Source organism: Procambarus clarkii, chromosome 48 (genome assembly GCF_040958095.1).
Source record: "Procambarus clarkii isolate CNS0578487 chromosome 48, FALCON_Pclarkii_2.0, whole genome shotgun sequence".
Taxonomy (NCBI): domain Eukaryota; kingdom Metazoa; phylum Arthropoda; class Malacostraca; order Decapoda; family Cambaridae; genus Procambarus; species Procambarus clarkii.
This window is the reverse complement of record NC_091197.1, coordinates 15269525-15322024: the sequence shown is the minus strand read 5'-3', so window position 1 is coordinate 15322024 and position 52500 is coordinate 15269525. Positions and strand designations below refer to the sequence as shown.

General features: G+C 44.4%; 2 protein-coding genes across 2 annotated transcripts; both read right to left on the bottom strand.

Annotated features, from left to right (window-relative positions):
- Positions 1-22240: 22240 nt before the first annotated feature.
- LOC123764681 (corneodesmosin-like) lies at positions 22241-22735 on the bottom strand. Its single transcript, XM_045752656.1, has one exon. The coding sequence runs from the start codon at positions 22733-22735 to the stop codon at positions 22241-22243; it is 495 nt and encodes a 164-aa protein (XP_045608612.1).
- A 2839-nt stretch (positions 22736-25574) lies between these two features.
- On the bottom strand, positions 25575-28001 carry LOC138351096 (uncharacterized). The gene has a single exon (XM_069302724.1). It carries the CDS (start codon positions 27999-28001, stop codon positions 25575-25577), a length of 2427 nt encoding a protein of 808 aa, XP_069158825.1.
- Positions 28002-52500: the final 24499 nt, after the last annotated feature.

The following is a 52500-nucleotide window of genomic DNA, read 5'->3' as shown; positions in this document are numbered from 1 at the left end:
TATCGTCAGCATCTATAATGCAACACGGAACATCGTATCCACTGGCATGATGCGCCCATAGTCAGATTGATTGATTGATAAAGATTAAGCCACCCAAGAGGTGGCACAGGCATGAATAACCCGTAACCATAGTCAGCTGTTGTTGTTGTTTAAGATTCGCTACTTGGAACAAAAAATCCCAAGCAGCACGGGCTATGGTGAGCCCGTAGTAAATAGTCAACTTGATCCACCAGTTGTATACCGTGACGACTGCGGACTTGTGTGTGCCGCAGGTCGGCCACAACTCCCCCACCACCTCGGCGCCGCAGGCGGCTGTGAGGCAGTCATCACGTCGCCAATACATCCGGACGAGTTACAGCAACGAGGCAGAGCCGAGAGGTGCAGGCACTTACCCGTCCCTATCAGGCCAACCATCCAAATTAAATGTTTTAATACATATTTATATCCATATGGACGGCCCCGTGTGATCTCCCGACGACGTCGATAAGCTCTGGTGGATGCTGGATGCTGCTGGCCTCTCCAAGACCCAGATCTTGGAGAGATCTGGGTCTTGCTGGTCTTAGAGAGACCAGCAAGACCAGCTTAGATACTCTTGGAGACCTAAGACCTTAGAGACTCTCTAAGACCAGCATAATTGCTGGTCTTGGAGAACCCAGCAATTATGTCTTGGAGAGACATAATATCGTACAACAACTTGTGTTTCTGTACGATATACTGACTCTCGGGCTTGCCAGAAGTCCCTTTGGTTACGTGTTGTGAAGCACGATAATGCCGTCTGATGTTCTCTTTCCCGTTTGTTATTTTGGGTGACGGGTAAGTTAATTGTTTTAGATAATGTGATTAGTGATGAAAAAACTGCATTTATATTCTGTGGTTAATTTAAAATTGCGATAAAGTTGTTTTTTGTATGATTTAGAATTTGATATTATTATTACTGTATTTGTGATCATTTTAACAATCTCTTCCACTTTAATTTCGACCAGTATTGGAAGGCTGATCACCCTGGGTGATAGTGGTTATCTAGGCCTCGATAGCTCGCCCAATCTTTAATTATTAACGCGATAGCTCGCCCAATCTTTAATTATTAACGCGATAGCTCGCCCAGTCTTTAATTATTAAAAGGGAATATTTCAGTGATAACTGGTGAACGGGCAAGGGTGCTTCGTTATCTTGGCTGCCATTTTCACTGCCGTCTTGTCTCTTCTGCGCATGCGTTATGTCACGGTCCTAAATTGAACATGATGGCAATGAATGTATTACAGTTTTTCACGCCTTTTTTCACAGTAGGAGACTAGGTCAGGTTGGGTGGTGTTAATTAAGATAGCCAGTGGGATTTTTTATAACTGTGAAATTAGCGGCTCCCTCCCTCTCTCTCTCTCTCATCTCTCTCTCTCTCTCTCTCTCTCTCTCTCTCTCTCTCTCTCTCTCTCTCTCTCTCTCTCTCTCTCTCTCTTTCGGTCTTTTATAGACGTAAGAAAAAAGAAGCACTACATTAGGCCTACTGGCCCACGTGAGACAGGTTCAATTTACACCTAATTGCCTCCTCGCTCAGGTGTCTGGCTATCCTAGATTTTAAACTTAATAATGTATTTTAATTCAATCAGATTCCTTGGCAACATGTTCCTCATGTCTCCTACTCTATTATAACACTGAGGTTTCACAGTATCTAATTTAAATTGAACATTTGTCTAACTTGACTCCGTTATTATGAGTTAAACCAAGTTCATGCCATCTTTATTTAAGCTTTCAAACAAATGTAAAGTTTAACAATATCTTGTTTTATTTTTTCCAAGAGCTCGTAACTTTACTGATTTTCATCTTTCTTCATGAGGAATATTTCTAATGTAATTTCTTTTGTCATTCCATGTTGTATGGTTTCACAAATATATATATATATATATATATATATATATATATATATATATATATATATATATATATATATATATATATATATATATATATATATAGTACTTAAGTACTTAAGGAAATTCCTGTTTCAATTCTTCCTCGTGGTCCGACATGTTACATTTTTCATCACGTGTTAATTTTCGTGATTTACACACACATATATAGTGTTACGTGTAAAACTAAATTGATCATTAACGAAACAAGGTTGTTTATGCAATTTGCAGATGTCTTGGTAGAGATGTTGTTCTATTTATTGAGACCATTAGTGCTGGGAATCTCCAAGTAGGTACTACTATATCGTATAAATAAATTTCGTCTAAGTGGTTCCATTTGGCGCAGGGCGACCTCCTTATAAGGAGGTTGACCGTCTTCTAACTTATATGGTGACCTGTATATGGTGACCTGTATATAGTGACCTGTATATGATGACCTGTATATGGTGACCTGTATATGATGACCTGTATATGGTGACCTGTATATGGTGACCTGTATATGGTGACCTGTATATGGTGACCTGTATATGGTGACCTGTATATGGTGACCTGTATATGGTGACCTGTATATGGTGACCTGTATATGATGACCTGTATATGGTGACCTGTATATGGTGACCTGTATATGGTGACCTGTATATGATGACCTGTATATGGTGACCTGTATATGGTGACCTGTATATGGTGACCTGTATATGATGACCTGTATATGGTGACCTGTATATGGTGACCTGTATATGGTGACCTGTATATGATGACCTGTATATGGTGACCTGTATATGGTGACCTGTATATGGTGACCTGTATATGATGACCTGTATATGGTGACCTGTATATGATGACCTGTATATGGTGACCTGTATATGGTGACCTGTATATGGTGACCTGTATATGATGACCTGCATATGGTGACCTGTTTCAGGTGTTTGTTAACAAGGGTCACGCTTCTGTCACTTATGTCTTTTTCAAGGCCCCATTCCTTTATTTTGCTGGTCGCTGAGAGGAAGTGTGGGACAGGTTGTGTAGTGGTGACCTGTTCGTCACTGGTAGCTCGGAGGATCACCTTCCCTTTTGTTGACTTCTTGCACATAACCATTAACGTATCCGTTGTTGACAAGGACCTGTCACACACTATTGAGTTCCTCGTCAACCTGCCACCCCCTAGGAACTGCAGCAATCGTTACCCTAGGAAGGTTAAAAGGCAGGTTGGGTGACGGTTTAGGCGCCTACCTCCTTCCCATTGTAAGTGACCTGCGCCAGTCATTATCTGAATACCTGCCGCCATACATGTCTCAGTTTGGTTGTCAGAAGGTCCAGGTACATGCACATACATACGTGCATGTATAATTTTACGTACTCACCTAGTTGTCCTTGCAGGGGTTGAGCTTCGGTTCTTTGGTCCCGCCTCTCAACTATCAATCAACAGGTATACAGGTTCCTGAGCCTATTGGGGTCTATCATATCTACACTTGAAACTGTATATGGAGTCAGCCTCCACCACATCACTTCCTAGTGCATTCCATTTGTTAACTACTCTGACACTAAAAAAAAGTTCTTTCTAATGTCTCTGTGGCTCATTTGGGCACTCAGTTTCCATCTGTGTCCCCTAGTGCGTGTCCCCCTCGTGTTAAATAATCTATCTTTGTCTATCCTATTAATTCCTTTGAGAGTCTTGTATGTGGTGGTCACGTCTCCCCCTAACTCTTCTACCTTCCAACGACGTGAGGTTTAATTCCCGTAGTCTTTCCTCGTAGCTCATATCCCTCATTTTGGGCTCTAGTCTGGAGGCAAACCTCTGAATTTTCTTCAATTATTCCTACGCTTGACGAGATTTGGACTCCATACTGGAGCTGCATACTCCAGGATTGGTCTGACATATGTGGTATACAAGGTTCTGAATGATTCCTGACAAGTTTCTGAAGGCCATTCTTATGCTGGCCAACCTGGCATATGCCGCTGATGTTATCCTCTTGATATATGTGGGCATATATCAAGGGGATACAGGTCCGGCGTGATATCAACCCCCAGGTTGGTATCAAAATCAACCCTCTCTCTCTCTCTCTCTGACTCTTAAAGAATTTCATCTCCCAAATGGTACCTTGCATCTGGCCTCCTGCTCCCTATACCTATCTCCATTACATTACATTTGCTCGAGTTAAACTCTTTTAACCATTTGTTGGACCATTTTTTCAGTTTGCCCAGGTCTTGTTGAAGCCTCATGCTGTCCTCCTGTCTTAATCTTTCTCATAATGTTGGCATCGTCAGCAAGCACGGAAGGGAATGAGTCATATTGAATAAGTTCAAAGTGTCCCTTTGGAAGATCATTTACGTATATCAGAAACAGGATAGTTCCGAGTACAGAGCCCTGTGGGACTCCGCTGGTGAATTCACGCCAATCTGAGGTCTCACCCCTCACTGTAACTCTCTGCTTCCTATTGCTTAGGTACTCCCTTATCCACTGGAGCGCCTTACCAGTTACTTTGCCCTGTTTCTCCAACTTATGCACCAGCCTCTTATGGGGTACTGTGTCAAAGGCTTTCCAACAGTCCAAGGAAATGCAGTCCACCCAGCCTTCTCTTTCTTGCTTAATCTTTGTCACCTGATCGTAGAATTCTATTAAACCTGTGAGGCAAGATTTACCCTCCCTGAACCCATGTTGATGGGTTGTCACGAAGTCCCTTCTCTCCAGATGTGTTACTAGGTTTTTCTCACGATCTTCTCCATCACCTTGCATGGTATACACGTTAAAGACACTGGCCTGTAGTTCAGTGCCTCTTGTCTGTCACCCTTTTTGAATATTTGGACTACATAAGCCGTCTTCCATATTTCTGGTAGGTCTCCCGTCTCCAGTGACCTACTATACACTTTGGAGAGTGGCAAGCAATGTGCTTCTGCACATTCTTTCAGTACCCATGGTGAGCTTTCAATATCCACGTGTGTGTGTACACACACACTCATATATTATATATATGTGTGTGTGTGTGTGTGTGTGTGTGTGTGTGTGTGTGTGTGTGTGTGTGTGTGTGTGTGTGTGTGTGTGTGTGTGTGTGTGTTTCATGACATGTATCAGTGTGTGTCTATGTGTAAGTTGTAAGGAGCCTTTTATTTGGAGGCCGCTGTGAGAGGAAAATAGCCGGTGTCACCATAATACAAGCAGCACATGCGCCCCACATCTCTATTCACTCAGCAGCACGCGGAACCAATCCCATTCTTCGTTTTTCCTTAGAAACATAAACAAAAAAGCAGCACCAAAGTGTTCACTTGAAAAAACAATTTTCCTAGTTGTGTCTGGCGTCTGATGTCTCGTGAAGGAAGATGTGAGCGCCTCTACAATTACCAGACGAAAGATGTGTTTTTTGTCCAGGTCTGAGATTGTAGGGTGTCCACTTATGGGCGTCCTCTTGCCTGTCACCCGGGTGGTGGAGTCCACACTAGGGGTGGGGGACGCCGCACATCTTTCCCCCCTAATGTTAAACCAACCTGTCCTCCTAATACAACGTCGTATTTTGACGTATACTCGACCTACGGGCAAAAAATTGGGTGGACTAGAAGATGGTGGCGGCTCGCGAAATTGACGTATTCTGTCTCGTTTTCTGTTTATTTTTTTGGCTTCCTCTGGTAGGTTAGGATAAGGTCACTTTTAGTACGACAGTTTCTTGACGTTGGGAAACCTTAGGAGGACGGGCTGGTTAAACACCTATAGATTCTAACAACTGTAATGATTGGAAAAGCTATGAAGAAGATAAAACACGTGAAGCATGCTAGCTTCGTTAACATCTGCTCTAAAGCCCTTAAACACCTGACTATTTATATAACATCTATATATGTGCCTACCACGCTTCCCCTCTCATGGGGCATAGCCATCTATAAACAAACCCTCTATGACTATACATATCCCAAAGAACAGTTTGATATCTATATTCTCGTCTGGTAACATCACAAGATTACATATACACTATTTACCAAAGTATTTAACTACATGTTCGTCTACTCTCCGGCTGCTGGGCTAGACACCACTGCTGTTCAATTTGGATACAAAACTATGGATATTCTACGACGTTGTGTAGTACCTTAGTGGTGAGAACTATTCACTAGTACAACTTGGAGAGCAGTTCTGTTCACTCTTGGTTTCTCGATCCTTACATAGTATTTGATCAAGTTCAAGACACTAAACTCTTTAAAGAAATGCTAAATGGTCTTGCCATCGCGTGGGGGCAGTAAATAAGGCTAGTGTTTTCTGGTAAGTTGATGCCCTGGTTTAATTAACACCATTCAAAGATACAATGGGAAAACATTGTCATCAACAGGCGTTGTTTCTTCATTAACACCATCATTGATGTTACCGAGAGCCGTAGCTAACTTAATTTAGCTTAAGACAGCTTAAAGCTTTAAAGTAACCTACATTGACTTAATAAAGGTAATTTAGCTTGTCAGGATGTTTCTACAGAACTGGATGAGGGTGAGCTGGTAGGGGGGGAGGGGAGGGGGGGTGTTTGGAGGTTAAACGTAATGTTTCTGTTTGTTTGTTTGTGTGTATTTCACACATCACCAGGAAGCAGCCTGTAACAGCTGTCTAACTCAAAGGTAGCTATTTACTGCTAGGTGAACAGGTGAATCAGGGGTGAAAGAAACTCTGTTCATTTGTTTCTGCCTCCGCCGGGAATCGAACCCGGTCCCTTAGGACTACGACCCCCGAGCTCTCTCTCTCTCTCTCTCTCTCTCTCTCTCTCTCTCTCTCTCTCTCTCTCTCTCTCTCTCTCTCTCTCTCTCTCTCTCTCTGTATATATATATATATATATATATATATATATATATATATATATATATATATATATATATATATATATATATATATATATATATATACCTCTGCTCTCTCACCTTTCCTCTACGAATATTAACACGAAGAATCCGCCACCAACAGTTAGATGGATCACTAATGTAGTTCAAAACCGAGATGGGCTCTCCTCCCCCCCCCCCCCCTCCTCCCTCCCTCCCTCGCGTACACCGCCTGTTACCCTTCACTCTAATTGCTTGTTAACGTCCACGTGAGGTTGTTCTCTCTGGCTAGTTCAGGTCTTTAGCTGTAACCTCTCCTTCCTTGGACCTCTTTAAGTTCTACACTTTACTCACTTCCACCCTACTTGTAATAGGCATAAATGTGTATTAAGTATGCAGGGAAGCATGACGAAGGTAATTTGGGGAATTAGGAACAACTTAAGACAAAGAGGCTCCCTTGCTATCCTCTTCTTATTCCTATTACTATCTCCTTCGGTGGTTATAATAGGAGCTGCCTCGTATGGGCCAATAGGCCTGCTGCAGTTCTCATTACTACTATCCCCTACACCTGACTTTCCTCCTCAGCTCTCTCTTGCCTATTTAATGCCTGTCCCTACCTGTCCTCATCACAATCGACTTGAGAATGGTCCAGGACGGACCGAAACGTCGTCGTCCCTTCAATTTCTAGTGTGTGGTCTGGTCAACATCAATAAGACAATGAGGTTTATGTGAATTTTCCTCAGAGCTGAAGAGGGAAGGATGGGAAGGATGAATGGAGAGGGCCAAGCCTTTACGACTATATAACACTTGGAAGGGATCATTCTCTTATTCTACAACACCACCACCACTGCTATGCTCTACTACACCCCACCACTCTACCTGTATACTCCCCCCCTCACCATCACTCGCCTCATCACCCCTTCCCCCTCCTCGACCACCATACCTGTCTGGTTTACACATGCAAACCTGCCCTCCATGGCAGAGATATATATACCCCACAACGCGGCTCTGTCTGAACTGAATTTAGCAGGTGGGAAGATAGCATCAAACAACGATCTATATATCACTGATCTAGCAACGACTTCCTGCCAGTAGTAGCCTTACATAATACTTGATTTAACCTCGTTGACCTTGAAGACAAAATTAAGAGAATTAGAACATAATCAAGGAATCTACAGAAGACCTATTGGTTTATACGGCTACAATTTATATTCAATCAATTTCATTCATATATATGTGTAACAAACTCGTGAAGTAATATATATTATGTTGCCCGGTAATGTGACTCTGATATCAGAGTCACCTACTTGCATTTTTCTGCAACTTGTCAATATCTTGGGTAGAGATTCCTGAAATTTCCGTGACTGGGAAAAATGAGACCAAAACATAAGATTAATTTTCCAGTGTCACTTGATCGTTCTGTGACCTCTGAACTGCTTTAATGAGAACGTAATAACCTTTGAGATGAAAGCAATATGAACACGAACTAGAGAGTAACATTAAAGCTATGGTAATCCGAGTCCACGACGGGCTCGCCATAGCCCGTGCTACTTGGAACTTTGTTTTTTTGTTCCAAGTAGCTGAATCTAAAACAACAACAAATGTGGTAATCAGTAGGGAAGAAAATGTCCCTCATCACTCACAGCCCATCTAATAGTATCTCTCATACTCAGAACAGTATCTCTCACACTCCCACTATCATCTCTCACTCTCACGTTGTTAAAGAGAAGTCTCAAAGAACAATTTAAATTGTTATATTTTCAAAACATCTAATTTTAGGAGAAACTCTTTAGAAGCTCATTAGAAGCTTTTAAGAAGCTCTTTCATTGGTGATGTAGAGTTGTGTTCACATTTTGCCTCTTCATGTCCTAGATAACTATGACTTGAGTACAATTCATTACCCTGTATACTGTATTATAGATTCTACGTCACATTAAATCATCAGTTTGGTTTCGTGTTGGGCTTAAGGCCAGTCAACCTCTGGAGGATTATTAAGGCCGCCACAAAACGAAAGTATTAAAGTAGTATAAAGTAGAAAGTATCTCTGACCAACCAGCAAGTATACTTTGGTCTTGAACATAGTCCAGGACTAAAGTATACTCTCAGTATATATACACACCGAGAAGGAGGTTACATCTCAAACTGTGTATACCCATGAATCATCATTGCAGTCTGTTACACATCTATTTTATTTATTGACAATGTTATATTAAATTCTTGAATATTATGTCAGTAAAAGACTTCTTTGAGAATACGTAAATTCCTTTATACATTTTTGTAACTATTGTATGATCACATGTATTTTATGTTAAGTATTTACTTTGAAAGACACGACTGTGCCCACTTTGTGCTCTAAAGGTTTCCTCAGATTCTGTTATTTCTCAGTCAAATTATATCATCGACTTATCTGCACAATAGGAAGAATTCCTTGGCTCGAACAGCACTAAGAGAAATTTACCTTTCGGCTACATTTCCACACAGACTGATCTTTATACAGCTGATGTCTCGTTGCAGGTCCGATTTCGATCCCCGATGGTTCAAGTGGATGGGCATCATTCATTCACCCCGTCCTTGTACCTCGGCCCCCTATTCTTCCATCTTCCCCAGGCTCTGAGTGGTCATACTGGCGTAGCGTTTTCTCCTCATATATATATATATATAATTAAAAACATTCAGTTTTGCATAAGTATGCACCTCGGAGTGTACAGTCATATTAAGCTTTGAAGAGCTCTTCCAGCATGCCTGAACGCGTGGGGTCAAGGCTGGAACATTCTTCATACATAAAAGGTGTACGAATATTTAGTTCGAGTTACGAACATAAATTTGCCACGGTCCGTCAGAGTGATGGACCTGCAAATTTCCCCCCTGTATAAAGTGTGGTAATGTACGGCTCGTCTCCACCTCGAGCTTGGCCACCGCCGTGATGATGAACACCTCCTCGCTCGTGGGGAGGTGTTCCTCGTCTGTAGGGAGGTGTTCCTCGATTGTGAGGTGTTCCTCGCTTGTGGGGAGGTGTTCCTCGTCTGTGGGTAGGTGTTCCTCGATTGTGAAGTGTTCCTCGATTATGTGGAGGTGTTCCTCGCTCGTGGGGAGGTGTTCCTCGTCTTTGGGGAGGTGTTCCTCGATTGTGAGGTGTTCCTCGATTATGTAGAGGTGTTCCTCGCTCGTGGGGAGGTGTTCCTCGTCTGTGGGGAGGCGTTCCTCGTCTGTGGGGAGGTGTTCCTCGCTCGTGGGGAGGTGTTCCTCGATTATGGGGTGTTCCTCGATTGTGGGGAGGTGTTCCTCGATTATGGGGTGTTCCTCGCTTGTGGGGAGGTGTTCCTCGTCTGTGGGGAGGTGTTCCTCGTCTGTGGGGAGGTGTTCCTCGATTGTGAGGTGTTCCTCGCATGTAGGGAGGTCGTCCAATGCTCGTTCAGTATACATGAGCCCCCCCTCAGAAGGCCCTGGACGTGGAAACGGCCGCCAGAGACCCCCCCCCCCCCCCCCCAGACAACTCTCCTTCTCCCTTGTGTTTGGAGAGCGCGGAGATACCTGCCATGTCTTGCAAGTGTGCGTCAGTTTTATCTCTTGATGCTTGTATTATCAAATGGTCCGGCGACGCTGTTTTATCGTTCACTAAATATAAAAAGTTAATTGACCGCTCTTTGTTGAATCTTGTGAATAATATCCCGCGTTCTTCACGGGCCCGCCAAGCAATCATCATAAATACTGCATTGAGCAACAGAACAATGGGATAGGAAGCTACGTCTGGTTTCCCGGTCTGTCTTCCTCGACATATCTCCTTGTATCATTCATTTGTAATTTTATCTTTCATTTGGTGTCCTTAGCTGATGTATTGTTGTAGGAGTTGTCGAATGTTTGAGATATTTTGGTGTTGTCTCGTAGATCTTCATTTAGGAACTTTTTTTTATATATTATTTCTGTTTTGTTGACTTGGCTAGTTGTAGGAGCAGGTCTTGAGAGTCCTGGTGGGTGGTTAGATAGTTGAGCTGCGGCTCTGGGACCCCGCCTCTCGTCTATTATCTTGTACTGTGTGTATTTACCTCAGTGTGGTTACAGGATGTTTGAGTGTTCCACGGTCAAAGTTACATGACTAAGGGTTATCTTGAAGTTATCTTGAGATGATTTTGGGGCTTTTTTTTTTTTTTTAGTGTCCCCGCGGCCCGGTCCTCGACCAGGCCTCCACCCCCAGGAAGCAGCCCGTGACAGCTGACTAACACCCTGGTATCTATTTTACTGCTAGGTAACAGGGGCATAGGGTGAAAGAAACTCTGCCCATTGTTTCTCGCCGGCGCCTGGGATCGAACCCAGGACCACAGGATCACAAGTCCAGCGTCCTGTCCGCTCGGCCGACCGGCTCCCTAATGAAGTGGGTGGAATGGGTGTGGATGGGTGGAATAGGGTGGGGATTACCCAATTCTCCCGTGATTGAATGACAGCCACGGGGGAGGGGGGGATGGCAAGTTTCATTTGGGTAGCGGTTAGTTGCCTTGGGATCCTTCCCTTTTAAGGCTAGCCATAGTACAGTTGTCAGAGCGTCTGCCTCCTATGTATAATACGAAAATAATCTTAGAGCTTTCGCCTATTAGGGAGCCGGTCGGCCGAGCGGACAGCACGCTGGACTTGTGATCCTATGGTCCCGGGTTCGATCCCGGGCGCCGGCGAGAAACAATGGGCAAAAGTTTCTTTCACCCTATGCCCCTGATACCTAGCAGTAAAATAGGTACCTGGGTGTTAGTCAGCTGTCACGGGCTGCTTCCTGGGGGTGGAGGCCTGGTCGAGGACCGGGCCGCGGGGACACTAAAAAGCCCCGAAATCATCTCAAGATAACCTCAAGATATTAACCCATATTTCAGGGAATACATAAGACATTATGCAAGTGTGTGTGTGTGCTTATTAAGCCACACTATGTGAGATTAAGATTAAGATAAGAAATTAAGATAAGATTAAGACTATGTGATTAAGAAACATCAAATATAACGAGATGTCGTGTGAAACTGAAATTGAAATACTTTATTCCTAAATGTTCGTTTTGATCATTTATAATTGGATTAGTTTACACAAATTTATAGTAAATTATTTTTCAAAGAGTCATAATAATATGACATCAAATATCTGTATTTATAAACTTTAAATTGATTAATGAGAATATAGGCCTTCGCTTCTTTCACTCATTCCTTTGATCATGTTTATTTAATTTATATTTATCGTAAATCTTTCCAGTTATGAAGCTATCTAATTTGTACAATCCTGACAAATTTATATGAGAGGGAGAGCGAGACAGATTGAATATGACCGAAAATGTTAGATTTCTAGCAAAGATTTTAGCACGAAAATCAGCATTTTTGATAATCTTCATTTGGGAAGTTGAAAAAACAAATGATTATTATTTCACGATTTTACTGATCCTGATATAGCCCAACCACTTGGGGTGAACGGTAGAGCGACGGTCTCGCTTCCTGCAGGTCGGCGTTCAATCCCGACCCTCCAAGTGGTTGGGCACCCTCCCTTCTCCCCGTCCCATCCCAAATCCTTATCCTGACCACTTCCAAGTGCCATATAGTCGAAATGGCTTGACGCCTTCCCCCCTGATAGTTCCCTTCCCTTGATCCTGATACAAATAGCTGAAGGCTGTTTCGTTGAGACGCACTTTAGCATCTACGGCGAGTAAAGAAAATACACGGTAGCAGGAAAGACATTATTTACACCATCTTAAAAGGTTACCAATGTCTGGAGTCATCACAGTTGTAATACGTGGGTTGTGTACTGACTACATGGGATCCACGTGGCTGTGCAAGGCCGCGTTCAACAGAACAATTCGCCACATATATCTCTCGTTCTTATAAATAGTTGCTGAAAATATTATTTCGAAAAAAATTTTTGCGGTGTTTGTAGATTTAGTGATATCTGAACGGTGAACATTGACAAGCCTGGGGCCAGATTCACGAAGCAGTTACGAGAGAACTTACGAACGTGTACATCTTTCCTCAATCTTTGACGGCTTTGGTTACGTTTATCAATCAGTTTACAAGCGTGAAAACTTCCCAATCAACTGTTGTTATTGTTATAAACAGCCTCGTAGTGCTTCAGAGCTCATTAACTGTTTAATAATTGTAAACAAAGCCGCCAAAGATTGAGAAAAGATGTACAGGTTCGTAAGTGCTTGCAACAACTGCTTCGTGAATCTGCCCCCCCCCCCTGCTTCTTAAGACGTACCTATTTACCGGGCTCTTAACTTATATATTTTGGTGCATAATCACTATCGTTGCATTGCTTTCTATCATGCGCGTCAAGACGACGCCACATTGTCAGTTCCCACTGTCGTAGCATCTCTCGAGTCTAACCTCGAGAGATTAGAGGGAAGAACGACATAGGATAGTGAGAGTGGGACAGACAAGCAGCGCGAGACGGGCATGGGGGAGGTACGGGAGACCGAGACAGGATCCACGACGGGCCGGTATAGCACTCCATCATGCATTCAATTAGGAGAGATCTATTGACGTAGTTATGACGTAAAGTTTGGGAAGAGTGTCGGGGTCTCGCCCTCGTCTTCCAGGGGGCGCGCTCGACGCCACTCCTAAGTTATGAGTCGGTAATGCGGAGATAATGAGACACAGCCAGTGTAGGAGATACGTCTGGAGTGCTGCCCTCACGCGGGACTTTGGTGTGGGAGGCTGAGGGGTGAGGGGCGGGGGGAGAGATTTGAGTGCTTGGGAAAAGGTTAGTGGAGAGTGAGTGTGTGTGTAAGAAAGGGTGAGTGTATCCGGTGAGTGTGTGTGTGTAAGAAAGGGTGAGTGTATCCGGTGAGTGTGTGTGTGTAAGAAAGGGTGAGTGTATCCGGTGAGTGTGTGGTGTGTAAGAAAGGGTGAGTGTATCCGGTGAGTGTGTGTGTGTGTGTGTAAGAAAGGGTGAGTGTATCCGGTGAGTGTGTGTGTGTGTAAGAAAGGGTGAGTGTATCCGGTGAGTGTGTGTGTGTGTGTGTAAGAAAGGGTGAGTGTATCCGGTGAGTGTGTGTGTGTAAGAAAGGGTGAGTGTATCCGGTGAGTGTGTGTGTGTGTATGTGTACTTGCCTAGTTGTATTTACCTAGTTGTGCTTGCGGGGGTTGAGCTCTGAGCTCTTTGGTCCCGCCTCTCGTGTGTGTGTGTGTGTATGTGTGTGTGACGATCACCGCAAGATAACACCAAACCAATGCACACAAGTGATGCGATCACCGGAAGATAACACACCACAGCCACTAGTGATTTCGTTGTTAAGTTATCACAGGGTAAAAACGCCAGACACAATAAATACTAAAAATAAGTATTTGTGTTTGAACATTTTAAGTACCGAAAATATATAAATACACAAGTACTACAACGACCAGAGACTAGCATACACGTGTTTAGTCTTTCCCAGAGCCCTCACACACCTCACACAGTATACACGAGGCTAGGGGCACGCAGACCTCATCAAATATGAGGTATCACTCCACAGAACATTCATTTAAAGGGAGACATCTCCCGTCACACAGGGTGCAGTCGCACCTCCACAGATCTCCAGTATCAGCTATTGATACTGGTAAAGCTCAAAAGGGCAACCACTTACGGGCTATTCATGCCCGTGTCACCTTTTGGGTGGCTTAATCTTCATCAATCAATCAATCCACAGAACATATATCAACAAACGGATTCTCAGCACATACGCGTCTCAGTGAAGAGGTCTTGGTGAATACCGACCCAGAGTTTTAGCCAAGTTTACACTACACAACACTTTATGACCTCACCTTCTTCCCAGATCTGTCGATAAGAATCTAATGAGGTGAGCAAGGATGTTATCTCACGAGACCGGGGCCGTTCGCATCCCTTCGTTGGGCTGCGCTCCTCTCTCTTAGGCAGGGCTGAGTAAGCTGAGTAACTACGTCAACCTGGGCATCTACGTCAAGCTGAGTAACTACGTCAACCTGGGCATCTACGTCAAGCTGAGTAACTACATCAACCTGGGCATCTACGTCAAGCTGAGTAACTACATCAACCTGGGCATCTACGTCAAGCTGAGTAACTACGTCAACCTGGGCATCTACGTCAAGCTGAGTAACTACGTCAACCTGGGCATCTACGTCAAGCTGAGTAACTACGTCAACCTGGGCATCTACGTCAAACAAAGAGCGAGAAAGGGGACAGGAAAGTCGTACACAAGAAGATTGATGAAGATTAATCCACCCAAGAGATGATGTAGTGTGGACAGGTGAACGAGGAGTTTACGTGTTCACGCAGACCTGTGTAAACTCAGATTCCAATCCACAGTTTACCTCTTCCATGGAGGACTATCACCAGCAGTGTCGTATCATCTGCGACCTGCCACGTGCTGCTGCTGCTGTTGCTAGATGATACTGATTGCTACATATGTAACTGTTACCTGCTTCTGCCTCTGTTGCTGCTGCTTTTCAAAGCCAAGTAGCACTTGAGAATTTATCTTCACGAGGCAATTTGGTATTGAAGACAATCGGTCCAACTAATAATGAGGCCTTGGAGACGAAGTTAAATATGTGTTGAATCTGTTATTAACAATTTAAGCGTTGTTACTGTGAACTAATTCTTGATTTGTTAAATTTTTTTGACTGTGTCAGTGGTTGTGTGCCTCAGCCACTGTTATGTTCGATATTGTGGTATTGTGTTATGTTCGACTATGGTATTGTGTTATGTTCGACTATGGTATTGTGTTATGTTCGACTATGGTATTGTGTTGTGTTCGAACATGGTCCCGTTCGAACATTTCGAACGGGACGACGACGTTTCGGTCCGTCCTGGACCATTCTCAAGTCTTAATGATGTTCACTGTCACAGTGAACATCATTTTTGAGTGTGATGTTCATCAATGGCTTAGTTATGTCCTTTGTTGTCCTAGTGAAGTTCATCAGCCTTTTAGGGGTGTTCATCACTGTTCTCTGAGTGTTCACCACTGTTCTCTGGGTGTTCATCACTGCCCTCGGGGAGTTCATCACTGTTCTCTGGATGTTCATCACTGCCCTCGGTGTGTTCACACCCTCCACCAACACTCACAGATACTAAACACCGCTGATAAAGCAATCAGACAAGGCGTTCATACCCCCTAAACTTATCAACATTAGAAGATGGTTAAGAATAACTTAAGTCAGCGGTGATAATAAGCAAATTTGCGAACGTCGAACATAGGTGATTCCAGCCCTAAGTGCACTGGTGGGTTAGCATTATAATGGCCTTCCACGTGGTATTGTTTAAGGGAGTTCGTAAGACCTATGGTGATGAAATTAATTGGCAATTAAGGAGAGGGTCGTATTGATGCGGTAAATAAAGAGCAGATGTTAGCGTACGTCGGTCAGGGAAGTTTGGAACTTCTAATTATATTAATGAAGGTGACAATGAACTTCCTGCATCATGTTTTATGTTTTGATATGGTAGTGGGGTGGTGTGGGGAGGGGGTGTTGGGGGGGTAGTGTGGGGGGTGGTGTGGGGGGGTGTGGTAGTGGGGTGGTGGTGTGGTGGGGGTGTGGTGTGTGGGGGGGGGTTGTGTGTGGTGTGTGGGGTGGTGTGGTGTGGGGTGGTGTGGGGGGGGTGTGTGGTATGGGGGGGGTTGGTGTGTGGTGTGGGGGGGGGGGTGGTGTGTGGGGGGGTGGGGGGGGTGGTGGGGGGGGTGGTGGGGGGGTTGTGTGTGGTGGGGTAGGGTGGTGTGGTGGTGTGGGGGTGGTGTTGGGGGGGTGGTGTGGGGGGGTGTGGTAGTGGGGTGGGGTGGTGGTGTGATGCTATGGGGTGGTGTGGTGGTGTGGTGTGGTGTAAGGGGGGTGTGGTGTGTGGTGGTGTTGGGGGGGGTGGTGTGTGGGGTGTGGTGTGGGGGGGTGTTGTAGTGGGGTGGTGTGGTGGTGGTGTGGAGTGTGGTGGGGTTGTGGTGTGGGGTGGGGTGGTGTGTGGTGTGGGGTGGTGTGTGGTGTGGTGGTTTGTGGTGTGGAGTGCTGTGGGGTAATGTGGTGGTGGTGTGATGGTGATGGTGGTGGCGTGGTGTCGTGTGGTGTGGAGTTGTGGTGATGTGGTGTGGTGTGGTGTAGTAGTGGTGGTGGTCGTGTGGTGGTGGGAAAGTGTAATTACCTAACTGTTGTTACAGTACGAGAGCTACGCTCGTGGTGTCCCGTCTTCCCAGTACTCTTTGTCGTATAACGCTTTGAAACTTCTGACGGTTTTGCCTCCACCAACTTCTCACTTAACTTGCTCAAACCACTCTGCAAAAGTGAACTTTGCAATATATTTCGACCTCTTTGCTTCCTTAGCTTGAATCTATGATCCCTTGTTTTAAGTTGCAGTTCTCAAGAATTCATTTTTGTCGATTCCTGTTACTATTTTGTATGTCGTGATCAAATCCCCTATTTTCCTTCTATCTTTTAGCTTTCGTGCATTTAACACCTCTTGCCTCTCCTCAGAGTACTTGTTTTTTCAGTTCCAGAAGCCATTTTCATGCATGTCTATGCGCTGACCAGACCACACACTAGAAGTTGAAGGGACGACGACGTTTCGGTCCGTCCTGGACCATTCTCAAGTCGATTGTGACTTGAGTCATTTGCGCCTTTTTTTAGGTTATTGAGGTACTTCTTGAGATATGCTCACCATATAACTGCTGCATATTCCAATTTTGGTCTCACGAAGGTCGTGAACAGTTCCTTTAATATTTCACCATCCATGTCTTTAAAAGCAATTCTGAAGTATGGACTCCCGGCAAAATGTAACATGTGACAGCTTTCTATCCAGATCTACTCCTGGAATTTCAAAGATTGAGGAAAGATGTTCACGTTCGTAAGTACTTGCGTAACTGCTTCGTGAATCTGGCCACTGGGCATCATTGAGGGATGTACGGACAACACGTGACCTCCGTGCTAAGTGGCTCGTCTTCAGTCACGAACGGACTTTGCCGCACGTGAACACGTGAACACTTTGTACAAAATTGTTCCTGGGTCGTAATCATTTTGTTTGGCCAACGCAGTCTCTAAATCGCAACCTAATTGAAGAGCAGTTCACAGGTGCAAACTGCTGCATAGTCTGCAAGAGATGGAAAAGGTTTCACTTGCAGTGTGTACTCAATCCTAATGATGAGTTTCAGAACTTATTGAAAGGCTACTGGATTCTCTTATTTCTATTATCAGAAAATAGACAATAAAGAAAAGAGGGAAATTAAAATTACCGATGAATCTTTAGTTGCCGAGCTGTGTTTAATATTATATATATCAGATATTTAGAAAAATGTACATTGTGTTTTCAAAATTTGTATTCCTAATACTGATAGTCTTAAGCTTGTTCATATTTCAGCATTTATTGTATAAATAAAAGTATTGCGACCCCTGAATATTTCTCAACTATAAACCAACTCTCAGTAAAATTTAGTGAGTTGTACGAATAAATTTTGAGCCAACTGTGTGCTTGGTAAAAGCAAAAACGTATGATTATATATTCATAAAATTGTTCCCCCCCAAGATTCATGATCCCAACACTGCTATCATCTACGTTCAATGATAACGACTTTAACGATAGATGTTATTTCCCTCCGGAATTGTCTAAGAGATATACATACACCAATCAAAAACACGCCGAGTGTTTACATCAACACGAGTGATATAAGCTTACAAAAAATACCTTCCCGCTAAAAGAAACTATCATTAAAACTAGATTTTGAGAAGAAAATCGGCGATTACAATTAAAGAAGAGTAGATTTCAGTTTTAAAGTTATCACTAAGATATCATGCGCATCACTAAGATATCGTGCGCACAATGGAAAAGGCCTGAGATGAGATGAATCAGCTCTCATCACTCCTAACTCATCGGTAATTGTATATAATTTGCCCGGATTAAATCATTTTAGTAAGCAATGGTCTCGTAGGTTATCCGGGAACCAGTTGGAACTGATCACATTAAAGATAAGGAGCTCAACAGGAAGGGGATTAACACCGAAATATGCCTTCAGCAAGCATTGTTTCATGCCGCCAGTGAATGTTCCAGGCATAAGGCTTCATACACATTATACATATTTATCTCTAACATAAATGTTTTCACATATCTTTCAAGATTCCAGCTACTGTATATCTCATCACTAGATTTAATCATCTGAGACGTGTTTACCCTTTTTCAATGATTCTCTTCTCGCCTGGCTAAGCCTTCTCCACCACCCAGACCGCTCTTCCTATTCTCCTTAGGAGACCTGAAGTGAGGCTTCTCTGGCATGCCTTGCACTCAGATCAAACCCAGGTGTTGTTGCATCTCAGAGCTGCAACAACACAACAGGTGATTGCAGCCTTCCATAAATGAGGGCTCTCCATGCATGGGATTGTCTATTAGCAGCTCCATGTCAGCAACAAGCACACACCTTCACCCACTATATTTATGTAATACAGTAAGCTTTGTTCTGATATTGCAATCCACACAGAATATAGCTGCATTTGGGACCAGGCAGAGGCTGGCAGATTCTGTCTGCGTGGACTGCTCCAGAAAAGCAGAGTACGCTGGCGACTCGTTACATCCAAGTCCACAGCAGACACAGAACATCGTGTCCTGATTACCTCCCAATTCTGCTCTATTTTGCAGCAAGCAAAATACAAGTACAAGCAGCTGACCCACACAGCATAACACTCCTTCAGGTAGAAGGAGCAAATTGCGGATTTACATTATGTATATCCTGACCTTGTCTGGGTCCTCAAATCACACCCGATGTTCCCGGGTTCGATCCCGGGTGATTGAATGGTTTGGTTCGTTGCTTGGGTGAGGGATTGATTTGCTGATCGGTTGGTTGATTGATTCGGTGGTTGGATGTTTGGTTTTTTGATTGGGTGTTTGGGTAGCTGGTTACATGGTTGGTTGATTGGGCAGCTGGTTGATTGGGTAGCTGGTTTGTAGGTTGACTGGGTAGCTGGTTTGTAGGTTGACTGGGTAGCTGATTGGTTGGTTGATTGGGGAGCTGGTTAGTTGGTTGATTGGGTAACTGGTTGGTTGATTGGGTAGCTGGTTGGTTGGTTGATTGGGGAGCTGGTTGGTTGGTTGGTCAGTTGGTTTGATCGGGTGGGTGATTGATTGGTTGGGTGATTGGATGGTTAATTAGGTGGTTGATTGTGTGTTTGGTTGTGTGGGTGGTTAGCTGAATAGGCTATGTTACGCTAGATTAGGATAGATTCATGGAAAACAATTCAACTGTTTAACCCAACCAGAAACGTACAAACCCAAGCAACCCTCTTAACCTATCGAGCCTGATGCAGGGAAATCGCCAATATTATAGTGCTTAAACGTTCCAATTCCGTAATAAAAGCGACGGTGAGAACCCACCAAACACACACCGAAACTACGACATTTCTACAACGTTCGAACAAGTTTTAACACCTCCTAACCAGTTATAACAACCAATATAGCAAGTTGTAACAACGTTCTAATACGTCATAAACACGTCAAGCCAAGTTTTAAGAACTTTATTACAAGTTGTAACAAGCAGAAAAGAGAGACTGTTACGGTTTGTGTTTCCAGGGAAGACAGAATGATACGAGATATGAAGTTCGTATCAGTGGAGGTCTCTCTCCACACCTATATCTCCGAGGCCTCTCCACCTGCGTCTGTCTGTCGAGTCTTTAAAAACCTCCATGTTGCCTGCCATCTGATAATAGCGTTTTCAGAAATGACTTGCTTGAGAGGCTGATAGGTCTTAAAGAGTTATGGTGATTGTAACCTGGGCTAAGGTTTCACCCACGGCTTTAGTGCCTACTTGTGAGATCTGTATACCTCTTATCTCCATGATGGCGGCCTAGTCGGTATTTACCAAGTTTACGAGTCCCAAAGCGCGACGAGCTTGTCCTCAACTCAGAGTTATTACGGTTTAGGAGAACCTCATAGCGCTTCGCAGGTCGTAAAGTGCTTACTAAACAACGAGCTCCGCCGCCTTGAGCGACGTGCGAGAGGCAGAGATCTCTTATGTGGACACGTAAGTGGTTGGCGAGTCCTGCCTTTGTTCTGGGGCGCTACGTGGGCATAGACACAGCTCCGGGGTACCTCATGGGCACGGACACAACCCCTGAGCGCTTCATGGGCACGGACACAACCCCGGGGTATCTCATGGGCACGGACACAACCCCGGAGTATCTCATGGGCACGGACACAACCCCGGAGTATCTCATGGGCACGGACACAACCCCGGGGTACCTCATGGGCACGGACACAACCCCTGAGCGCTTCATGGGCACGGACACAACCCCGGGGTACCTCATGGGCACGGACACAACCCCTGAGCGCTTCATGGGCACGGACACAACCCCGAAGCGCCACATGGGCACGGACACAGCCCCTGAGCGCTTCATGGGCACGGACACAACCTCCGGAGCACCTCATGGGCACGGACACAACCCCTGAGCGCTTCATGGGCACGGACACAACCCCTGAGCGCTTCATGGGCACGGACACAACCCCTGAGCGCTTCATGGGCACGGACACAACCCCTGAGCGCCACATGGGCACGGACACAACCCCGGGGTATCTCATGGGCACGGACACAACCCCTGAGCGCTTCATGGGCACGGACACAACCCCGAAGCGCCACATGGGCACGGACACAACCCCGAAGCGCCACATGGGCACGGACACAGCCCCTGAGCGCTTCATGGGCACGGACACAACCCCCGGAGCACCTCATGGGCACGGACACAATCCTTGAGCACCTCATGGGCACGGACACAATCCTTGAGCACCTCATGGGCACGGACCAAGCTCTTAGGGCCCAGCTTACGTCTAGAGGAAAAATTAAAAAAACGCTTCATAACCAAATTACTGTCAACATTAGTGTTAGATATTGTGAGATACAGGAGTACACGCCTTCTGGCTCCTGTTAGCATCTCTTAACTCCTGTTAAAGCTCCTGTTAGTTCTGCCTTCTCATAACTGCATTGCTATGCTGTGGGAGCTGCAGTATTGACCCCTTTTCCAGGTGTTATCAGCTCGTTCTGTAGGGTCTGATAAGCGTCAAATTAGAAGTGGTTCTCTCTAACCAAAAGCGTGAGATTCTTGACAGTTCGTCTAATTTAGTAAAGCCAATCCTCATTAGTCAGAGAAAGCGTCGATATCACGGCGCTTTTACTTTCAGTAAAGCTTCGGATTTTGGACGCTGTGGTCGCAAGCGTCGAATTTGCGGTGCTTTGACTGTGAGGACAGGTTGACATGATAGCTATAACGTCCGCTGTAAATGTTGAAGAAAACAGGATAACACAATATTGAAGAAAACAGGATAACACTGAATAGTGAAGAATACAAGATATCACTGAATGTTGAAAAATACAAGATAACTCTGATGGTAAGGGATATAAAGAAACTTTTCATGTTTTAAGAATATAGAGATTGTTTTGAATTTTAAAGAATATAGGATAACTGAATGTCGAATAAGATGAAGATAACTTTTAACACGGTTTCTAGCTTAGTGTCTTGTGTATATATTAAACTGGTTTTGGGATTGAAAAAAAAATCTCATATACATATATCTTTTTTTATAATATTAGGGGTTAAAGAAATGCCATTTAAACATTAATGTAATCAATAACCTCATGTTATTAAGAAGGTGTTCACAAGCCTAGGGGCTGATGACGGAATTATGGTATTGGAACCCCTCTCAGCCATATTGGAACCCCTCTCAGCCATATTGGAACCCCTCTCAGCCATATTGGAACCCCTCTCAGCCATATTGGAACCTCTCTTTGTCATATTGGAACTACTCTCTGTCATATTGGAACCTCTCTCGGCCATGTTGGAACCCCTCTCAGCCATATTGGAACCCCTCTCAGGCATATTGGAACCCCTCTCAGCCATATTGGAACCACTCTCAGCCATATTGGAACCACTCTCAGCCATATTGGAACCACTCTCAGCCATATTGGAACCACTCTCAGCCATATTGGAACCACTCTTAGCTATATTGGGACACCTCTCAGCCATATTGGAACCCTTCATAGCCATATTGGAACCACTCTCTGCCATATTGGAACCACTCTCTGCCATATTGGAACCACTCTCTGCCATATTGGAACCACTCTCTGCCATATTGGAACCATTATTTATCCCATAGTGTAAATAAATTGGCTGACAATTTTTTTGATGGCATTCGAAACCTTTGATCGTTTTCAACCTTTTAGGCTTTGTTTTGAAATCCTAAATTGGCGAATTTTATTACTTTGTAATTGTCATGCCTATTTATCACCCTCGCAGACGTCGCTCGGACACGGCTGGAACACGTCACCTATTCATAGATATTTTTTTCCCATTTACCAGTCATTTAAAATTATTCCTAGAGCGATATGGATGTTTATTTTTATATTAAGACCAACACCACCTCTATTTTAGACTTTTGTTGGACTTTTTAATATATAAACAAGACTTATATATATATATATATATATATATATATATATATATATATATATATATATATATATATATATATATATATGACACAACTCACTGGGCATTAAAAAAAACTTAAGCAATATTTTTAAGCTAAAATGTTCAAAAATTAATTATACTGTTTTTTCATAAATCTTCTACGAACCGCTGCCGCGTTGACCACGTTTTGAGTCGATGCATAGAAATTGTAGTCTTTAGCCTCCATTAAGAAGATCTTTAGCCGAGATAAGCGAGATGTTTGTGAGGCTGCGTTACCCTAGCGACCGGCTAGAGGGGAGCCGACATACAAGGAAACTCGCCAGTGTTGATATTGTGTTATTGATAGCTCGGTGTGTGTGTGTGTGTGTGTGTGTTTGTACAGTGTTAGTGGTGTTGTGCACGTGTGTGTCTGCGAGGGTATATATATGTGTGTGTGTGTGTGTGTGTGTGTGTGTGTGTGTGTGTGTGGTTGTTTGTGGGGCGGACTCGTCTGTTTGTACTCACCCACATGTGCTGGCCTTATGTAGGTCGTTTGGCTATAAGTTGTTTAATATAATAGCTCTATTCATTTGTTGTTCTTGGTTAATCTTGTTGTTCTTAGATCAGGTGTACTTTGAATACTACGAATTGACTTAGCATCAACATATACCTCGGCTAATCTATATCATTTATCTCCGACACTCAGGTTGTGAAAATGAGTTGCTGAGATCTCTCTATTCTCATGTCATGCCGACACTCTATCGACTGGGTTATTTGTAGTTTCAATGAGGAATTCTCTCTTCTCAGTTTTGTCTCCAGGATTCCATGTATATCCCGTCGTTCTGTTCTGTTTTTCTTTGCTATAAACAATGCGTCTCTGTCTACTTAGTTCCCTTAATGATCTTGTATGTGGTAATCTTGTCTGCTCTATGGCTGCTTTAATCCAGTGTAGTGAATTCAATTGGTTAGAGATTTTGAGGATGACTGTTAATAGCTTCTAGAGTTATGCTCCTCATAGCTTCGGTGTTAATCAGGCTTTAACTTGATGGGTGTACAATGTATAGAGAAACTAATGGGTATCTATGCAAGGGAAGGCTCTCAGCCTGGTAACAGGAGCCAGCAGTCGTCTGGTCCTGTACCCACCTGGGTAAACAAAAAAATCTTTCCAAGGGAGAATATAGTTAAAAATTTTACCAGGATTAAAAGACACAGTCGGTTTTCTAAGATTATTGACATATCAACTGAGCTACACACACTGTAAGGAGTTTTCTGTGGAGGATTGAGTGAACTGTCAAAAGTTTCTTAGAATTTATTTCAATTTAATTTGAATAAAGCTGGCGAAGGGTAGGGCCATTATTTCTCAATTTTGACACAAAACAAAGTATTAAGTAGAACTGTTCTCTCGCAAATAAAGTGTAATCTTAGTTCCTTTCTCATGTTAACAGTTCTGACAGTTCTGGGACAACCCAGGATATGGTTCACATAGCTGTTCATTTTACTATATGGAGGAACGAGAATTTGATTTATTTTAAGCTGCCTCGGTTATGAATCAATCGCTGCCTTGTGGGATAGTGAGCAATAGAAACTTGCATTTACAAATTCATACACTGAAACGTGTATAATATTTGATGTAGGAGATGATAACCTCGTGAAATACATCTGTTCTTCAATCTACAGTTTAGAGCTGTTGTGTATAATCGCCTCTCCTGTGTGGCAGTGAATACAAGCGGTGTCTCACTGTAGTAAGACTGAGTTGAATTACTCAGATTGTTAAGAAAGGAACACACTTAGAAAGGGGTTAGGATACGGATTTGGGATGGGACGGGGTGAAGGAATGGTGCCCAACCACTTAGATGGTCGGGGGGATTGCATAATTAGGCCTAGGACAAGTTAGGTTGGTAGCTAAGTTGTTGCAGTTTTTATTTTGCCTGTTGATAAATAGTGAACATTGCGGACCTTTTTCCCTTATTTTTTTTAGGTGGTTTCGCTAGTCAATATTTTGTTCGTTCCTTCCCTGGTGGCTGTAGTTGCTGCCTGTGGTGCTCTGTGTTGCTGGGGGAAGTCCCTGGTGGCTGTAGTTGCTGCCTGTGGTGCTCTGTGTTGCTGGGGGAAGTCCCTGGTGGCTGTAGTTGCTGCCTGTGGTGCTCTGTGTTGCTGGGGGAAGTCCCTGGTGGCTGTAGTTGCTGCCTGTGGTGCTCTGTGTTGCTGGGGGAAGTCCCTGGTGGCTGTAGTTGCTGCCTGTGGTGCTCTGTGTTGCTGGGGGAAGTCCCTGGTGGCTGTAGTTGCTGCCTGTGGTGCACTGTGTTGCTGGGGGAAGTCCCTGGTGGCTGTAGTTGCTGCCTGTGGTGCTCTGTGTTGCTGGGGGAAGTCCCTGGTGGCTGTAGTTGCTGCCTGTGGTGCTCTGTGTTGCTGGGGGAAGTCCCTGGTGGCTGTAGTTGCTGCCTGTGGTGCTCTGTGTTGCTGGGGGAAGTCCCTGGTGGCTGTAGTTGTTGCCTGTGGTGTTCTGTGTTGCTGGGGGAAGTCACTGGTGGCTGTAGTTGCTGCCTGTGGTGCTCTGTGTTGCTGGGGGAAGTCCCTGGTGGCTGTAGTTGCTGCCTGTGGTGCTCTGTGTTGCTGGGGGAAGTCCCTGGTGGCTGTAGTTGCTGCCTGTGGTGCTCTGTGTTGCTGGGGGAAGTCCCTGGTGGCTGTAGTTGCTGCCTGTGGTGCTCTGTGTTGCTGGGGGAAGTCCCTGGTGGCTGTAGTTGCTGCCTGTGGTGCTCTGTGTTGCTGGGGGAAGTCCCTGGTGGCTGTAGTTGCTGCCTGTGGTGCTCTGTGTTGCTGGGGGAAGTCCCTGGTGGCTGTAGTTGCTGCCTGTGGTGTTCTGTGTTGCTGGGGGAAGTCCCTGGTGGCTGTAGTTGCTGCCTGTGGTGCTCTGTGTTGCTGGGGGAAGTCCCTGGTGGCTGTAGTTGCTGCCTGTGGTGCTCTGTGTTGCTGGGGGAAGTCCCTGGTGGCTGTAGTTGCTGCCTGTGGTGCTCTGTGTTGCTGGGGGAAGTCCCTGGTGGCTGTAGTTGCTGCCTGTGGTGTTCTGTGTTGCTGGGGGAAGTCCCTGGTGGCTGTAGTTGCTGCCTGTGGTGTTCTGTGTTGCTGGGGGAAGCCCCTGGTGGCTGTAGTTGCTGCCTGTGGTGTTCTGTGTTGCTGGGGGAAGTCCCTGGTGGCTGTAGTTGCTGCCTGTGGTGTTCTGTGTTGCTGGGGGAAGTCCCTGGTGGCTGTAGTTGCTGCCTGTGGTGCTCTGTGTTGCTGGGGGAAGTCCCTGGTGGCTGTAGTTGCTGCCTGTGGTGCTCTGTGTTGCTGGGGGAAGTCCCTGGTGGCTGTAGTTGCTGCCTGTGGTGCTCTGTGTTGCTGGGGGAAGTCCCTGGTGGCTGTAGTTGCTGCCTGTGGTGCTCTGTGTTGCTGGGGGAAGTCCCTGGTGGCTGTAGTTGCTGCCTGTGGTGCTCTGTGTTGCTGGGGGAAGTCCCTGGTGGCTGTAGTTGCTGCCTGTGGTGCTCTGTGTTGCTGGGGGAAGTCCCTGGTGGCTGTAGTTGCTGCCTGTGGTGCTCTGTGTTGCTGGGGGAAGTCCCTGGTGGCTGTAGTTGCTGCCTGTGGTGCTCTGTGTTGCTGGGGGAAGTCCCTGGTGGCTGTAGTTGCTGCCTGTGGTGCTCTGTGTTTCTGGGGGAAGTCCCTGGTGGCTGTAGTTGCTGCCTGTGGTGCTCTGTGTTGCTGGGGGAAGTCCCTGGTGGCTGTAGTTGCTGCCTGTGGTGCTCTGTGTTGCTGGGGGGAAGTCCCTGGTGGCTGTAGTTGCTGCCTGTGGTGTTCTGTGTTGCTGGGGGAAGTCCCTGGTGGCTGTAGTTGTTACCTGTGGTGCTCTGTGTTGCTGGGGGAAGTCCCTGGTGGCTGTAGTTGCTGCCTGTGGTGTTCTGTGTTGCTGGGGGAAGTCCCTGGTGGCTGTAGTTGCTGCCTGTGGTGTTCTGTGTTGCTGGGGGAAGTCCCTGGTGGCTGTAGTTGCTGCCTGTGGTGCTCTGTGTTGCTGGGGGAAGTCCCTGGTGGCTGTAGTTGCTGCCTGTGGTGCTCTGTGTTGCTGGGGGAAGTCCCTGGTGGCTGTAGTTGCTGCCTGTGGTGCTCTGTGTTGCTGGGGGAAGTCCCTGGTGGCTGTAGTTGCTGCCTGTGGTGTTCTGTGTTGCTGGGGGAAGTCCCTGGTGGCTGTAGTTGTTACCTGTGGTGCTCTGTGTTGCTGGGGGAAGTCCCTGGTGGCTGTAGTTGCTGCCTGTGGTGTTCTGTGTTGCTGGGGGAAGTCCCTGGTGGCTGTAGTTGCTGCCTGTGGTGTTCTGTGTTGCTGGGGGAAGTCCCTGGTGGCTGTAGTTGCTGCCTGTGGTGTTCTGTGTTGCTGGGGGAAGTCCCTGGTGGCTGTAGTTGCTGCCTGTGGTGTTCTGTGTTGCTGGGGGAAGTCCCTGGTGGCTGTAGTTGCTGCCTGTGGTGTTCTGTGTTGCTGGGGGAAGTCCCTGGTGGCTGTAGTTGCTGCCTGTGGTGTTCTGTGTTGCTGGGGGAAGTCCCTGGTGGCTGTAGTTGCTGCCTGTGGTGTTCTGTGTTGCTGGGGGAAGTCCCTGGTGGCTGTAGTTGCTGCCTGTGGTGTTCTGTGTTGCTGGGGGAAGTCCCTGGTGGCTGTAGTTGCTGCCTGTGGTGTTCTGTGTTGCTGGGGGAAGTCCCTGGTGGCTGTAGTTGCTGCCTGTGGTGTTCTGTGTTGCTGGGGGAAGTCCCTGGTGGCTGTAGTTGTTACCTGTGGTGCTCTGTGTTGCTGGGGGAAGTCCCTGGTGGCTGTAGTTGCTGCCTGTGGTGTTCTGTGTTGCTGGGGGAAGTCCCTGGTGGCTGTAGTTGCTGCCTGTGGTGTTCTGTGTTGCTGGGGGAAGTCTTGGTTGTTGGGTTGATATAAAGTCATTGTTTGGTTACTGACTTCACACGGGAGACATCTCCCGTCACGCAGGGTGCAGCCGCACCTCTACAGATCTCCAGTATCATCTATTGATACTGGTAATGGCTCAAATGGGCCACCACTTACGGGCTATTCATGCCCGTGCCTCCTTTTGGGTGGCTTAATCTTCATCAATCATCAATCAGTCACTGACTTCAGTACTTATACTGATACATGACTAGCACCGTCCAAGCTTGGCGGGCGTCTTCTACGCTCTCTGTTGTGTACCTGCCGTTGGCGTATGAAACGCATCACATACAAACGGATGGTGCTGTTTGCTATGAACATGACACTATCTTTTATGGATAAATGGTTAGCCTATTGCCTCTCTGATGGCTGACTACCTCTTCTTCAGAGTTACGATTGAATGCTCCTGTCGTTTACATTCCATCAAAGGAATTCCATTACCCGAGACTTCCATTAGCGAAGCGCTTCACCAGCTGGAGGGATTCTCAACTCCACGAGGTATCCCATATCAATGCACTCGGAAATATCTATCAACCCAAGAGACATTATCTACAAACATTAATAAAGATTTTCTAGTGATGTTTGATCAACATTTTGCACGTCTTATGTGATGTGATGATGGAGCTTTGCAACGCATTTCGTGTGACTTTTTGATGGTTATGATTGAAAAAGAATCATTAAATCCTTCGTTTAAGTATTGCCAGAGGTTGATTCTTGCGTTGGGGGTTATTTTCAGGCTTCTATGAGGGCAAGTTGGGGGTTATTTTCAGGCTTCTATAAGGGCAAGTTGGAGGTTATTTTCAGGCTTCTATAAGGGCAAGTTGGAGGTTATTTTCAGGCTTCTATAAGGGCAAGTTGGAGGTTATTTTCAGGCTTCTATAAGGGCAAGTTGGAGGTTATTTTCAGGCTTCCATAAAGACGCGTTGGAGATTATTTTCAGGCTTCCATAAGGGCACGTTGGGGGTTATTTTCAGGCTTCAATAAGGGCGCTTGGAGGTCATTTTTAGGCTTCCATAAGGGTACGTTTGAGGTTATTTTCAGGCATATATGAGGGCGCTTGGAGGTTATTTTAAGACTTCCATAAAGGCGAGAGGAACGGAAAGGATTGTTAGTTTTTACAGTAGAGGAGAGACACAGGACGGGAGAGAGAGAGAGGGAGAGAGGCCTCGACCCCCAGATGGTAACGAAGCAACACTGCCATAAACTCACCCACACGATATCCCTCTCCGGTTGTCAATTAGCGTTCATTAGTTACCTCATTATTGGTCGCCACGAGAGGCTCAAGGGACTTGCTATATATATATATATATTCATGCTTGTTTAATTGGTAGAAATCTGCTGCAGGGAGCAACAGAAAGAGAGACTCCTGAAGCCCGAGTTCAGACACCCATACCTGCATGAGGCTTCAGGCAGCCTCGTAACTATTGCCTCACAGTGTGTCTGTACATAACTGTTCAATCTAAGGTAATCATAGTTAGGTTATAGGCCATATCTGCCGCTATTAAATTATTATTATGTGTATTTAAAGCCTAGTTATCAGAATAATCTCATGTCCAGCATTTAGGTTAATAACAGATAAATATAAAAATGCAGACGCCAATAATTTGGAGATCAAATGAGAATTTAATTGTTCTTTATATTAAATATTAAGGGAATTTAATATTTAATATAAAGAATATAATTAGGCAAAGTTTATTTTTCTAAAGAATACACTTATTAGGTTCTTTTGCTGTGGAGGAAAATATTAGATTAAAATAATTATAAAAAAAATGTATCGGATTCTTAAAGAAAACGATGGACGGCTGCAAACAGTAAATTGTATTTGAAATCAATTTTGAGACATCAATCGTGACTGACATCAATTTTGAGACACCAGTTTTGATTGACATCAATTTTGAGACACCCATTTTGATTGACATCAATTTTGAGACAAGACCTCATCAATTGTGAAAAAAATAAAACGCAGAACTTGTCACTGTTAATCCCATATTAGTCTCCTGATATGGGATCAGAAGGCAGGATAAACATTATCGTAATGTTTACAAAATATTTCGTATCGTAATCCATATGGAGAGATGCCAGTGATGATGTTCATTGATGTATAATGAACAATTTACTTTTGTTATCGAATGTTATCATCTGGATATTCACTTATTTTGTTTATTGTTATTGTGAGTTGGAATTTTCCTTGTAATAAATATAGGTCATAAGCAACACATCATCATCACCAAAGCGTTATTTTGACGTAAGGACGTAAAAACGTTGCCAGGTCGTTTTTGACGTAATAATATAGTAACATTGCTGTAATGTTGGAGCCGGTCGGCCGAGCGGACAGCACGCTGGACTTGTGATCCTGTGGTCCTGGGTTCGATCCCAGGCGCCGGCGAGAAACAATGGGCACAGTTTCTTTCATCCTATGTCCCTGTTACCTAGCAGTAAAATAGGTACCTGGGTGTTAGTCAGCTGTCACGCGCTGCTTCCTGGGGGTGGAGGCCTGGTCGAGGACCGGGCCGCGGGGACACTAAAAAGCCCCGAAATCATCTCAAGATAAGATGTTACACAGTGAGTAATCACAAATTACTCTCGTAATTTAAAATTACTCACAATAAATGAAACATTAAACAAATTAAAACAAGATTGAAACGTTGCTGTGATGTTATTACAGCGATATAACGTCGTTACAACGTCAAAGTAATATTTTGTTGACGTTGTAACGACGTAGTAACGTCACCAAAACATAATTCTGACGATTGATGAAGATTAAGCTAACCAAGGCCTCGTAGCTGAGTGGACAGCTCTCTGGGGTCCTAGTCTTAAGGGGGCCTTGGTTCGATTCCCGGCCGAGGCAGAAACAAATGGGCAGAGTTTCTTTCACCCTGATTCTCTGTTCACCTAGCAGTAAATAGGTACGTGGATTCTGCAGACACAAATAGTAAATACACACACATTTCTGGGAGGTGAAATCCTGTAAAAGTACAGTAGAAAGATCTGGGGGTTGATATCACACCGAACCTGTCCCCAGAAGCCCACATCAAAAGAATATCATAAGCGGCATATGCGAGGTTGGCTAACATCAGAACTGCTTTTAGAAATTTGTGAGAGGAATCATTCAGAACCTTGTATACAACATTTGTCAGACCAATCCTAGAGAATGTGGCTCCAGTGTGGCGTCCTTATCTCGTCAAGCGCAAGACGAAGTTGGAGAAGGATCAAAGGTTTGCCACCAGACTAGTTCCAGCAGTAAGAGTTATGGGTTAAGTGGAAAGTCTTCATGAATTGAATCTCACGTCGCTGGAAGACAGAAGAGTTTGCAGAGTTACCTGATTACCACATACATAATTCTCAGGGGGGGAATTGACAGGATAGATAAAAACAGACTTTTTAGCACGCGTGGTACTCGCACAAGAAGACACAAATAGAAACTGAGTTCCCAGATGAGACAAAGACATACGAGAGTATTTTTTTCAATGTCAAAATATTGAACAAACAGAATGCATTAAGAAGTAATGCGGTGGAGGCAGACTCCATAAACAGTTCTAAATGCAGATATGATAGAGTTCAATAGGCTCAGGAACCTGTACACCAGTTGATTGCCAGTTCAAAGGCGGGACCAAAGGGCTGAAGCTCTTGCACAATTAGCTGAATGCTAATGTTAAACACACACACACACACACACGCACACGCACGCACGCACACACACACACACACACACACACACACACACACACACACACACACACACACACACACACACACTTTAAGAACAAGAACGAGAGGTCATAGATATAAACCAGCTAAACACAGATGCCGAAGAAATATAAGAAAATTCACTTTTGCAAACAGAGTGGTAGACGGTTGGAACAAGTTAGGTGAGAAGGTGGTGGAGGCCAAGACCGTCAGTAGTTTCCAAGCGTTATATGACATAGAGTGCTGGGAAGACGGGACACCACGAGCGTAGCTCTCATCCTGTAACTACACTTAGGTAATTACACTTAGGTAATTACACACACACACACACACACCTGTGCTGTAGGTAAGAGTGCGTTCCAAATTGTAACCCAAATGAGGGTGCGAAAGTGATTACAATGTCGACAGTTAAGACCACTGACGACATTCAACATACGAACACAAAGACCCAGGAAAATGTTATTAGGTTAAGCTATTTTTAATAGCCAAGTTATCAGGACTAGGAAGCTATTTATGAACAATAAATTATATTTTCGAAAGGTTCCCGTGGAAGCAGAATTGTTTCCCCCCCCCCCTGTTACTATGGGTCTTCGTCTGCTTTTCCCAATCGTTTAAGAGATTTACGACATTAATGAAAATATTCATTGGTATTGAAGCGGAACGCACGCATGCCCACAAGCGCCCACGCCCGCACGCACGCACCCCCAGCAGGCGCACACACATGCACGCTCGCACCCCCCAGCAGGCACACACACACACACACACACACATACATACATGCACGCACTCACACAAGCAGGCCCGCACGCACGCACCCCCAGCAGGCGCACACACATGCACGCTCGCACCCCCCAGCAGGCACACACACACACACACACACACACACACACACACACACACACACACACACACACACACATGCACGCACTCACAAAAGCAGGCCCGCACGCACGCTCACCCGCCCGCAAGCACTCAAGCCCATGTAAGCACATTCAAAACCAAAAACCAATGTTCTTTGCTATTACGTATTTAAAAACTAATCGAAAAATTGAATAAAGAGCATCAGAGGACGTAACAAGTCTACTTTATTAGGGCAAATGTCAGGTCGAGAGCGGCCAGAGAGGTGAGTTTTCAATTCAAGTTTTATAGACCAATAAAATCTGACAATTTATAGGTGTTGGGAAGTGGAGTGTGCAGGCGGCGGCCGGCGACGTCCACAAGCCTTACCTGTAGTGCAGTCTGGAGGCCCTCACACTAGAAGTTGAAGGGACGACGACGTTTCAGTCTGTCCTGGACCATTCTCAAGTGAATCGACTTGAGAATGGTCCAGGACGGACCGAAACGTCGTCGTCCCTTCAACTTCTAGTGTGTGGTCTGGTCAACATACTTCAGCCACGTTATTGTGACTCATCGTCTACTGCATAGTTTACTGCATAGGGGAGCCGGTTGGCCGAGCGGGCAGCACACTGGACTTGTGATCCTGTGGTCGCGGGTTCGATCCCGCGCGCCGGCGAGAAACAATGGGCAGAGTTTCTTTCACCCTATGCCCCCTGTTACATAGCGGTAAAATAGGTACCTGGGTGTTAGTCAGCTGTCACGGGCTGCTTCCTGGGGGTGGAGGCCTGGTCGAGGACCAGGCCGCGGGGACACTAAAGCCCCGAAATCACCTCAAGATAAAATAGTTGTTATGTTTCTGTCACACACACACACACACACACACACACACACACACACACACACACACACACACACACACACACACACACACACACACACACACACACACACAGTCACACACACGAACGTATTATTATATATATATTATAATTTTGTGAATAGTTAAGCCGAAGATGGGTAAATACTGGTTCAGTAACAGGGTTGTTGATTTGTGGAACCAATTGCCGCGTAACATTGTGGAGGTGGGGTCCCTCGATTGTTTCAAGCGCGGGTTGGACAAGTATATGAGTGGGATTGGGTGGTTATAGATAGGAGCTGCCTCGTATGGGCCAATAGGCCTTCTGCAGTTACCCTTGTTCTTATGTTCTTATGTTCTTAAGATAGGTTAGGTGTTAATGTTCAATTGGCGATTATATGTCTTTGCAGAACATGGCTAATGGAAGCCTCTATAGAGGTCCAATTCGAACATAGAAAGCGAGTGAATTAGTGTTCGAGAATTGGGTAGTTAATGATTGGGTTAACGAGCATTTGAGTACTTTTGGTTATTTACGACATACTGGAGCACCGACAATGTGTCCCTACGAAGCTGTTTCAATGTCTCGTACCCTGATCCTCAGTGTGCGAAACGCTGCGATATGTCTCGTACCCTGATTCTAAGTGTACGAAACGCTGCGATATGTCTCGTACCCTGATCCTCAGTGTACGAAACGCTGCGATATGTCTCGTACCCTGATTCTAAGTGTACGAAACGCTGCGATATGTCTCGTACCCTGATCCTCAGTGTCCGAAACGCTGCGATATGCCTCGTACCCTGATCCTCAGTGTACGAAACGCTGCGATATGCCTCGTACCCTGATCCTCAGTGTTCGAAACGCTGCGATATGCCTCGTACCCTGATCCTCAGTGTACGAAACGCTGCGATATGCCTCGTACCCTGATCCTCAGTGTTCGAAACGCTGCGATATGCCTTGTACCCTGATCCTCAGTGTCCGAAACGCTGCGATATGCCTCGTACCCTGATCTTCATTGTACGAAACGCTGCGATATGCCTCTTACCCTGATCCTCAGTGTACGAAATGCTGCGATATGTCTCGTGGCCTCAGCATCAGTCAGCGCACGAGCGTAGACCCAAATATATTTACAACTATGATCTGCGTGATAAACTAGAGTCGGAGAGCAGGAGATACGAAGATTATTTCTGATATATCGACTTTATTTATTTTTTGTTCCAAATCTTACAAGATGGATGACTGGCAATAAACGATGGATGCGCGGAGGAGCAGTGGACAGTGAAGCGAATTTGCCAGGCCCTCCAGTGAGGCGCTGAGGGAGAGAGAGAGAAGTGATTGAGAAGGGGAGAGAGAGAGAGAGAGATAGGGTGTGTGTGGTGAGAGAGAGAGATAGGGTGTGTGTGGTGAGAGAGAGAGATAGGGTGTGTGTGGTGAGAGAGAGAGAGATAGGGTGTGTGTGGTGAGAGAGAGAGAGATAGGGTGTGTGTGGTGAGAGAGAGAGAGATAGGGTGTGTGTGGTGAGAGAGAGAGAGATAGGGTGTGTGTGGTGAGAGAGAGAGATAGGGTGTGTGTGGTGAGAGAGAGAGAGATAGGGTGTGTGTGGTGAGAGAGAGAGAGAGGGTGTGTGTGGTGAGAGAGAGAGAGATAGGGTGTGTGTGGTGAGAGAGAGAGAGATAGGGTGTGTGTGGTGAGAGAGAGAGAGATAGGGTGTGTGTGGTGAGAGAGAGAGAGAGATAGGGTGTGTGTGGTGAGAGAGAGAGAGAGATAGGGTGTGTGTGGTGAGAGAGAGAGAGAGATAGGGTGTGTGTGGTGAGAGAGAGAGAGATAGGGTGTGTGTGGTGAGAGAGAGAGAGATAGGGTGTGTGTGGTGAGAGAGAGAGAGATAGGGTGTGTGTGGTGAGAGAGAGAGAGATAGGGTGTGTGTGGTGAGAGAGAGAGATAGGGTGTGTGTGGTGAGAGAGAGAGAGAGAGAGAGAGAGAGAGAGAGAGAGAGAGAGAGAGAGAGAGAGAGAGAGAGAGAGAGAGAGAGAGAGAGAGAGAGAGATGGTACATTAAAGTGTGACTGGAAAATGCAGCACCAGGATCCCGTTCTCTTTATTTGCCACGTCGTAAAAAAAAAAAATCCAACGTTTCAACCTAACCAGAAACGTGCAAACCCAAGCAACCCACCAAACCTATTGATTCCAATGCACATAAAACGTGAATATTAGTGAACCGTTACGCTTGTTAATAGGTTGCAATTGTGACGTTGTTAACGATAACGTAAAATAAAGAGAGGGGCGACCTATTAGAGGACAGGTTGCACCAGGGTGTATGTGTAGCCCAAGCTCCACACAGCTTGGGCTTGGACCAAAGAGCTAAAGCTCAACCCCCGCAAGCACAACTAGATACCTGGTTGATGGGGTTCTGGGAGTTCTTTTACTCCCCAAGCCCGGCCCGAGGCGAGACTTGACTTGTGAGAGTTTGGTCCACCAGGCTGTTGCTTGGAGCGGCCCGCAGGCCCACATACCCACCACAGTCCGGTTGGTCCGGCACTCCTTGGAGGAAACAATCTAGTTTCCTCTTGAAGGAACAACACTCGAAGATGTCCGCGGTTGTTCCTGCAATATTTCTGATGCTCGCTGCATCAGAAATATGAGTCCATCAACTGATGGACTCAAGATGAGTACATCAACTGAATATAAACAGCCACAAACGGCAGCACAGTCTACGAGGTTGTGCTTGGAAACACCTCCTTCCCCCTCTACCTCCTGGAGCGCTTTTCTGAGATTCGACCCTGTCCTTGATGCAGGCGATGAGTCACAATAACGTGGCTAAAGTATGTTGACCAGACCACACACTAGAAGGTGAAGGGACGACGACGTTTCGATCCGTCCTGGACCACAATCGACTTGAGAATGGTCCAGGACGGACCGAAACGTCGTCGTCCCTTCACCTTCTAGTGTGTGGTCTGGTCAACAGTCCCTGATCCTCGTGTTTGCCCTTGAGGGTCAACTGGAGTGTGTAGGGTGATTTACGCTACAGATTACGCCATCTGCTGCCACCCACTATCACCCTCCCTCCCTCAACCAGCGTCACCAGCTGCCCCCCCCCCTCCGGTGGCCGCAGCTGCCCCCCCCCCCCTCCGGTGGCCGCAGTTAGCTGTCAACCCCCCCCCCCCCCCGCAAGCCGCGGGGGGGTTGACAGCTAACAAAGACGAGAGTTCCGTCAACAAAATGTGTCATCAGTCAGCCAATGTTGATGTCTGCATTAATTGGGGCGCCAATTGATGCACAACTATATCATACCCACTTCAAGACTCCGAACCAATATAGAAGCATCAAGAGGAAACATTATGGGCCAATAGGCTCTCTGCAGATACTTCCATTCTTATGTTTTTATACCCATTGGTTCGTGTTCTGTCATATGTAAATGTCAATCACCTCACCCAAAACTTTTGTACCATATCACTTCACCCAAATGCGAGTATAAGTATGGATGCATTATGCATGTTTACAGGTTACAGTTGTGTGTGTAAAGTCTTTGAAAATGTAATAAGTTATTACGAAACGCGTTCAGACGTCAGACTAGAAATAAAAATGAATTTTTGAGAATTGATTTTTCAATTACTATTGACAGTGAAAAGAAATATTGAGAAAATTCATGTTAGAATTATTAATCTCACCTTTTCGGTCATATTCAACAACATATGTTTACAAGAAAGACTGCTACCAAAATATACTATATATATATATATATATATATATATATATATATATATATATATATATATATAGGGGGGTACCACCACTGGTGTAATTATAGGGACCCACAGCCTCAGAGAAGGGAACACAGAGCACTCAGGGAAAAACTTGACATTTAACTCTGAATACGAAAGAGTGTTCACTTCTCCTACCACCCCCTTTTTTTTTTATTATGATGTACACTTTATTATGCAAGGTTATACAGTTACATATCTGATTTTATACAAAAAATGAACATTAAGAGGACACAAGAAAAAGTTCGCTTCCTAGAGGCTGTAGATTTCCTCGAACTCCTCCGACGCCGGGCAGGAACCGAGGATGCAGCGGGCATTTCCCCTCTGGATCGCGACACTGAGGCGCTGAAAGAGAAAACTTGCTGCTCTAGGGTCTCTTGTGGTGTCAATGAGCTTGGAACCAAGATCCTTAAGAAACCTTCTTGCACTCTCACCCCATGGGCCTAGGGTCTCAGACCCTATTGGAACGAAATTGTACCTTTGATCTAATTGCCTGTACTTGACTGACTTTTGTTTTTCTCTGTGTGTCGCTGCGGCTCCTGCCGTGCCGGCAGAGAGGGTGATGTATGTCGTTGCCAGGGTGGATACGCAAGTATAGTCCCATGCTAACTGCCTGCCACCCTTCCACGGACGCAGTGTGATTCCGTCTGGTCGGCCGGCAAAGCTAACAGAGTCACGGTTCAGTAGGTTGCGGGGCTCTCTCTCCGCTGGACACTGAGCAGAGGCAAGGCTTCTTTTAATGATGTCGTTGACTTCGTCGTGTCTAGTGTGCCAACCACCCGATTTTCCACAGTGCAGGCCATGCAATCCATATTCGTCAGCATCTGCCTCGCCGCAAATACACCTGTGAACAGTGTGGATAGGGGCAGCAAGGCGGAGAGCGACTGCAATACGGAGCTCCTGCGGATCAAGACGTGTGCCTGTCGCAGACATAGGGACTGCCAGAAGGAAGTCCCCTGCATGGGGAGCCTGCACAGCTGTGAGGCGTGCACGATCACTGGGGGTTGTTGCTGCCTCCAGCAAAGCTGTGGCTTCTTTGTCTACAATGGGGCTGTCCCAACTGGATTGTTTCTTGGCTTTCGGCATGGCTGGTCTGAGTGCTGGGTCTGTCATGGCACCCCATTTCGTGTCACATTCCGTGTAGTGGGGGTCCTGTATCCCCGCTACATCACTCAGGGTGTCAGGTAGAATTTCCTTAACCAGGTCATCTGATGCTGAGGAGGAAGACAGGAAGGCTGGGACTGCAATTTGGGTGGCGGTGCGGACACCCAAGCCACCGAGCCTGACAGGAAGAGTGGCTTGTTTCCACTGGCATTCGTTGAGAGAGAGGTTAACAACTTTTTCCAGCATGGTCTTCAGTAGGAGGTCATACTCGTCAAGCTTTGGGTTGTTGTAAGATGGGGCGCACCTCAGAAAGTAGGTTAGCCTCGGAAGGGATAGGCATTTGGTGAGGAGATAAAAAGCATCGTGGGCATCGATGTCACCTATTCTGTCTTCCATCCTCCTAAGGTCTGCGATTTTCTTGTCGAGGATCTCCTCAATGGCGTTAGACCCGAGGGGAGCTCCAAGGAGGGTGCTGTTCTCGGCCCTAATGACATGGGCTCCAGGCAAGGCAGACCTTATTCTAGCTACGATGTCTGGGTTGGAGGAGACTACTTCACACTTGGAAGGGTTCAGGACGAGACCCAGGCTTACTTCTTGCTCCCTTATTTTCCTGATATCTGACAAGAGGTGGTCTACGGTGCCAGCTATAGTGCCATCATCCAAAAACCAGATGTTGAACTCGCTGGACAAGCTTTCGGTGATTTCTTTTAAGACTAAGCAGAAAAGAAGGGGAGCAAGAGGATCACCTTGTTGAATATATATATATATATATATATATATATATATATATATATATATATATATATATATATATATATATATATATATATATATATATATATGGTGCACAACTTGCCTAAACACGCAAGTGAAGTTATACAACTTTAGAACACTTTCCCACCAGGAGACTCGAACCCTAGCCAGCACAGAAGCCTTCCAGCAACTGGCATAACAGGTACGCCTTTAACCCACTGCACCACGCTCAGACGTTTCGGTCCGTCCTGGACCGAAACGTCGGTCCAAACGACTTGAGAATGGTCCAGGACGGACCGAAACGTCGTCGTCCCTTCCCCTTCTAGTGTGTGGTCTGGTCAACATCAGCACAGACATGATGGCTGTGTATATACCTTGAGACAAACACAGACGGTCTGACAGACCTGTCACACATAACTAGTTTCCTTATTTGTTAAAACTGCATATATCGTTTGGTAAAGCTGGATATAGAAAGGTTGAATTTGGTCGCTCAGGTTAAGCTAGGTCGTGTTAGATTCCCTGCCAGCCCCCCTGCCAGCCCCCCTGTCAGCCCCCCTGCCAGCACCCTGCACACTTAAGGGCACACTTTGTTGACATAGTGGCAAGCCTAACACAACACCTGAAGGACAGGCCACTTACGGGGACCACTTATACACACTACCTCATAATGCGACGTCGTTCGTAGCCTCATAAGTGACCTCGGTTGAATTATTGAATGATAACGAACTCTTCATTACCCCCCCCCCCCAAGACATCATCAACACACTCACACGAAGCTTCATACTCGTATTAACTCCCGCTGATCACACTAATCTAACTCACAGGATAATAAAATGCTGATCAGCGAACACTGTTCGCATGATTTCTGGTCGCCAATCGCGGGTGAATGTTTACGGTAAAAACAACATTGTCATCCATTATTGAAGCAGGAGCGAAGGTCGACCAGGTGCGAGGATCGGCATAGTAATTCACACGGGAACCCTCGCCTCCCGACCTTTCAAGGGGGCAGACTTATGGTGATGGCGCCCCAGTGCCTTGAGCAGAGTGGTTTATATAAGCACTCTGCGAGCTGCCAGTGTGTGTGTGTGTGTACCCCGTCTTGCTGCCCGGGCTCTTCCCTGCTCCCCCACTTTGTCTTGTGTAGTTTATTGGTCTTGATCGTGCAGTGATTTTTGAGTGTGTGTGTACTGGCCTAGTTGTGCTTGCGGGGGTTGAGCGTTGGCTCTTTGGTCCCGCCTCTCAACTGTCAATCTACTGGTGTACAGATTCCTGAGCCTATTGGGCTCTATCATATCTATACTTGTGACTGTTTATGGAGTCAGCCTCCACCACATCACTGCCTAGTGCATTCCATTTACTACTACTCTGACACTGAAAAAGTTCTTTCTGGTGTCTCTGTGGCTCATTTGGGTACTCAGCTTCCACCTGTGTCCCCTTGTTCGCGTACCACCCGTGTTAAATAATCCATCCTTGTCTACCTTGTCAACACCCCTGAGAATTTTGTATGTGGTGATCATGTCTCCCCGAGCTCTTCTGTCTTCCAACGTGAGGTGCAGTTCACGCAGCCTTTCCTCATAACTCATGCCTCTTAGATCTAGGACAAGCCTAGATAGAATTGCCTAGAATTGCCATACCTATGAACTTTTTCCAGCTTCGTCTTGTGCTTGACAAGGTACGGGCTCCATGCTGGGGCCGCATACTCACACTTCGGGATCCTCGTGAGGGCAGTAGCACTCCAGGTTGCAGTTCTTGACCATGTTGTGGTACAGTTGACTAAGGCGCATCCGGGAACATCCCATGAATGAGGTTCGAACCCTCATCAAGACCCTTGTGGATTTTATTCATTTGCTACATCAAATGAATAAATTTGTGATTTTTGTGTATATAACCGTTGGCGCCTCGACTGACCGTCTTCTCTCAGATGCGACTGTAAACACTGGCATTGTATCACTTACACTTCATTTAGGCTGATCGAATACTTTCCGGCACTTCCCTATTTATATTTATCTCTCGCACACTATTACCTCCCTTTTTCCCACCTCCATAACTCCGTTCTTACTCTACATATCATTCTCATTTTCTACTCGAAATACTGTGTCATTTCCATACATTCAAATTTATAGATTTCAATTATTCATAACTAGAAGTGGTGGCCGGCTGAGCTCAGGGTAATCTCTCTCCTACACACCCATTCCACCTGTCCCATTCCCTCACTCCTTTACCCCATCGTCCTTCCCTTTTCCCTCCTCTCCCCCCCCCCCTTTTTTCCCCGTTTCTCTCCCCCTCCCCCTCCCCCTTCCCCCTCTTTAGTCTCCAACATCGAGCAGCGAGACATATCCATTAATTTACATACAAAAAATCTAGTGATTGGGCCAGCCACCATTCACCTACTAAGTGAACTTAATAGAGCCAATAGGACCGACACCGACCAGTCTTATGTCCATCCCGTACCTTAATCCATTCACCCTGCAAAGTTGGGTGAGGATTACCCCCCATACACCCGGCTTCCTACCTCATACAGACAGACATTCTATCTCATACGTAGATTAGCCCCATTAATTAGTTTTGCACATCTATCTAAAACTCTTACTTTGATCTCATCCATGTGTATGTATTGAGTAACCAGGAAGGTGACATTATACACTAATGATGTGCACTTTTATTATTATCAAACAAATGATTTAAACTGGAGGAGTTTTTAATTGGATAAACACTGGTTTGGAAATTGGGTTTTTGATTTGTGAAATAGCGAAGGTTTAGTTGTTTTCAAGTGTAGGTTTGTGTGTGTTCAAGTGTAGGTTTGAGTGTGTTCAAGTGTAGGTTTGAGTGTGTTCAAGTGTAGGTTTGAGTGTGTTCAAGTGTAGGTTTGTGTGTGTTCAAGTGTAGGTTTGAGTGTGTTCTAGTGTAGGTTTGAGTGTGTTCAAGTGTAGGTTTGAGTGTGTGTTCAAGTGTAGGTTTGAGTGTTCAAGTGTAGGTTTGTGTGTGTTCAAGTGTAGGTTTGAGTGTGTTCAAGTGTAGGTTTGTGTGTGTTCAAGTGTAGGTTTGAGTGTGTTCAAGTGTAGGTTTGAGTGTGTTCAAGTGTAGGTTTGAGTGTGTTCAAGTGTAGGTTTGAGTGTGTTCAAGTGTAGGTTTGTGTGTGTTCAAGTGTAGGTTTGAGTGTGTTCAAGTGTAGGTTTGAGTGTGTTCAAGTGTAGGTTTGAGTGTGTTCAAGTGTAGGTTTGAGTGTGTTCAAGTGTAGGTTTGAGTGTGTTCAAGTGTAGGTTTGAGTGTGTTCAAGTGTAGGTTTGAGTGTGTTCAAGTGTAGGTTTGAGTGTGTTCAAGTGTAGGTTTGAGTGTGTTCAAGTGTAGGTTTGAGTGTGTTCAAGTGTAGGTTTGTGTGTGTTCAAGTGTAGGTTTGAGTGTGTTCAAGTGTAGGTTTGTGTGTGTTCAAGTGTAGGTTTGAGTGTGTTCAAGTGTAGGTTTGAGTGTGTTCAAGTGTAGGTTTGTGTGTGTTCAAGTGTAGGTTTGAGTGTGTTCAAGTGTAGGTTTGTGTGTGTTCAAGTGTAGGTTTGAGTGTGTTCAAGTGTAGGTTTGAGTGTGTTCAAGTGTAGGTTTGAGTGGGTTCAAGTGTAGGTTTGAGTGTGTTCAAGTGTAGGTTTGTGTGTGTTCAAGTGTAGGTTTGAGTGTGTTCAAGTGTAGGTTTGAGTGTTCAAGTGTAGGTTTGTGTGTGTTCAAGTGTAGGTTTGAGTGTGTTCAAGTGTAGGTTTGAGTGTGTTCAAGTGTAGGTTTGTGTGTGTTCAAGTGTAGGTTTGAGTGTGTTCAAGTGTAGGTTTGTGTGTGTTCAAGTGTAGGTTTGAGTGTTCAAGTGTAGGTTTGAGTGTGTTCAAGTGTAGTTTAGGTTATCTTCAAGTATAGGATTGTTTTCAAGCGTTAATTAGTTTACCTTCAAGTGGAGGTCGTTAGAGAACATAAGAGCTGCTTCCCATTGCCATATCTTTTTCATTTCCACTTGTTGTTCATTTGTTCATGTTCAGGCCATGTTCATTTCCACTAAATCTTCAAACATTATGATCCACAGTGGCCGTCATTATCCGTATTAGAAACTTTATTTTTGGTGTTTCGAACAGAAATATTAGGAATGTCGCTAGAAATATTGAAAATAATTCTGTGTGTGATGTTAACTCATTATTTAGCAGTGTAATCGGCAGTATAGTTACGTGTCATATTCGTAACGTTCATTCTGGCATATTATTAAGATCATTATTATGTCTTTGAGATAGAGAGGCAGTGATTGTGACAGAGAGAGAGAGGGAGAGAGAGAGAAACAGCGACTGAGGCACAGAGAAAGAGAGAGAGAGAGAGCAACTGAGACTCTAGCCGGAACGTACAAAAATATAGTAACTCCCGTACAAAAATATAGTTTCTCTCTTTAGACAGAGAGAAACTCTTTAAAAATTTAACAGAGAAACCACTCTTTAGACTGAGACACATAGAGAGAGAGAGAGAGAGAGAGAGAGAGAGAGAGCGATTGAGACAGAGAGAGAAACACCGACTGACACAGAGACAGAGAAACAGCGACTAAGACAAAGAGACAGAGAAACAGCGACTAAGACAAAGAGACAGAGACACAGAGAGAGACAGACATACAGAGATCCCACGTGTAAGGGTCATGTTGAAGAGATCGTGATGGCTAGCGGGAAGGGAGAACCACTACACAGTATAAATAATGTCTTGTGTATGAATACATTCCCCGGAGTGGGCATTACCACTGTGTATTACTATCATCGTCGGCTTTCATTGCTCTTTATGAACCGGCTCCGGCCAATTGAAACACTTTATGAACGAGGATGTTGTAAACCAAAAAAAAATTATATAAAACAGTTTTTTCATTCTTGCTGTAAAGGCTAGTTTCGCCTGGTATGACATAAGATATATATATATATATATATATATATATATATATATATATATATATATATATATATATATATATATATATATATATATATATGTCTTCCTTTAAGATGCCTTATGAAGTGAATATTGTTCAATATATCTTTAAATAAAAACAAAAACATATATAGAGTTGATGAACATATTTTTAAAGCAATACTGATTTAAAAATTGTCCAATTTTTGTGCATCTTTTTTTGTACGTTCCGGCTAGAGTTACTATAAGTAGTATGAGGTTTGGAGAATGTGTTGACGAGCACAAGCGTGGGACGGAGGAGAGGGAGATGAGGTGTTGATCTCAGCCTCCGTGATGAACATGACAGATTAAATGACAGCTAATCTCTTAGCTCTTAGTATACACTCAGACGAACCACAGAGTCATTTTCCGTGCATTGAATCGGTAAGATATTGTAACCAACTTTTACAACCTTCTTGTCAGGAAGGCTACAGTATATTACAACTTTCATGCGAATGCCTACTTAAGTTGTTAGAAGTTTACAGTATCTTATGATTCACTAACCTTCCTTACAACCTTCTTATAAGATATTGCAGCTTTTCTTAGAGCTGTAAGTTAGTCCCTTGACATAGGACGACCTCGTCTGCTGGTACACTCTCTCCAACAATTTGCAGGCGGTGGACACCCCCTTCCCCTTCCTTTTTCCCCCCTAACAAGCGCCCTCTGACACTATGAAAATTTATAATACACGACACAACAGTCTTACTTTCCTCGCCCTGATCCCGAGTGGCACACACACACACTCCCTTCAGGACGTTGAGCTACTGAGATTCAGTGCATAAAATTCATCAAGTTTCAGGTCAAATTTATAAATTACATCACAGAGAGGGGCGAAAAACAGACAAATATGCACGTCATTTGAGACAGAGAGAGACAGGGGGAAGATACAGAGAGAGACAGGGGGAAGATACAGAGACAGACAGGGGGAAGATACAGAGACAGACAGGGGGAAGATACAGAGACAGACAGGGGGAAGATACAGAGACAGACAGGGGGAAGATACAGAGACAGACAGGGGGAAGATACAGAGACAGACAGGGGGAAGATACAGAGACAGACAGGGGGAAGATACAGAGACAGACAGGGGGAAGATACAGAGACAGACAGGGGAAAGATACAGAGACAGACAGGGGGAAGATACATAGAGAGACAGGGGGAAGATACAGAGACAGACAGAGGGAAGAGACAGAGACAGACAGGGGGAAGATACAGAGACAGACAGGGGGAAGATACAGAGACAGACAGGGGGAAGATACAGAGAGAGAGACGGTAAAAGTGGAGGGACTTGCAAAACTAAACAGGGGTAGTGAGAATGTTGAAGTGAATGTATGTGTATGTTAGTATGTTAGTTTCAGAAAGAGAGAAAGAGGGAGAGAGAGAGAGAGAGAGAGAGAGAGAGAGAGAGAGAGAGAGAGAGAGAGAGAGAGAGAGAGAGAGAGTGTGGGAAGCCATAAACCAGATATCGTGTAGGCAGACGACAGTTCATCACCATCTATTACACCAGTTCGAGCATGCTAGAGATGAACGTCTTCTTCATATGTCTCGTGAAAACCAGCGCGGATACCTCGAACTCTTCCCCGGCTAACGCACCTTCCAACCCTCAGCCGGCCCGGGCAGATAGGGGGCAATAATGTGCCTATATGCCATACACGCCGGAGCACCAACGAGTGTTGGAATAACGAGCAGTTAACGCTCGCTGGGAGAGACCCCTTCTACGAGACATTGCTTATAAGGGCCTTACAATAATTAATATGAACGTGGTGTTGACGTTAGCATATATCAGTATGCTAAACCAAAGCAATAAATTGACGTTTCTGATAGAAGCAAATTGAAAAGTTAGAGATTATATGAGCGGTCTAGACACAATCTCTAGGCACTGCAACACAGAACCAAATTACCGCACTCCGCACATATATATGTTTTACAATAAATAAAACCCGAAAATATTGAGGGTTTTGCGATAATCTGCGTGTCTGATATTAATTAAACCTAACAAAAATCTAATCAGAACTATACACCCGGCAGTAAACCCGAAGCGAAGCGACGGATTGCGTTTATCTACGGTTATTGAAATCTCTCGAAAATGGGGGTTCTTGAGGCGAGCCAATGAGTACTCGCTGAATAAAACATGAGTAACACCAGAGGAATACTGCCGCCTCTGCTACAAAAACGACTATCGTAAGGAACGGCTGGCGAAGGAGCGTTCAAGAACGGAACGGAACGAAAGGTCGGCTGGCGTTCAATCTATCTTCGTTTCAAGACACTATAAAAAATAGAGCTAATAGTGTATTATATAAGTATGCAAATATGTATGTATACACACACGTACCAAGATGATAATAGGCATACTTAATAGATGGGATTTCTCTAGTAATGACTTTATATCATATTCAATAAAGTCTTCACTGACACAGCGTGTTATCTTTAAAGTTTTGAAACAGTTTTATCTACGATTAAAGTCTGGACTCAGCTTAGTGTGTTTCCACGTCGTTGTTAAGGCTTCGTGTTCTCTACAGCCAATAATATATAGTGTAAATTATGGACGGGAACAGGGTGAAGGAGGGGGTGTGTGACGGGGTGAGGGGGTGTGTGACGGGGTGAGGGGGGGTGTGATGGGTGTGTGACGGGGTGATGGGTGTGTGACGGGGTGAGGGGGTGTGTGAGGGGGTGTGTGACGGGGTGAGGGGGTGTGTGACGGGGTGAGGGGTGTGTGACGGGGTGAGGGGGTGTGTGACGGGGTGAGGGGGGGGGTGTGACGGGGTGAGTCTGCGGAAAATAAGTCTCATTCTGGAGACAGTACTGTATAGAAATTGAAGGCACTTGACTGTAATTGAAGGCACTTGAAACAAACAAAAAGGCTCTTGAAAATACTTATAAGACATTCAAAACAACACGAAAATGCTTTGTAAACAGTAAAACACACAGAAAGCACATGAAAGTACTTTAAAAGTGTTTGAAAGCACTTAGAAAGAGACCCGTGAATATGATAATATGTAAGATGTATTGAAAAACAATAATGAAATTTCGTATATAACAAAATGTGAAGTTACGTGCTAACACCCATCCTGATGTGTTAGGATACCTGCTAACACCAATCCTAATGAGTTAGGATACTTGCTAACACCAATCCTGATGTGTTAGGATACTGTCTAACACCAATCCTGATGTGTTAGAATACCTGCTAACACCAATCCTGACGTGTTAGGATACCTGCTAATACCAATCCTGATGTGTTAGTATACTGTCTAACACCAATCCTTACGTCCCAATCTGTCCCACCGAATCGACGAGACACAAAAATCATAAAAATCACCAATCATAAAAATATATATATTAACACTAACCAAATTACTAGTCCCTGCAATATAACAATGTTAATTACAATCACGATATAAATATTTATATACAAAAAACAATCTCCCAAAACAATAAAAAAAAAACATGTTATATCTCCATAACATGGAGATATAACCTTAGACGCTGCAGTACGAATTGATAAGTACAAGACTTTGGGTTTTTTCTTTAATTCTGTGTCATTAGACCTTTGGTAATCTTAACCCATGAGCTCCTTGATAACTACTGAGACCCTCCATGGATAATTGGAGGGTCTCGAAAACTGCATTTAGTTATATCATTTTCACTCGAGGTTTTGATTATTCGATTCCAATATGCTTCTGTCCACAAGATGAGCGTATGGAGTACTGTGGGAATAGGATAAGAATCAAATTGGGTTTCATATAGTCTGGTGGTACTACGGGCTCACCATAGCCCGTGCTGCTTGAAACTTTTTGTTACAAGTAGCTAATCTTAAACAGCAGGAACAACATAGTCTGGTGAAAGTTGTTCGTATTCGACAACTTTGGGTTTTTATTTTGAGCATTTTGGGTTTTGGTTTAAGGTTTATCTATTTTTTTATCTAATTCTAAGTATGATATATATCTATTATTCTGCAATCTGTGTGGGCTGAGCAACAGCACTACCAGCTGGGGCTACTACAGGCTGTTGGTCCCCCGCTGTCATGCAATTAGGCGGCCACAACAGGCAGCTCGCACCGTCAAGGCCTACCTTCACTCTCAGAGATAATGAGGGTGAAGGAGCAGGCTCCTCTTCCTTACCTCAATTGAAAAAAAAACATATTCAAACCGTGGGAACACAGCCCCGCTCCTATGCCAGGTAAGTCCACTACGGGCTCACCATAGCCCGTGCTACTTGGAACTTGTTGAATCGAGTAGTTGAATCTATAACAACAACCGTGGGATTTAAACACCCGGCCTAGAAAAGAGAAATTGTTTTGTTATCGAACATAATACCTTCCAGAGATACTTTAGATGGCGTGAGCATGTCCATTATCACACTCGCACGTGGGATATATCAGCCCGTTATTCCCAACGTCAAGAAATTGTCGTACTAAAGTGCCCCTTATCCTAACCTACCACAGGACCCACGAAGAGAAAACGGGACAGTATGTCAGTTTCGCGAACCGCTACCATAAAAAACGACAGTTTTTTTCGGGGGGGGGGGGGGGGGGGGCTTAGGTAAAGTATACGTCAAAATCTGTATGTATATATATATATATATATATATATATATATATATATATATATATATATATATATATAATATATATAATATATATAATATATATAATATATATATATATAATATATATATATATATATATATATATATATATATATATATATATATATATATATATATATATATATATATATATATATATATACTGGGCTTGTGAGGGCACCTCTCCGTCGGCGTCAGAGACCTGTCCCAACGCCTCGGTGTTGGACCCAAATAATGACAGGAGGACATATAAAAAAATATGTAATATTAACCTGATCTCGCGCCATAATTATTAACACCCAACTCTAATTTCCTCTTCCTAATGTAAAAGGGAATCGCGGAATGTTTATTTATACTCGTTATTGGGTGTTTTCGACCTTAGAAGATGGGAACACAAGGTCGGTTATCCAGTAGCGAGAAACTTAGTATCATAAACTGCAAAAAAAAATGTGTTCAATTCGGCCTTCAAGGAAGGTCACACAAAATCGATTTTCCACTAACCGGGTTTGAGAAATCAGAGACTGAAAAGATAACTATATATATTACTCGCCCTTAGAGGACGGTAGCACAAGGGCGCTTCTCCAGTGGCCAGAGGAAGTGGGGTAGTGGAGACTGCACAAGTGGCATGTATGGTCAGGAACTACCAATCTCGCCTCGTATCTTAACTTTTGCCTAATGTTACCAGGCTCCTTTGTGATTATTTTCTTCTGATGACATGTGCTTCATTCTGGGCTCAATAATATCATTATATTTTCTTAGTCATGATACACGGTTTTATCGATAAAAAGGAAAAATATGAATTTAAATATTAGCAATTTCATTTTTTGTATTAATGCAACTATATAACCTCATATATGATTACAGTTTCAGAATTATTTGCCTGATGACTGTATTACAGGAGAACTAAGTAATCTAAATGAAAATAAATGCATGATATTTTTTGTTCTCGTTTCTATGATAGTTGGTATAGTTGCAATTGTCTTATATCTTATTACATGTTCGTTCCGTGTTCAGATATACGCCTTAAATTGGACTCTAATTACGCTCCTTATCCGTTCAAAGTAGTGCGTTTCCAGTAATCAATATGCATAGTCAAAATTACACGTGATTGCCTTCTTATGAGTAAATTGAAAGGTTTAAAGTGCCCGGTTATACCCACAAGTGAATAATCCTGTTCATAATTTTTAAGACCAAAGAGGTTATGATAATATTATTTCGAGCGTTTGGTTACAACGTGAGAGAGAGGAGACAGCCACCGTAGAGCCGTTTTGGCAGTGTCTGTTGCTTGCAGCCTTTGCTATACTTCTCCCACTCAAACTATATAGAGACATTTATCAGAGAACATTTTATTTTTTACATTAGAAGGCATGCATAGTTTTTTACATGAGAATTAATAATAATAATAATAATAATAATAATTTTTATTTAGGCAAAGGTACATACATAAAGAGATTTTACAAAGTTTGTTGGCTTTATAGATAAGAGCTAGTACATACAATGCCTAAAGCCACTATTACGCAAAGCGTTTCGGGCAGAGCATAGGTAGCATTGTTGGCTTGTTGCATAGGTAGCATTGTTGGCTTGAGCATTGTTGGCTTGAGCATAGGTAGCATTGTTGGCTTGTTGGCCCATATAATACGGATTAGCTTCAAATTCAACCCTCTGGCTATCCAATTTATTATTGAAACCTATTCAACTGCTAGTCTCATAAATGCTAACTGACAGCTAACCCATTCCTCCCCCTCCACATCCCTGTATCCCTCCTAAAACGAAATTTATCCAACATGCTTTAAAAATAGAGACAAAATTTGAAAGTTTACTATTCATCAATGGGGAAAAAAATATATTTTTGAGAGCAGTGAGTAGCCACATGTAGTTAGGCAGTGATGCAGGACTGGAAATTAGTGAGGGAGAAGAGAGCCTGAGGTGAGGAAGTGAGGTCAGTGAGAGGTGAGAGTAGTGTTGGCAGAACACGTCTCCAGAGCTCCAGGACTCGGTGTCCCCAGATGTTATCGTCGATGTTTACAAGTGTTGCAGAGGAAGAGTGTGAGTCTGACATCTGTTACCAGTCCTGTCCCGCGGCCACACCCGCTACCCCTCAACCCTCCAAATGATATATATATATATATATATATATATATATATATATATATATATATATATATATATATATATATATATATATATATATATATATATATATAACCTGATATATATATATATATATATATAATATATATATATAATATATATATATATATATATAGTAAACACCTGTCACCAGACAAGTGACACCTGCGCATACAGCGAAGGTGTCACTATTGTATAAGATGTGGTTGATTTTGTTGTATAAGATGTAGTATACCTCAACTGTTTAAGGTGTGGTATAGTTGTTGCATAAGGTGAGATATAACCTGGTTGCTTTAGGGCTTAGTATACTTGTTGCATAAGGAGTTTTTTAACTTTTTGTTTAAAATGTTGTATTAATCCATTAATTAATCCACTCCTGTAATCCTGTATCCACTCCTTTATTCCACTCCTCTTCCTGTGTGTGTTTGTGTATGCTTGTGAGTGTTTGTGTGTGTGTGTGTGTGTGTTTGTGTGTTTGGTGGATACACCTCGTTGCTTTTTACTGGTTAAAGGAAATATACAAAATTAAGTCTGCAAGAATCTTCAAGGTGGTCCAGGTTTGAAAACTTTTATTACGGTCTTCTAAATGAACCATTACGACTAATGAAACCGGCGGGTGTTCCTCCTTCTGTAATGAGACAAGATGAATAACGCAGTGCTTCAGTGAGTCTATATTATGTCTCACTGAATATATTCTTTGTCTCACTCTTAGAATATTTTCTTATTCTTGTCACTCTCTTAGGTTAAGAAAATGGACGGACTCGTAACTCCAAGATTTTGCTGGAGAAACTCAATGCTAATTTCATTACAAATAGCGACCTTCGTCTTTAAAATGTAATTTGAATTCAAAGAGGTAGGCAGGAGACTCTTCGACCCACAGACTTGTAGAACCACAGACTCACAGACTCACAGACCCACAGACTCACAGACTCACAGATCCACAGACTCTCAGAACCACAGATTTTAAAACTGAAATTGAAAGTACAAAGGTTTAGCAACAAGATTAGCGTCAGAGTCAAGAGAGCTGAGCTATGAGGATGTATCAAGAGAACTAGACCTCACAACCCAAGAGGAGAAACAGAAGGGAGGACATGATAACAACATACAAGATACTGGGGGGAATTGACGCGGTGGACAAGGACAGCCTCTTTAAAGAGAGAATGAGAGATGAAGTGTAACGAGAAGGCGTAAGTGGAAACAGGAAACGCAAATGAGTGGAAGAAGAGTAAAGTACAGGGTACGAGTACGTAAGTACTCGTACCCTGTACGTATGGTACGTACGTATGGAGAGAATGAGAGATGAAGTGTAACGAGAAGGCGTAAGTGGAAACAGGAAACGCAAATGAGTGGAAGAAGAGTAAAGTACAGGGTACGAGTACGTAAGTACTCGTACCCTGTACGTATGGTCAACAGGCGGAATGCACTGAAAGAATAAGTTGTGGAAGCCACCTCCATCGACAACATTATTGACCATATTCGACAAAGAATGCGAACGTCATAATGGCTCAGCTATCTTCTTCTTGAGGTTATCTTGAGATGATTTCGTTGCTTAGCGTCCCCGCGGCCCGGTCCTCGACCAGGCCTCCTTTTTGTTACACACCCCCAAGAAGCAGCCCGTAGCAGCTGTCTAACTCCCAGGTACCTGTTTACTTCTAGGTGAGCAGGACCATCAGGGGTTAAAGAAACTCTGCCCATTTTGTTTCCGCCTCCGCCGGGGATTGAACCCGGAACCTCAGGACTACGAATCCGAAGCGCTGTCTACTCAACTGTCAGGCCCCCTTGGTGGAGCTTTCACTACAGATACAACAAGGTTTTATAAGGTGGGACATTAGGAGCTAGAGCCTCACTTTCT

Excerpts from the sequence above, each read along its gene's own strand:
- LOC123764681 (XM_045752656.1), bottom strand. The coding sequence starts at position 22,735 with ATGGCAGAGAGTGGTTCCAATATGGCAGAGAGTGGTTCCAATATGGCA.
- LOC138351096 (XM_069302724.1), bottom strand. The coding sequence starts at position 28,001 with ATGACTTTATATCAACCCAACAACCAAGACTTCCCCCAGCAACACAGA.